The sequence below is a fragment of the Gorilla gorilla genome, chromosome 4, assembly GCF_029281585.2.
Source record: "Gorilla gorilla gorilla isolate KB3781 chromosome 4, NHGRI_mGorGor1-v2.1_pri, whole genome shotgun sequence".
NCBI lineage: Eukaryota > Metazoa > Chordata > Mammalia > Primates > Hominidae > Gorilla > Gorilla gorilla.
Window position 1 is genome coordinate 67,566,037 of NC_073228.2, and position 72,089 is coordinate 67,638,125.

Sequence of the window (72,089 nt, forward strand, 5' to 3'; positions counted from 1 at the left end):
CACGGAATGCAATGGAATGGAATGGAATGGAATGGGATGGAATGGAACAGAATGGAATGGAATCAACCCGAGTAGAACGGAAAGGAATGGATAGGAATGGAATGGAATTTAATGGAATGGAATGGAATGGAATGGAATTCAATGGAACGGAATGCAATGGAATGGAATGGAATGGAATGGAATGGAATGGAATCAACCCGAGTAGAACGGAAAGGAATGGATTGGAATGGAATGGAATTTAATGGAATAGAATGGAATGGAATGGAATGGAATGGAATGGAATGGAATGGAATGGAATGGCATGGAATGGAATAAACACAAGTAGAATGGAATGGAATAGAATGGAATGGAATGGAATGGAATGCATTGGAATGGAATGGAATGGAATGGAATGGAATGGAATGGAATGGAATGGAATGGAATATAATGGAATGGAATGGAATACACCCGAGAGGAACAGAGTGGAAAGGAATGGAATGGAATGGAAAGGAATTTAATGGAATGGCATGGAATACAAAGGAGAGGAACAGAGTGGAAAGTAATGGAATGGAATGGAATGGAATTTAATGGAATGGCATGGAATACAAAGGAGAGGAATGGAATGGGAAGGAATGGAATGGAATGGAATGGAATGGAATGGAATGGAATGGAATGGAATTGAAAGGAATGGAATGGAACCAACCCGTTTAGAACGGAACAGAATGGAATGGAACGGAATGGAATGGTATGGAATGGAAGAGAATGGAATGGAATGGATTCAACTCGAGTAGAACGGAAAAGAAAGGAATGGAGTGGAATGGAATGGAATGGAATGGAACGGAATGGAATGGAATGGAATTGAATGGAATGGAATGGATGGAATGGAATGGAATCAACCCGAGTAGATTGGAATGGAATGGAATGGAATGGAATGGAATGGAATGGAATGGAATGGAATGGAATGCAATGGAATGGAATGGAAAGGAATGCAATGCAATGGAATGGAATGGAATGGAATGGAATGTACCTGTGTAGAACGGAATGGAAAGGAATGGAATGGAATCGAATGGAAATGGAATGGAATCAACCTGAGAAGAAAGGAATGGAAAGAAATGGAATGGAATGCGAAGGAATGGAATGGAATGGAATGGAATGGAATGGAATGGAATGGAATGGAATGCACTGGTATGGAATTGAATGCAATGGAATGGAATGGAATGGAATGGAATGTATTCACCACGAGTTGAACGGAAAGGAATGGAATGGAATGCAATGGAATGGAATGGAATGGAATGGAATGCAATGGAATGGAATGGAATGGAATGGAATGGAATCAACTCGAGTAGAATGGAATGGAATGGAATGGAATGGAATGGAATGGAATGCTATGCAATGGAATGGCATGGAATGGAATGGTATGGAATGCAATGCAATGGAATGGAATGGAATGGAATGGAATGGAATGGAATTTAATGGAATGCAATGGAATGGAATGGAATGGAATGCAATGGAATGGAATGGAATGGAATGGAATGGAATGGAATGGAATGGAATGGAATGTACCTGTGTAGAAGGGAATGGAAAGGAATGGAATGGAATGGAATGGAAATGGAATGGAATCAACCTGAGAAGAAAGGAATGGAAAGGAATGGAATGGAATGGGAAGGAATGGAATGGAATGGAATGGAATGGAATGGAATGGAATGGAATGCACTGGTATGGAATTGAATGCAATGGAATGGAATGGAATAGAATGGAATGTATTCAACACGAGTTGAACGGAAAGGAATGGAATGGAATGGAATGGAATGCAATGGAATGGAATGGAATGGAATGGAATCAACTCGAGTAGAATGGAATGGAATGGAATGGAATGGAATGCAATGCAATGGAATGGCATGGAATGGAATGGTATGGAATGCAATGCAATGGAATGGAATGGAATGGAATGGAATGGAATGGAATGGAATGGAATGGAACGGAACGGAATGGAATGGAATGGAATGGAATAGAATGGAAAGGAATTGAATCAACCCGAGTAGAACGGAACCGAATGGAATGGAATGGAATGGAATAGAATGGAATTGAATCCACCCGAGCAGAATGGAATGGAATGGAATGGAATGGAATGGAATGGAATGGAATGGAATGGAATGGAATGGAATGGAACGGAATCAACCAGATTGGAGAGAAATTGAATGGAATGTAATGTAATGGAATGGAATGGAATGGAATGGAATGCATCGGAATGGAATGGAAATGAATATAATGGAATGGAATGGAATCCACCCGAGAGGAACAGAGTGGAAAGGAACGGAATGGAATGGAATGGAATGGAATGGAATGGAATGGAATGGAATGCAGTGGAATGGAATGCAATGGAATGGAATGGAATGCCATGGAATGCAAAGGAAAGGAATGGAATGGAATGGGATGGAATGGAATGGAATGGAATGGAATGGAATGGAATGGAATGGAACGGAACGGAACGGAATGGAATGGAACGGAATGGAATGGAATGAAATGGAATGGAATGGAATAGAATGGAAAGGAATTGAATCAACCCGAGTAGAACGGAACCGAATGGAACGGAGTGGAACGGAATAGAATGGAATTCAATCCACCCGAGTAGAATGGAATGGAATGGAATGGAATGGAATGGAATGGAATGGAATGGAATGGAATGGAATGGAATGGAATGGAATGGAATCTACCCGAGTAGAGCGGAATGGAATGGAATAGAATGGAAAGGAATGGAATGGAATGGAATGGAATGGAATGGAATGGAATGGAATCAACCCAAGTAGAAAGGAATGGAACAGAATGGAATGGAATGGAATGGAATGCAATGGAATGGAACGGAATCAACCCGAATTTAATGGAATGGAATAGAAAGAAATAGAATGGAATGGAATTCAATGGAATGGAATGTAATGGAATGGAATGCAATGGAAAGGAATGGAATGGAATGGAATGGAATGGAATGGAATGGAATGGAATGGAATGGAATGGAATGAAATTTAATGGAATGGAATCAACTCGAGTAAAACGGAATGGAATAGAATGGAATAGAATGGAATTTAATTCAATAGAATTGAATGTAACGGAATGGAATGCAATGGAAAGGAAAGGAAAGGAATGGATTGGAATGGAATGGAATGGAATGGGATGGAATGCAGCGGAATTGAATGGAACGCAATGGAATGGAATCAACCAGAGTGGAATGGAATGGAATGGAATGGAATGGAATGGAATGGAATGGAATGGAATGGAATGGAATGGAATGGAATGGAATCAACCCGAGAAGAACGGAAGGAAATGGAATGCAATGGGATGGAATGGAATGGAATAGGACGGAATGGAATGGAATGGAAAGGAATGGAGTGGAATGGAATGGAATGGAATGGAATGGAATTCAATGGAATGGAATGCAATGGAATGGAATGGAATGGAACGGAATAGAATGGAAGCAACCCGAGTTGAACGGAAAGGAATGCATTGGAATGGGATGGAATTTAATGGAATGGAATGGAATGGAATGGAATGGAATGGAATGGAATGGAATCAACCCGAGAAGAACGGAATGAAATTGAATGCAATGGAATGGAATGGAATGGAAAAGAATGGAATGGAATGGAATGGAATGGAATGGAATGGAATAGAATGGCACGGAATGCAATGGAATGGAATGGAATGGAATGGGATGGAATGGAATGGAATGGAATGGAATGGAATGGAATGGAATGGAATTCAATGGAATGGAATGCAATTGAATGGAATGGATTGGAACAGAATGGAATGGAATCAACCCGAGTAGAACGGAAAGGAATGGATAGGAATGGAATGGAATTTAATGGAATGGAATGGAATTCAATGGAACGGAATGCAATGGAATGGAATGGAATGGAATGGAATGGAATGGAATCAACCCGTGTAGAACGGAAAGGAATGGATTGGAATGGAATGGAATTTAATGGAATAGAATGGAATAGAATGGAATGGAATGGAATGGAATGGAATGGAATGTCATGGAATGGAATCAACACAAGTAGAATGGAATGGAATAGAATGGAAAGGAATGGAATGCAATGGAATGGAATGGAATGGAATGGAATGGAATGGAATGGAATGGAATGGAATGGAATATAATGGAATGGAATGGAATACACCCGAGAGGAACAGAGTGGAAAGGAATGGAATGGAATGGAATGGAATTTAATGGAATGGCATGGAATACAAACGAGAGGAACAGAGTGGAAAGTAATGGAATGGAATGGAATGGAATTTAATGGAATGGCATGGAATACAAAGGAGAGGAATGGAATGGGATGGAATGGAATGGAATGGAATGGAAAGGAATGGAATGGAATGGAATGGAATTGAAAGGAATGGAATGGAACCAACCCGTTTAGAACGGAACAGAATGGAATGGAACGGAATGGAATGGTATGGAATGGAAGAGAATGGAATGGAATGGATTCAACTCGAGTAGAACGGAAAAGAAAGGAATGGAATGGAATGGAATGGAATGGAATGGAACGGAATGGAATGGAATGGAATTGAATGGAATGGAATGGATGGAATGGAATGGAATCAACCCGAGTAGAATGGAATGGAATGGAATGGAATGGAATGGAATGGAATGGAATGGAATGGAATGGAAAGGAATGCAATACAATGGAATGGAATGGAATGGAATGGAATGTACCTGTGTAGAACGGAATGGAAAGGAATGGAATGGAATGGAATGGAAATGGAATGGAATCAACCTGAGAAGAAAGGAATGGAAAGGAATGGAATGGAATGGGAAGGAATGGAATGGAATGGAATGGAATGGAATGGAATGGAATGCACTGGTATGGAATTGAATGCAATGGAATGGAATGGAATGGAATGGAATGTATTCAACACGAGTTGAACGGAAAGGAATGGAATGGAATGCAATGGAATGGAATGGAATGGAATGGAATGCAATGGAATGGAATGGAATCAACTCGAGTAGAATGGAATGGAATGGAATGGAATGGAATGGAATGGAATGCTATGCAATGGAATGGCATGGAATGGAATGGTATGGAATGCAATGCAATGGAATGGAATGGAATGGAATGGAATGGAATGGAATGGAATGCAATGGAATGGAATGGAATGGAATGGAATGGAATGGAATGTACCTGTGTAGAAGGGAATGGAAAGGAATGGAATGGAATGGAATGGAAATGGAATGGAATCAACCTGAGAAGAAAGGAATGGAAAGGAATGGAATGGAATGGGAAGGAATGGAATGGAATGGAATGGAATGGAATGGAATGGAATGGAATGGGATGGAATGGAATGCACTGGTATGGAATTGAATGCAATGGAATGGAATGGAATGGAATGGAATGTATTCAACACGAGTTGAACGGAAAGGAATGGAATGGAATGGAATGGAATGCAATGGAATGGAATGGAATGGAATGGAATCAACTCGAGTAGAATGGAATGGAATGGAATGGAATGGAATGGAATGCAATGCAATGGAATGGCATGGAATGGAATGGTATGGAATGCAATGCAATGGAATGGAATGGAATGGAATGGAATGGAATGGAATGGAATCTACACGAGTAGAACGGAATGGAATGGAATGGAATGGAATCAACAAGAGAAGAAAGGAATGGAATGGAATGGAATGGAATGGAATGGAATGGAATGGAATAGAATGGAATTGAATCAACCCGAGGAGAATGGAACGGAACGGAACGGAATGGAACGGAAGGGAACGGAACAGAATGGAATTGAATCAAGCAGAGAAGAACGGAACGGAACGGATCAGAAGGGAATGGAACGCAACGGATTGGAATTGAATGGAATTGAATCAACACGAGTAGAAGGGAATGGAATGGAATTGAATGGAAAGGAAAGGAATGGAGTGGAATGGAATGGAATGGAATGGAATGGAATGGAATGGAATGGAATGGAACGGAACGGAATGGAATGGAATGGAATGGAATGGAATAGAATGGAAAGGAATTGAATCAACCCGAGTAGAACGGAACCTAATGGAACGGAATGGAATGGAATAGAATGCAATTGAATCCACCCGAGCAGAATGGAATGGAATGGAATGGAATGGAATGGAATGGAATGGAATGGAATGGAATGGAACGGAATCAACCAGATTGGAGAGAAAATGAATGGAATGTAATGGAATGGAATGGAATGGAATGGAATGGAATGGAATGCATCGGAATGGAATGGAAAAGAATATAATGGAATGGAATGGAATCCACCCGAGAGGAACAGAGTGGAAAGGAATGGAATGGAATGGAATGGAATGGAATGGAATGGAATGGAATGGAATGGAATGGAATGGAATGCAGTGGAATGGAATGCAATGGAATGGAATGGAATGCCATGGAATGCAAAGGAAAGGAATGGAATGGAATGGGATGGAATGGAATGGAATGGAATGGAATGGAATGGAATGGAACGGAACGGAATGGAATGGAATGGAACGGAATGGAATGGAATGAAATGGAATGGAATGGAATAGAATGGAAAGGAATTGAATCAACCCGAGTAGAACGGAACCGAATGGAACGGAGTGGAACGGAATAGAATGGAATTCAATCCACCCGAGTAGAATGGAATGGAATGGAATGGAATGGAATGGAATGGAATGGAATCTACCCGAGTAGAGCGGAATGGAATGGAATAGAATGGAAAGGAATGGAATGGAATGGAATGGAATGGAATTGAATGGAATCAACCCAAGTAGAAAGGAATGGAACAGAATGGAATGGAATGGAATGGAATGCAATGGAATGGAACGGAATCAACCCGAATTTAATGGAATGGAATAGAAAGAAATAGAATGGAATGGAATTCAATGGAATGGAATGTAATGGAATGGAATGCAATGGAAAGGAATGGAATGGAATGGAATGGAATGGAATGGAATGGAATGGAATGGAATGGAATGGAATGGAATGAAATTTAATGGAATGGAATCAACCCGAGTAAAACGGAATGGAATAGAATGGAATAGAATGGAATTTAATTCAATAGAATTGAATGTAACGGAATGGAATGCAATGGAAAGGAAAGGAAAGGAATGGATTGGAATGGAATGGAATGGAATGGGATGGAATGCAGCGGAATTGAATGGAACAGAATGGAATGGAATCAACCAGAGTGGAATGGAATGGAATGGAATGGAATGGTATGGAATGGAATGGAATCAACCCGAGAAGAACGGAAGAAAATGGAATGCAATGGAATGGAATGGAATGGAATAGGATGGAATGGAATGGAATGGAAAGGAATGGAGTGGAATGGAATGGAATGGAATGGAATGGAATTCAATGGAATGGAATGCAATGGAATGGAATGGAATGGAACGGAATAGAATGGAATCAACCCGAGTTGAACGGAAAGGAATGCATTGGAATGGGATGGAATTTAATGGAATGGAATGGAATGGAATGTAATGGAATGGAATGGAATGGAATGGAATCAACCCGAGAAGAACGGAATGAAATTGAATGCAATGGAATGGAATGGAATGGAATAGAATGGAATGGAATGGAATGGAATAGAATGGCACGGAATGCAATGGAATGGAATGGAATGGAATGGGATGGAATGGAATGGAATGGAATGGAATGGAATGGAATTCAATGGAATGGAATGCAATTGAATGGAATGGAATGGAACAGAATGGAATGGAATCAACCCGAGTAGAACGGAAAGGAATGGATAGGAATGGAATGGAATTTAATGGAATGGAATGGAATGGAATGGAATTCAATGGAACGGAATGCAATGGAATGGAATGGAATGGAATGGAATGGAATGGAATCAACCCGAGTAGAACGGAAAGGAATGGATTGGAATGGAATGGAATTTAATGGAATAGAATGGAATGGAATGGAATGCAATGGAAAGGAATGGAATGGAATGGCATGGAAAGGAATCAACACAAGTAGAATGGAATGGAATAGAATGGAATGGAATGGAATGGAATGCAATGGAATGGAATGGAATGGAATGGAATGGAATGGAATGGAATGGAATGGAATATAATGGAATGGAATGGAATACACCCGAGAGGAACACAGTGGAAAGGAATGGAATGGAATGGAATGGAATTTAATGGAATGGCATGGAATACAAAGGAGAGGAACAGAGTGGAAAGTAATGGAATGGAATGGAATGGAATTTAATGGAAAGGCATGGAATACAAAGGAGAGGAATGGAATGGGATGGAATGGAATGGAATGGAATGGAATGGAATGGAACGGAATGGAATTGAAAGGAATGGAATGGAACCAACCCGTTTAGAACGGAAAAGAATGGAATGGAACGGAATGGAATGGTATGGAATGGAAGAGAATGGAATGGAATGGATTCAACTCGAGTAGAACGGAAAAGAAAGGAATGGAATGGAATGGAATGGAATGGAATGGAACGGAATGGAATGGAATGGAATTGAATGGAATGGAATGGATGGAATGGAATGGAATCAACCCGAGTAGAATGGAATGGAATGGAATGGAATGGAATGGAATGGAATGGAATGGAATGGAATGGAATGGAATGGAATGGAAAGGAATGCAATGCAATGGAATGGAATGGAATGGAATGGAATGTACCTGTGTAGAACGGAATGGAAAGGAATGGAATGGAATGGAATGGAAATGGAATGGAATCAACCTGAGAAGAAAGGAATGGAAAGGAATGGAATGGAATGGGAAGGAATGGAATGGAATAGAATGGAATGGAATGGAATGGAATGGAATGCACTGGTATGGAATTGAATGCAATGGAATGGAATGGAATGGAATGGAATGTATTCAACACGAGTTGAACGGAAAGGAATGGAATGGAATGCAATGGAATGGAATGGAATGGAATGGAATGCAATGGAATGGAATGGAATGGAATGGAATCAACTCGAGTAGAATGGAATGGAATGGAATGGAATGGAATGGAATGGAATGCTATGCAATGGAATGGCATGGAATGGAATGGTATGGAATGCAATGCAATGGAATGGAATGGAATGGAATGGAATGGAATGGAATATACCCGAGTAGAACGGAATGGAATGGAATGGAATGGAATCAACAAGAGAAGAAAGGAATGGAATGGAATGGAATGGAATGGAATGGAATGGAATGGAATAGAATGGAATTGAATCAATCCGAGGAGAATTGAACGGAACGGAACGGAATGGAACGGAAGGGAACGGAACAGAATGGAATTGAATCAAGCAGAGAAGAACGGAACGGAACGGATCAGAAGGGAATGGAACGCAACCAATTGGAATTGAATGGAATTGAATCAACACGAGTAGAAGGGAATGGAATGGAATTGAATGGAAATGAAAGGAATGGAGTGGAATGGAATGGAATGGAATGGAATGGAATGGAATGGAATGGAACGGAACGGAACAGAATGGAATGAAATGGAATGGAATAGAATGGAAAGGAATTGAATCAACCCGAGTAGAACGGAACCGAATGGAACGGAATGGAACGGAATAGAATGGAATTCAATCCACCCGAGTAGAATGGAATGGAAAGGAATGGAATGGAATGGAATGGAATGGAATGGAATGGAATGGAATGGAATGGAATGGAATGGAATGGAATGGAATGGAATGGAATGGAATCTACCCGAGTAGAGCGGAATGGAATGGAATAGAATGGAAAGGAATGGAATGGAATGGAATGGAATGGAATGGAATGGAATGGAATGGAATGGAATGGAATCAACCAGAGTAGAAAGGAATGGAACGGAATGGAATGGAATGGAATGGAATGCAATGGAATGGAATGGAATGGAATGGAATGCAATGGAAAGGAAAGGAATGTAATGTAATGGAATGGAATGGAATGGTATGGAATAGAATGGAAAGGAATTGAATCAATCCGAGTAGAACGGAACCGAATAGAACGGAATGGAACGGAATAGAATGGAATTCAATCCACCCGAGTAGAATGGAATGGAATGGAATGGAATGGAATGGAATGGAATGGAATGGAATGGAATGGAATGGAATCTACCCGAGTAGAGCGGAATGGAATGGAATAGAATGGAAAGGAATGGAATGGAATGGAATGGAATGGAATGGAATTGAATGGAATGGAATGGAATCAACCAGAGTAGAAAGGAATGGAACGGAATGGAATGGAATGGAATGGAATGCAATGGAATGGAATGGAATGGAATGGAATGGAATGGAATGGAATGGAATGGAATGGAATGGAAAGAAAGGAATGGAATGGAATGGAATGGAATGGAATGCAATTTAATGGAATGGAAACAACCCGAGTAAAACGGAATGGAATAGAATGGAATAGAATGGAATGGAATTCAATGGAATTGAATGTAACGGAATGGAAAGCAATGGAAAGGAAAGGAAAGGAATGGAGTGGAATGGAATGGAATGGAATGGGATGGAATGCAGCGGAATTGAATGGAACGGAATGGAATGGAATCAATCAGAGTGGAATGGAATCGAATGGAATGGAATGGAATGGAATGGAATCAACCCGAGAAGAAAGGAATGAAATGGAATGCAATGGAATGGAGTGGAATGGAATAGAATGGAATGGAACGGAATGGAATGGAATGGAATGGAATGGAATAGAATGGCACGGAATGCAATGGAATGGAATGGAAAGGAAAGGAATGGAATGGAATGGAATGGAATGGAATGGAATGGAATGGAATGGAATGGATTGGAATCAACCTGCGTAGAATGGAATGGAATGGAACAGAACTGAATGGAATGGAATGGAGTGGAATGGAATGGAATGGAATGGAATGGAACGGAATGGAATGGAATCAACCCGAGTAGAACGGAATAGAATGGAATTGGGTGGAATGGAATGGAATGGAATGGAAGGGAATGGAATGGAATGGAATGGAATGGAATGGCACGGAATGCAATGGAATGGAATGGAATGGAATGGGATGGAATGGAATGGAATGGGATGGAACGGATTGGAATCAACCTGCATAGAATGGAATGGAAAGGAACGGAACGGAACGGAATGGAATGGAGTGGAATGGAATGGAATGGAATGGAATGGAATGGAATCAACCCGAGTAGAACGGAATAGAAATTAATGGAGTGGAAGTGAATGGAAGGGAATGGAATCAACCCGAGAGGAATGGAATGGAATGAAAAGTAATTGAACGGAAGGTAACTGAACAGAATGGAAAGGAATAGAACGGAACGGAATGGAATGGAATGGAATCAACCCGAGAAGAACGGCGTGGAATAGAATGGAATGGAATGGAATGGAATGGAATGGAATGGAAAGGAATGGAAAGGAATGGAATGGAATGGAATGTTATCAAACAGAGAGGAGAGAATTGGAATGGAATGTAATGGAATGGAATGGAATGGAATGGAATGGCATCAACCCGAGTAGAACGGAACCGAATGGAACGGAATGGAATGGAATAGAATGGAATTGACTCCACCCGAGCAGAATGGAATGGAATGAAATGGAATGGAATGGAATGGAATGGAATGGAACGGAATCAACCTGATTGGAGAGAAATTGAATGGAATGGAATGGAATGGAATGGAATGGAATGGAATGGAATGGAATGGAATGGAATGGAATGCATCGGAATGGAATAGAAAAGAATATAATGGAATGGAATGGAATCCACCCGAGAGGAACAGAGTGGAAAGGAATGGAATGGAATGGAAAGGAATGGAATGGAATGGAATGGAATGGAATGGAATGGAATGGAATGGAATGGAATGGAATGGAATGGAATGGAATCAACCCGAGTAGAACGGAATAGAATTTAATGGAGTAGAAGGGAATGGAATGGAATGGAATCAACCCGAGAGGAATGCAATGGAATGGAAAGTAATTGAACGGAAGGTAACTGAACACAATGGAAAGGAATAGAACGGAACGGAATGGAATGGAATGGAATCAACCCGAGAAGAACCGCGTGGAATAGAATGGAATGGAATGGAATGGAATGGAATGGAATGGAATGGAATGGAATATAATGGAATGGAATGGAATACACCCGAGAGGAACAGAGTGGAAAGGAATGGAATGGAATGGAATGGAATATAATGGAATGGAATGGAATCCACCCGGGAGGAACAGAGTGGAAAGTAATGGAATGGTATGGAATGGAATTTAATGGAATGGCATGGAATACAAAGGAGAGGAATGGAATGGGATGGAATGGAATGGAGTGGAATGGAATGGAATGGAATTGAAAGGAATGGAATGGAACCAACCCGATTAGAACGGAACAGAATGGAATGGAACGGAATGGAATGGTATGGAATGGAAGAGAATGGAATGGAATGGATTCAACACGAGTAGAACGGAAAAGAAAGGAATGGAATGGAATGGAATGGAATGGAATGGAATGGAATGGAATGGAACGGAATGGAATGGAATGGAATTGAATGGAATGGAATGGATGGAATGGAATGGAATCAACCCGAGTAGAATGGAATGGAATGGAATGGAATGGAATGGAATGGAATGGAATGGAATGGAATGGAATGCAATGGAATGGAATGGAATGGAATGCAATGCAATGGAATGGAATGGAATGGAATGGAATGTACCTGTGTAGAACGGAATGGAAAGGAATGGAATGGAATAGAATGGAAATGGAATGGAATCAACCTGAGAAGAAAGGAATGGAAAGGAATGGAATGGAATGGGAAGGAATGGAAGGGAATGGAATGGAATGGAATGGAATGGAATGGAATGGAATGCACTGGTATGGAATTGAATGCAATGGAATGGAATGGAATGGAATGGAATGTATTCAACACGAGTTGAACGGAAAGGAATGGAATGGAATGCAATGGAATGGAATGGAATGGAATGGAATGCAATGGAATGGAATGGAATGGAATGGAATCAACTCGAGTAGAATGGAAGGGAATGGAATGGAATGGAATGGAATGGAATGGAATGGAATGCTATGCAATGGAATGGCATGGAATGGAATGGTATGGAATGCAATGCAATGGAATGGAATGGAATGGAATGGATTGGAATGGAATCTACCCGGGTAGAACGGAATGGAATGGAATGGAATGGAATCAACAAGAGAAGAAAGGAATGGAATGGAATGGAATGGAATGGAATGGAATGGAATGGAATGGAATGGAATGGAATTGAATCAACCCGAGGAGAATGGAACGGAACGGAACGGAATGGAACGGAAGGGAACGGAACAGAATGGAATTGAATCAAGCAGAGAAGAACGGAACGGAACGGATCAGAAGGGAATGGAACGCAACGGATTGGAATTGAATGGAATTGAATCAACACGAGTAGAAGGGAATGGAATGGAATTGAATGGAAATGAAAGGAATGGAGTGGAATGGAATGGAATGGAATGGAATGGAATGGAATGGAATGGAACGGAATCAACCAGATTGGAGAGAAATTGAATGGAATGTAATGTAATGGAATGGAATGGAATGGAATGGAATGCATCGGAATGGAATGGAAAAGAATATAATGGAATGGAATGGAATCCACCCGAGAGGAACAGAGTGGAAAGGAATGGAATGGAATGGAATGGAATGGAATGGAATGGAATGCAGTGGAATGGAATGCAATGGAATGGAATGGAATGCCATGGAATGCAAAGGAAAGGAATGGAATGGAATGGGATGGAATGGAATGGAATGGAATGGAATGGAATGGAATGGAACGGAACGGAACGGAATGGAATGGAACGGAATGGAATGGAATGAAATGGAATGGAATGGAATAGAATGGAAAGGAATTGAATCAACCCGAGTAGAACGGAACCGAATGGAACGGAGTGGAACGGAATAGAATGGAATTCAATCCACCCGAGTAGAATGGAATGGAATGGAATGGAATGGAATGGAATGGAATGGAATGGAATGGAATGGAATGGAATGGAATGGAATGGAATGGAATCTACCCGAGTAGAGCGGAATGGAATGGAATAGAATGGAAAGGAATGGAATGGAATGGAATGGAATGGAATGGAATCAACCCAAGTAGAAAGGAATGGAACAGAATGGAATGGAATGGAATGGAATGCAATGGAATGGAACGGAATCAACCCGAATTTAATGGAATGGAATAGAAAGAAATAGAATGGAATGGAATTCAATGGAATGGAATGTAATGGAATGGAATGCAATGGAAAGGAATGGAATGGAATGGAATGGAATGGAATGGAATGGAATGGAATGGAATGGAATGAAATTTAATGGAATGGAATCAACCCGAGTAAAACGGAATGAAGTAGAATGGAATAGAATGGAATTTAATTCAATAGAATTGAATGTAACGGAATGGAATGCAATGGAAAGGAAAGGAAAGGAATGGATTGGAATGGAATGGAATGGAATGGGATGGAATGCAGCGGAATTGAATGGAACGGAATGGAATGGAATCAACCAGAGTGGAATGGAATGGAATGGAATGGAATGGAATGGAATGGAATGGAATGGAATCAACCCGAGAAGAACGGAAGGAAATGGAATGCAATGGAATGGAATGGAATGGAATAGGATGGAATGGAATGGAATGGAAAGGAATGGAGTGGAATGGAATGGAATGGAATGGAATGGAATTCAATGGAATGGAATGGAGTGGAACGGAATAGAATGGAATCAACCCGAGTTGAACGGAAAGGAATGCATTGGAATGGGATGGAATTTAATGGAATGGAATGGAATGGAATGGAATGGAATGGAATGGAATGGAATCAACCCGAGAAGAACGGAATGAAATTGAATGCAATGGAATGGAATGGAATGGAATAGAATGGAATGGAATGGAATGGAATGGAATGGAATGGAATAGAATGGCACGGAATGCAATGGAATGGAATGGAATGGAATGGGATGGAATGGAATGGAATGGAATGGAATGGAATGGAATGGAATGGAATTCAATGGAATGGAATGCAATTGAATGGAATGGAATGGAACAGAATGGAATGGAATCAACCCGAGTAGAACGGAAAGGAATGGATAGGAATGGAATGGAATTTAATGGAATGGAATGGAATGGAATGGAATTCAATGGAACGGAATGCAATGGAATGGAATGGAATGGAATGGAATGGAATGGAATCAACCCGAGTAGAACGGAAAGGAATGGATTGGAATGGAATGGAATTTAATGGAATAGAATGGAATGGAATGGAATGGAATGGAATGGAATGGAATGGAATGGAATGGAATGGCATGGAATGGAATCAACACAAGTAGAATGGAATGGAATAGAATGGAATGGAATGGAATGGAATGCATTGGAATGGAATGGAATGGAATGGAATGGAATGGAATGGAATGGAATGGAATGGAATGGAATATAATGGAATGGAATGGAATACACCCGAGAGGAACAGAGTGGAAAGGAATGGAATGGAATGGAAAGGAATTTAATGGAATGGCATGGAATACAAAGGAGAGGAACAGAGTGGAAAGTAATGGAATGGAATGGAATGGAATTTAATGGAATGGCATGGAATACAAAGGAGAGGAATGGAATGGGAAGGAATGGAATGGAATGGAATGGAATGGAATGGAATGGAATGGAATGGAATGGAATGGAATTGAAAGGAATGGAATGGAACCAACCCGTTTAGAACGGAACAGAATGGAATGGAACGGAATGGAATGGTATGGAATGGAAGAGAATGGAATGGAATGGATTCAACTCGAGTAGAACGGAAAAGAAAGGAATGGAGTGGAATGGAATGGAATGGAATGGAACGGAATGGAATGGAATGGAATTGAATGGAATGGAATGGATGGAATGGAATGGAATCAACCCGAGTAGAATGGAATGGAATGGAATGGAATGGAATGGAATGGAATGGAATGGAATGGAATGGAATGCAATGGAATGGAATGGAAAGGAATGCAATGCAATGGAATGGAATGGAATGGAATGGAATGTACCTGTGTAGAACGGAATGGAAAGGAATGGAATGGAATCGAATGGAAATGGAATGGAATCAACCTGAGATGAAAGGAATGGAAAGAAATGGAATGGAATGCGAAGGAATGGAATGGAATGGAATGGAATGGAATGGAATGGAATGGAATGCACTGGTATGGAATTGAATGCAATGGAATGGAATGGAATGGAATGGAATGTATTCACCACGAGTTGAACGGAAAGGAATGGAATGGAATGCAATGGAATGGAATGGAATGGAATGGAATGCAATGGAATGGAATGGAATGGAATGGAATGGAATCAACTCGAGTAGAATGGAATGGAATGGAATGGAATGGAATGGAATGGAATGCTATGCAATGGAATGGCATGGAATGGAATGGTATGGAATGCAATGCAATGGAATGGAATGGAATGGAATGGAATGGAATGGAATTTAATGGAATGCAATGGAATGGAATGGAATGGAATGCAATGGAATGGAATGGAATGGAATGGAATGGAATGGAATGGAATGGAATGGAATGTACCTGTGTAGAAGGGAATGGAAAGGAATGGAATGGAATGGAATGGAAATGGAATGGAATCAACCTGAGAAGAAAGGAATGGAAAGGAATGGAATGGAATGGGAAGGAATGGAATGGAATGGAATGGAATGGAATGGAATGGAATGGAATGCACTGGTATGGAATTGAATGCAATGGAATGGAATGGAATGGAATGGAATGTATTCAACACGAGTTGAACGGAAAGGAATGGAATGGAATGGAATGGAATGCAATGGAATGGAATGGAATGGAATGGAATCAACTCGAGTAGAATGGAATGGAATGGAATGGAATGGAATGCAATGCAATGGAATGGCATGGAATGGAATGGTATGGAATGCAATGCAATGGAATGGAATGGAATGGAATGGAATGGAATGGAATGGAATGGAATGGAATGGAACGGAACGGAATGGAATGGAATGGAATGGAATAGAATGGAAAGGAATTGAATCAACCCGAGTAGAACGGAACCGAATGGAATGGAATGGAATGGAATAGAATGGAATTGAATCCACCCGAGCAGAATGGAATGGAATGGAATGGAATGGAATGGAATGGAATGGAATGGAATGGAATGGAATGGAACGGAATCAACCAGATTGGAGAGAAATTGAATGGAATGTAATGTAATGGAATGGAATGGAATGGAATGGAATGCATCGGAATGGAATGGAAATGAATATAATGGAATGGAATGGAATCCACCCGAGAGGAACAGAGTGGAAAGGAATGGAATGGAATGGAATGGAATGGAATGGAATGGAATGGAATGGAATGGAATGCAGTGGAATGGAATGCAATGGAATGGAATGGAATGCCATGGAATGCAAAGGAAAGGAATGGAATGGAATGGGATGGAATGGAATGGAATGGAATGGAATGGAATGGAATGGAATGGAACGGAACGGAACGGAATGGAATGGAACGGAATGGAATGGAATGAAATGGAATGGAATGGAATAGAATGGAAAGGAATTGAATCAACCCGAGTAGAACGGAACCGAATGGAACGGAGTGGAACGGAATAGAATGGAATTCAATCCACCCGAGTAGAATGGAATGGAATGGAATGGAATGGAATGGAATGGAATGGAATGGAATGGAATGGAATGGAATGGAATCTACCCGAGTAGAGCGGAATGGAATGGAATAGAATGGAAAGGAATGGAATGGAATGGAATGGAATGGAATGGAATGGAATGGAATGGAATCAACCCAAGTAGAAAGGAATGGAACAGAATGGAATGGAATGGAATGGAATGCAATGGAATGGAACGGAATCAACCCGAATTTAATGGAATGGAATAGAAAGAAATAGAATGGAATGGAATTCAATGGAATGGAATGTAATGGAATGGAATGCAATGGAAAGGAATGGAATGGAATGGAATGGAATGGAATGGAATGGAATGGAATGGAATGGAATGAAATTTAATGGAATGGAATCAACCCGAGTAAAACGGAATGGAATAGAATGGAATAGAATGGAATTTAATTCAATAGAATTGAATGTAACGGAATGGAATGCAATGGAAAGGAAAGGAAAGGAATGGATTGGAATGGAATGGAATGGAATGGGATGGAATGCAGCGGAATTGAATGGAACGCAATGGAATGGAATCAACCAGAGTGGAATGGAATGGAATGGAATGGAATGGAATGGAATGGAATGGAATGGAATGGAATGGAATGGAATGGAATGGAATCAACCCGAGAAGAACGGAAGGAAATGGAATGCAATGGAATGGAATGGAATGGAATAGGACGGAATGGAATGGAATGGAAAGGAATGGAGTGGAATGGAATGGAATGGAATGGAATGGAATTCAATGGAATGGAATGCAATGGAATGGAATGGAATGGAACGGAATAGAATGGAAGCAACCCGAGTTGAACGGAAAGGAATGCATTGGAATGCAATGGAATTTAATGGAATGGAATGGAATGGAATGGAATGGAATGGAATGGAATCAACCCGAGAAGAACGGAATGAAATTGAATGCAATGGAATGGAATGGAATGGAAAAGAATGGAATGGAATGGAATGGAATGGAATGGAATGGAATAGAATGGCACGGAATGCAATGGAATGGAATGGAATGGAATGGGATGGAATGGAATGGAATGGAATGGAATGGGATGGAATGGAATGGAATGGAATGGAATGGAATGGAATGGAATGGAATGGAATTCAATGGAATGGAATGCAATTGAATGGAATGGAATGGAACAGAATGGAATGGAATCAACCCGAGTAGAACGGAAAGGAATGGATAGGAATGGAATGGAATTTAATGGAATGGATAGGAATGGAATGGAATTTAATGGAATGGAATGGAATGGAATGGAATCAACCCGAGTAGAACGGAAAGGAATGGATTGGAATGGAATGGAATTTAATGGAATAGAATGGAATGGAATGGAATGGAATGGAATGGAATGGAATGGAATGGAATGTCATGGAATGGAATCAACACAAGTAGAATGGAATGGAATAGAATGGAATGGAATGGAATGCAATGGAATGGAATGGAATGGAATGGAATGGAATGGAATGGAATGGAATGGAATGGAATATAATGGAATGGAATGGAATACACCCGAGAGGAACAGAGTGGAAAGGAATGGAATGGAATGGAATGGAATTTAATGGAATGGCATGGAATACAAAGGAGAGGAACAGAGTGGAAAGTAATGGAATGGAATGGAATGGAATTTAATGGAATGGCATGGAATACAAAGGAGAGGAATGGAATGGGATGGAATGGAATGGAATGGAATGGAAAGGAATGGAATGGAATGGAATGGAATTGAAAGGAATGGAATGGAAACAACCCGTTTAGAACGGAACAGAATGGAATGGAACGGAATGGAATGGTATGGAATGGAAGAGAATGGAATGGAATGGATTCAACTCGAGTAAAACGGAAAAGAAAGGAATGGAATGGAATGGAATGGAATGGAATGGAACGGAATGGAATGGAATGGAATTGAATGGAATGGAATGGATGGAATGGAATGGAATCAACCCGAGTAGAATGGAATGGAATGGAATGGAATGGAATGGAATGGAATGGAATGGAATGCAATGGAATGGAATGGAAAGGAATGCAATGCAATGGAATGGAATGGAATGGAATGGAATGTACCTGTGTAGAACGGAATGGAAAGGAATGGAATGGAATGGAATGGAAATGGAATGGAATCAACCTGAGAAGAAAGGAATGGAAAGGAATGGAATGGAATGGGAAGGAATGGAATGGAATGGAATGGAATGGAATGGAATGGAATGCACTGGTATGGAATTGAATGCAATGGAATGGAATGGAATGGAATGGAATGTATTCAACACGAGTTGAACGGAAAGGAATGGAATGGAATGCAATGGAATGGAATGGAATGGAATGGAATGCAATGGAATGGAATGGAATCAACTCGAGTAGAATGGAATGGAATGGAATGGAATGGAATGGAATGGAATGCTATGCAATGGAATGGCATGGAATGGAATGGTATGGAATGCAATGCAATGGAATGGAATGGAATGGAATGGAATGGAATGGAATGGAATGCAATGGAATGGAATGGAATGCAATGGAATGGAATGGAATGGAATGGAATGGAATGGAATGTACCTGTGTAGAAGGGAATGGAAAGGAATGGAATGGAATGGAATGGAAATGGAATGGAATCAACCTGAGAAGAAAGGAATGGAAAGGAATGGAATGGAATGGGAAGGAATGGAATGGAATGGAATGGAATGGAATGGAATGGAATGGAATGGAATGGAATGCACTGGTATGGAATTGAATGCAATGGAATGGAATGGAATGGAATGGAATGTATTCAACACGAGTTGAATGGAAAGGAATGGAATGGAATGGAATGGAATGCAATGGAATGGAATGGAATGGAATGGAATCAACTCGAGTAGAATGGAATGGAATGGAATGGAATGGAATGGAATGCAATGCAATGGAATGGCATGGAATGGAATGGTATGGAATGCAATGCAATGGAATGGAATGGAATGGAATGGAATGGAATGGAATGGAATGGAATCTACACGAGTAGAACGGAATGGAATGGAATGGAATGGAATCAACAAGAGAAGAAAGGAATGGAATGGAATGGAATGGAATGGAATGGAATGGAATGGAATGGAATAGAATGGAATTGAATCAACCCGAGGAGAATGGAACGGAACGGAACGGAATGGAACGGAAGGGAACGGAACAGAATGGAATTGAATCAAGCAGAGAAGAACGGAACGGAACGGATCAGAAGGGAATGGAACGCAACGGATTGGAATTGAATGGAATTGAATCAACACGAGTAGAAGGGAATGGAATGGAATTGAATGGAAAGGAAAGGAATGGAGTGGAATGGAATGGAATGGAATGGAATGGAATGGAATGGAATGGAATGGAACGGAACGGAATGGAATGGAATGGAATGGAATGGAATAGAATGGAAAGGAATTGAATCAACCCGAGTAGAACGGAACCGAATGGAACGGAATGGAATGGAATAGAATGGAATTGAATCCACCCGAGCAGAATGGAATGGAATGGAATGGAATGGAATGGAATGGAATGGAATGGAATGGAATGGAACGGAATCAACCAGATTGGAGAGAAAATGAATGGAATGTAATGGAATGGAATGGAATGGAATGGAATGGAATGCATCGGAATGGAATGGAAAAGAATATAATGGAATGGAATGGAATCCACCCGAGAGGAACAGAGTGGAAAGGAATGGAATGGAATGGAATGGAATGGAATGGAATGGAATGGAATGGAATGGAATGGAATGGAATGGAATGGAATGGAATGCAGTGGAATGGAATGCAATGGAATGGAATGGAATGCCATGGAATGCAAAGGAAAGGAATGGAATGGACTGGGATGGAATGGAATTGAATGGAATGGAATGGAATGGAATGGAACGGAACGGAATGGAATGGAATGGAACGGAATGGAATGGAATGAAATGGAATGGAATGGAATAGAATGGAAAGGAATTGAATCAACCCGAGTAGAACGGAACCGAATGGAACGGAGTGGAACGGAATAGAATGGAATTCAATCCACCCGAGTAGAATGGAATGGAATGGAATGGAATGGAATGGAATGGAATGGAATCTACCCGAGTAGAGCGGAATGGAATGGAATAGAATGGAAAGGAATGGAATGGAATGGAATGGAATGGAATGGAATGGAATCAACCCAAGTAGAAAGGAATGGAACAGAATGGAATGGAATGGAATGGAATGGAATGCAATGGAATGGAACGGAATCAACCCGAATTTAATGGAATGGAATAGAAAGAAATAGAATGGAATGGAATTCAATGGAATGGAATGTAATGGAATGGAATGCAATGGAAAGGAATGGAATGGAATGGAATGGAATGGAATGGAATGGAATGGAATGGAATGAAATTTAATGGAATGGAATCAACCCGAGTAAAACGGAATGGAATAGAATGGAATAGAATGGAATTTAATTCAATAGAATTGAATGTAACGGAATGGAATGCAATGGAAAGGAAAGGAAAGGAATGGATTGGAATGGAATGGAATGGAATGGGATGGAATGCAGCGGAATTGAATGGAACAGAATGGAATGGAATCAACCAGAGTGGAATGGAATGGAATGGAATGGAATGGTATGGAATGGAATGGAATCAACCCGAGAAGAACGGAAGAAAATGGAATGCAATGGAATGGAATGGAATGGAATAGGATGGAATGGAATGGAATGGAAAGGAATGGAGTGGAATGGAATGGAATGGAATGGAATGGAATTCAATGGAATGGAATGCAATGGAATGGAATGGAATGGAACGGAATAGAATGGAATCAACCCGAGTTGAACGGAAAGGAATGCATTGGAATGGGATGGAATTTAATGGAATGGAATGGAATGGAATGTAATGGAATGGAATGGAATGGAATGGAATCAACCCGAGAAGAACGGAATGAAATTGAATGCAATGGAATGGAATGGAATGGAATAGAATGGAATGGAATGGAATGGAATGGAATGGAATGGAATAGAATGGCACGGAATGCAATGGAATGGAATGGAATGGAATGGGATGGAATGGAATGGAATGGAATGGAATGGAATGGAATTCAATGGAATGGAATGCAATTGAATGGAATGGAATGGAACAGAATGGAATGGAATCAACCCGAGTAGAACGGAAAGGAATGGATAGGAATGGAATGGAATTTAATGGAATGGAATGGAATGGAATGGAATTCAATGGAACGGAATGCAATGGAATGGAATGGAATGGAATGGAATGGAATCAACCCGAGTAGAACGGAAAGGAATGGATTGGAATGGAATGGAATTTAATGGAATAGAATGGAATGGAATGGAATGCAATGGAATGGAATGGAATGGAATGGCATGGAATGGAATCAACACAAGTAGAATGGAATGGAATAGAATGGAATGGAATGGAATGGAATGCAATGGAATGGAATGGAATGGAATGGAATGGAATGGAATGGAATGGAATGGAATGGAATAGAATACACCCGAGAGGAACAGAGTGGAAAGGAATGGAATGGAATGGAATGGAATTTAATGGAATGGCATGGAATACAAAGGAGAGGAACAGAGTGGAAAGTAATGGAATGGAATGGAATGGAATTTAATGGAATGGCATGGAATACAAAGGAGAGGAATGGAATGGGATGGAATGGAATGGAATGGAATGGAATGGAATGGAACGGAATGGAATTGAAAGGAATGGAATGGAACCAACCCGTTTAGAACGGAAAAGAATGGAATGGAACGGAATGGAATGGTATGGAATGGAAGAGAATGGAATGGAATGGATTCAACTCGAGTAGAACGGAAAAGAAAGGAATGGAATGGAATGGAATGGAATGGAATGGAACGGAATGGAATGGAATGGAATTGAATGGAATGGAATGGATGGAATGGAATGGAATCAACCCGAGTAGAATGGAATGGAATGGAATGGAATGGAATGGAATGGAATGGAATGGAATGGAATGGAATGGAATGGAATGGAAAGGAATGCAATGCAATGGAATGGAATGGAATGGAATGGAATGTACCTGTGTAGAACGGAATGGAAAGGAATGGAATGGAATGGAATGGAAATGGAATGGAATCAACCTGAGAAGAAAGGAATGGAAAGGAATGGAATGGAATGGGAAGGAATGGAATGGAATGGAATGGAATGGAATGGAATGGAATGGAATGCACTGGTATGGAATTGAATGCAATGGAATGGAATGGAATGGAATGGAATGTATTCAACACGAGTTGAACGGAAAGGAATGGAATGGAATGCAATGGAATGGAATGGAATGGAATGGAATGCAATGGAATGGAATGGAATGGAATGGAATCAACTCGAGTAGAATGGAATGGAATGGAATGGAATGGAATGGAATGGAATGCTATGCAATGGAATGGCATGGAATGGAATGGTATGGAATGCAATGCAATGGAATGGAATGGAATGGAATGGAATGGAATGGAATATACCCGAGTAGAACGGAATGGAATGGAATGGAATGGAATCAACAAGAGAAGAAAGGAATGGAATGGAATGGAATGGAATGGAATGGAATGGAATGGAATAGAATGGAATTGAATCAATCCGAGGAGAATTGAACGGAACGGAACGGAATGGAACGGAAGGGAACGGAACAGAATGGAATTGAATCAAGCAGAGAAGAACGGAACGGAACGGATCAGAAGGGAATGGAACGCAACCAATTGGAATTGAATGGAATTGAATCAACACGAGTAGAAGGGAATGGAATGGAATTGAATGGAAATGAAAGGAATGGAGTGGAATGGAATGGAATGGAATGGAATGGAATGGAATGGAATGGAACGGAACGGAACAGAATGGAATGAAATGGAATGGAATAGAATGGAAAGGAATTGAATCAACCCGAGTAGAACGGAACCGAATGGAACGGAATGGAACGGAATAGAATGGAATTCAATCCACCCGAGTAGAATGGAATGGAAAGGAATGGAATGGAATGGAATGGAATGGAATGGAATGGAATGGAATGGAATGGAATGGAATGGAATGGAATGGAGTGGAATGGAATCTACCCGAGTAGAGCGGAATGGAATGGAATAGAATGGAAAGGAATGGAATGGAATGGAATGGAATGGAATGGAATGGAATGGAATGGAATGGAATCAACCAGAGTAGAAAGGAATGGAACGGAATGGAATGGAATGGAATGGAATGCAATGGAATGGAATGGAATGGAATGGAATGCAATGGAAAGGAAAGGAATGTAATGTAATGGAATGGAATGGAATGGTATGGAATAGAATGGAAAGGAATTGAATCAATCCGAGTAGAACGGAACCGAATAGAACGGAATGGAACGGAATAGAATGGAATTCAATCCACCCGAGTAGAATGGAATGGAATGGAATGGAATGGAATGGAATGGAATGGAATGGAATGGAATGGAATGGAATCTACCCGAGTAGAGCGGAATGGAATGGAATAGAATGGAAAGGAATGGAATGGAATGGAATGGAATGGAATTGAATGGAATGGAATGGAATCAACCAGAGTAGAAAGGAATGGAACGGAATGGAATGGAATGGAATGGAATGGAATGGAAAGAAAGGAATGGAATGGAATGGAATGGAATGGAATGCAATTTAATGGAATGGAAACAACCCGAGTAAAACGGAATGGAATAGAATGGAATAGAATGGAATGGAATTCAATGGAATTGAATGTAACGGAATGGAAAGCAATGGAAAGGAAAGGAAAGGAATGGAGTGGAATGGAATGGAATGGAATGGGATGGAATGCAGCGGAATTGAATGGAACGGAATGGAATGGAATCAATCAGAGTGGAATGGAATCGAATGGAATGGAATGGAATGGAATGGAATCAACCCGAGAAGAAAGGAATGAAATGGAATGCAATGGAATGGAGTGGAATGGAATAGAATGGAATGGAACGGAATGGAATGGAATGGAATGGAATGGAATAGAATGGCACGGAATGCAATGGAATGGAATGGAAAGGAAAGGAATGGAATGGAATGGAATGGAATGGAATGGAATGGAATGGAATGGAATGGAATGGATTGGAATCAACCTGCGTAGAATGGAATGGAATGGAACAGAACTGAATGGAATGGAATGGAGTGGAATGGAATGGAATGGAATGGAATGGAATGGAACGGAATGGAATGGAATCAACCCGAGTAGAACGGAATAGAATGGAATTGGGTGGAATGGAATGGAATGGAATGGAAGGGAATGGAATGGAATGGAATGGAATGGAATGGCACGGAATGCAATGGAATGGAATGGAATGGAATGGGATGGAATGGAATGGAATGGGATGGAACGGATTGGAATCAACCTGCATAGAATGGAATGGAAAGGAACGGAACGGAACGGAATGGAATGGAGTGGAATGGAATGGAATGGAATGGAATGGAATGGAATCAACCCGAGTAGAACGGAATAGAAATTAATGGAGTGGAAGTGAATGGAAGGGAATGGAATCAACCCGAGAGGAATGGAATGGAATGAAAAGTAATTGAACGGAAGGTAACTGAACAGAATGGAAAGGAATAGAACGGAACGGAATGGAATGGAATGGAATCAACCCGAGAAGAACGGCGTGGAATAGAATGGAATGGAATGGAATGGAATGGAATGGAATGGAAAGGAATGGAAAGGAATGGAATGGAATGGAATGTTATCAAACAGAGAGGAGAGAATTGGAATGGAATGTAATGGAATGGAATGGAATGGAATGGAATGGCATCAACCCGAGTAGAACGGAACCGAATGGAACGGAATGGAATGGAATAGAATGGAATTGACTCCACCCGAGCAGAATGGAATGGAATGAAATGGAATGGAATGGAATGGAATGGAATGGAACGGAATCAACCTGATTGGAGAGAAATTGAATGGAATGGAATGGAATGGAATGGAATGGAATGGAATGGAATGGAATGGAATGGAATGCATCGGAATGGAATAGAAAAGAATATAATGGAATGGAATGGAATCCACCCGAGAGGAACAGAGTGGAAAGGAATGGAATGGAATGGAAAGGAATGGAATGGAATGGAATGGAATGGAATGGAATGGAATGGAATGGAATGGAATGGAATCAACCCGAGTAGAACGGAATAGAATTTAATGGAGTAGAAGGGAATGGAATGGAATGGAATCAACCCGAGAGGAATGCAATGGAATGGAAAGTAATTGAACGGAAGGTAACTGAACACAATGGAAAGGAATAGAACGGAACGGAATGGAATGGAATGGAATCAACCCGAGAAGAACCGCGTGGAATAGAATGGAATGGAATGGAATGGAATGGAATGGAATGGAATGGAATGGAATATAATGGAATGGAATGGAATACACCCGAGAGGAACAGAGTGGAAAGGAATGGAATGGAATGGAATGGAATATAATGGAATGGAATGGAATCCACCCGGGAGGAACAGAGTGGAAAGTAATGGAATGGTATGGAATGGAATTTAATGGAATGGCATGGAATACAAAGGAGAGGAATGGAATGGGATGGAATGGAATGGAGTGGAATGGAATGGAATGGAATTGAAAGGAATGGAATGGAACCAACCCGATTAGAACGGAACAGAATGGAATGGAACGGAATGGAATGGTATGGAATGGAAGAGAATGGAATGGAATGGATTCAACACGAGTAGAACGGAAAAGAAAGGAATGGAATGGAATGGAATGGAATGGAATGGAATGGAATGGAATGGAACGGAATGGAATGGAATGGAATTGAATGGAATGGAATGGATGGAATGGAATGGAATCAACCCGAGTAGAATGGAATGGAATGGAATGGAATGGAATGGAATGGAATGGAATGGAATGGAATGGAATGCAATGGAATGGAATGGAATGGAATGCAATGCAATGGAATGGAATGGAATGGAATGGAATGTACCTGTGTAGAACGGAATGGAAAGGAATGGAATGGAATAGAATGGAAATGGAATGGAATCAACCTGAGAAGAAAGGAATGGAAAGGAATGGAATGGAATGGGAAGGAATGGAAGGGAATGGAATGGAATGGAATGGAATGGAATGGAATGCACTGGTATGGAATTGAATGCAATGGAATGGAATGGAATGGAATGGAATGTATTCAACACGAGTTGAACGGAAAGGAATGGAATGGAATGCAATGGAATGGAATGGAATGGAATGGAATGCAATGGAATGGAATGGAATGGAATGGAATCAACTCGAGTAGAATGGAAGGGAATGGAATGGAATGGAATGGAATGGAATGGAATGGAATGCTATGCAATGGAATGGCATGGAATGGAATGGTATGGAATGCAATGCAATGGAATGGAATGGAATGGAATGGATTGGAATGGAATCTACCCGGGTAGAACGGAATGGAATGGAATGGAATGGAATCAACAAGAGAAGAAAGGAATGGAATGGAATGGAATGGAATGGAATGGAATGGAATGGAATGGAATGGAATGGAATGGAATGGAATCAACCCGAGGAGAATGGAACGGAACGGAACGGAATGGAACGGAAGGGAACGGAACAGAATGGAATTGAATCAAGCAGAGAAGAACGGAACGGAACGGATCAGAAGGGAATGGAACGCAACGGATTGGAATTGAATGGAATTGAATCAACACGTGTAGAAGGGAATGGAATGGAATTGAATGGAAATGAAAGGAATGGAGTGGAATGGAATGGAATGGAATGGAATGGAATGGAATGGAATGGAACGGAACGGAACGGAATGGAATGAAATGGAATGGAATAGAATGGAAAGGAATTGAATCAACCCGAGTAGAACGGAACCGAATGGAACGGAATGGAACGGAATAGAATGGAATTCAATCCACCCGAGTAGAATGGAATGGAAAGGAATGGAATGGAATGGAATGGAATGGAATGGAATGGAATGGAATGGAATGGAATGGAATGGAATGGAATCTACCCGAGTAGAGCGGAATGGAATGGAATAGAATGGAAAGGAATGGAATGGAATGGAATGGAATGGAATGGAATGGAATGGAATGGAATGGAATGGAATCAACCCGAGTAGAAAGGAATGGAACGGAATGGAATGGAATGGAATGGAATGCAATGGAATGGAATGGAATGGAATGGAATGCAATGGAAAGGAAAGGAATGTAATGTAATGGAATGGAATGGAATGGTATGGAATAGAATGGAAAGGAATTGAATCAATCCGAGTAGAACGGAACCGAATGGAACGGAATGGAACGGAATAGAATGGAATTCAATCCACCCGAGTGGAATGGAATGGAATGGAATGGAATGGAATGGAATGGAATGGAATGGAATGGAATGGAATCTACCCGAGTAGAGCGGAATGGAATGGAATAGAATGGAAAGGAATGGAATGGAATGGAATGGAATGGAATGGAATGGAATGGAATGGAATGGAATCAACCAGAGTAGAAAGGAATGGAACGGAATGGAATGGAATGGAATGGAATGCAATGGAATGGAATGGAATGGAATGGAATGGAAAGAAAGGAATGGAATGGAATGGAATGGAATGGAATGCAATTTAATGGAATGGAAACAACCCGAGTAAAACGGAATGGAATAGAATGGAATAGAATGGAATGGAATTCAATGGAATTGAATGTAACGGAATTTAAAGCAATGGAAAGGAAAGGAAAGGAATGGAGTGGAATGGAATGGAATGGAATGGGATGGAATGCAGCGGAATTGAATGGAACGGAATGGAATGGAATCAATCAGAGTGGAATGGAATCGAATGGAATGGAATGGAATGGAATGGAATCAACCCGAGAAGAACGGAATGAAATGGAATGCAATGGAATGGAGTGGAATGGAATAGAATGGAATGGAACGGAATGGAATGGAATGGAATGGAATGGAATAGAATGGCACGGAATGCAATGGAATGGAATGGAAAGGAAAGGAATGGAATGGAATGGAATGGAATGGAATGGAATGGAATGGATTGGAATCAACCTGCGTAGAATGGAATGGAATGGAACAGAACTGAATGGAATGGAATGGAGTGGAATGGAATGGAATGGAATGGAATGGAACGGAATGGAATGGAATCAACCCGAGTACAACGGAATAGAATGGAATTGGGTGGAATGGAATGGAATGGAATGGAAGGGAAGGGAATGGAATGGAATGGAATGGAATGGCACGGAATGCAATGGAATGGAATGGAATGGAATGGGATGGAATGGAATGGAATGGGATGGAACGGATTGGAATCAACCTGCGTAGAATGGAATGGAAAGGAACGGAACGGAACGGAATGGAATGGAGTGGAATGGAATGGAATGGAATGGAATGGAATGGAATGGAATGGAATCAACCCGAGTAGAACGGAATAGAATTTAATGGAGTGGAAGTGAATGGAATGGAATGCAATCAACCCGAGAGGAATGGAATGGAATGGAAAGTAATTGAACGGAAGGTAACTTAACAGAATGGAAAGGAATAGAACGGAACGGAATGGAATGGAATGGAATCAACCCGAGAAGAACGGCGTGGAATAGAATGGAATGGAATGTAATGGAATGGAATGGAAAGGAATGGAAAGGAATGGAATGGAATGGAATGTTATCAAACAGAGAGGAGAGAATTGGAATGGAATGTAATGGAATGGAATGTAATGGAATGGAATGGAATGGAATGGAATGGAATGGAATGGAATGGAATGGCATCAACCCGAGTAGAACAGAACCGAATGGAACGGAATGGAATGGAATGGAATGGAATTGAATGGAATGGAATGGAATGGAATGGAACGGAATCAACCAGATTGGAGAGAAATTGAATGGAATGGAATGGAATGGAATGGAATGGAATGGAATGGAATGGAATGGAATGGAATGGAATGGAATGGAATAGAAAAGAATATAATGGAATGGAATGGAATCCACCCGAGAGGAACAGAGTGGAAAGGAATGGAATGGAATGGAATGGAATGGAATGGAATGGAATGGAATGGAATGGAATGGAATGGAATGCAGTGGAATGGAATGCAATGGAATGGAATGGAATGCCATGGAATGCAAAGGAAAGGAATGGAATGGAATGGGATGGAATGGAATGGAATGGAATGGAATGGAATGGAATGGAATGGAATGGAATCAACCCGAGTAGAAAGGAATAGAATTTAATGGAGTGGAAGGGAATGGAATGGAATGGAATCAACCCGAGAGGAATGCAATGGAATGGAAAGTAATTGAACGGAAGGTAACTGAACACAATGGAAAGGAATAGAACGGAACGGAATGGAATGGAATGGAATCAACCCGAGAAGAACCGCGTGGAATAGAATGGAATGGAATGGAATGGAATGGAATGGAATGGAATGGAATGGAATGGAATGGAAAGGAATGGAAAGGAATGGAATGGAATGGAATGTTATCAAACAGAGTGGAGAGAATTGGAATGTAATGTAATGTAATGTAATGTAATGTAATGTAATGTAATGGAATGGAATGGAATGGAATCAACCCGAGTAGAACGGAACCGAATGGAACGGAATGGAATGGAATAGAATGGAATTGAATCCACCCGAGCAGAATGGAATGGAATGGAATGGAATGGAATGGAATGGAATGGAATGGAATGGAATGGAATGGAATGGAATGGAACGGAATCAACCAGATTGGAGAGAAATTGAATGGAATCGAATGGAATGGAATGGAATGGAACGGAATGGAATGGAATGGAACGGAATTCAACGGAATGGAATGGAAAAGAATATAATGGAATGGAATGGAATCCACCCGAAAGGAACAGAGTGGAAAGGAATGGAATGGAATGGAATGGAATGGAATGGAATGGAATGGAATGGAATGGAATGCAATGCAATGGAATGGAATGCAATGGAATGGAATGGAATGCCATGGAATGCAAAGGAAAGGAACGGAATGGAATGGGATGGAATGGAATGGAGTGGAATGGTTTGGAATGCAACGCAATGGAATGGAATAGAATGGAATAGAATGGAATGGAATGGAATGGAATGGAATGGAATGGAATGGAATGGAATCATCCCGAGTATAACGGAATGGAATGGAATGGAATCTAATGGAATGGAATGGAATGGAATGGAATGGAATGGAATGGAATGGAATGGAATGGAATGGAATGGAATGGTATGGAATGCAATTCAGTGGAATGGAATGGAATGGAATGGAATGGAATGGTATGGAATGGAATCAACCCGAGTAGAACGGAATGGAATGGAACGGAATGGAATGGAATCTAATGGAGTGGAATGGAATCAAACCGAGTAGAACGGAATGGGATAGAATGGAATGTAATGGAATGGAATGCAATGGAATATAATGGAATCAACCAGGGTAGAATGGAATGAAATAGAATGGAATGGAATGGAGTGGAATGCAAAGCAATAGAATGGAATGGAATGGAATGTATTCAACAAGAGTAGAACGGAAAGGAACGGAATGGAATGCAATGGAATGGAATGGAATGGAATGGAATGGAATGGAATGGAATGGAATGGAATCAACTCGAGTAGAACGGAATGGAATGGAATGGAATGGAATGGAATAGAATGGAATGGAATGGAATGGTTTGGAATTAAATGGAATGGAATGGAATGGAACGGAATGGATGGGAATGGAATGGAATGGAATGGAATGGCATGGAAGGCAATGGAATGGAATGGAATGGAATGGGATGGAATGGAATGGAATGGTATGGAATGGAATGGAATGCAATGGAATGGAATGGAATGGATTGGAATCAACCTGCGTAGAATTGAATGGAATGGAACGGAACGGAACGGAATGGAATGGAGTGGAATGGAATGGAATGGAATGGAATGGAATCAACCCGAGTAGAACGGAATAGAATGGAATGGAGTGGAAGGGAATGGATTGGAATGGAATCAACCTGAGAGGAATGGAATGGAATAGAATGGAATGGAAAGGAATGGAATGGAATGGAATGGACTGGAATGGAATGGAATGTTATCAACCAGAGTGGAGAGAATTGGAATGGAATGGAATGGAATGCGAAGGAATGGAACGGAATCAACCCGAATTCAACGGAATGGAATGGAATGGAATAGAATGGAATGGAATGTAATAGAATGGAATGCAATGGAAAGGAAAGGAATGGAATAGAATTAATGGAAGGGAATGGAACGCAATGGAATGGAATGGAATCAACCTGAGTAAAACGGAATGGAATAGAATTTAATAGAGTGGAATGGAATTCAATGGAATTGAATGTAACGGAATGGAATGCAATGGAAAGGAAAGGAAAGGATTGGAATGGAATGGAATGGGATGGAATGCAGCGGAATTGAATGGAATGGAATGGAATGGAATCAACCAGAGTGGAATGGAATGGAATGGAATGAAATGGAATCAACCCGAGAAGAACGGAATGAAATGGAATGCAATGGAATGGAATGGAATGGAATGGAAGGGAATGGAATGGAATGGAATGGGATGGAATGGAATGGAATTCAATGGAATGGAATGGAATGGAATGGAATGCATTGGAATCAACCTGCGTAGAATGGAATGGGATGGAACAGAACTGAACGGAATGGAATGGAGTGGAGTGGAATGGAATGGAATGGAATGGAATGGAATGGAATGGAATGGAATGGAATGAAATGGAATCAACCCGAGTAGAACGGAATAGACTGGAATGGAGTGGAAGGGAATGGAATGGAATGAAATCAACCCCAGAATTATGGAATGGAATGGAATGGAATTGAAAGGAACGGAACGGAACAGAATGGAATGGAATGCAATGGAACGGAATGGAATGGACTGGAATCAACCCGAGAAGAACGGCGTGGAATGGAATGGAATGGAGTGGAATGGAATGGAATGGAATGGAATGGTAAGGAATGGAATGGAATGGAATGTAATGGAATGGTAAGGAATGGAATGGAATGGAATGGAATATTATCAACCAGAGTGGAGAGAATTGGAATGGAATGGAATGGAATGGAATGGAATGGAATGGAATGGAATGGAATCAAACCGAGTAGAACGGAACTGAATGGAACGGACTGGAACGGAATAGAATGGAATTGAATCAACCCGAGTAGAATGGAATGGAATGGAATGGAATGGAATGGAATGGAATGGAATGGAATGGAACGGAATCAACCAGAGTGGAGAGAAATTGAATGGAAAGGAATGGAAAGGAATGGAATGGAATGGAATGGAATGCAATGGAATGGAATGGAAAGGAATATAAAGAAATGGAACGGAATCCACCCGAGACGATCAGAGTGGAAAGGAATGGAATGGAATGGAATGGAATGGAATGGAATGGAATGCGATGGAATGGAATGGAATGCCATGGAATGCAAAGGAAAGGAATGGAATGGAATGGGATGGAATGGAATGGAATGGAATGGAATGGAATCAACTCGAGTAGAACGGAATGGAATGGAATGGAATGGAATGGAATGGAATCAACTCGAGTAGAACGGAATGGAATGGAATGGAATGGAATGGAATGGAATGGTATGGAAAGGAATGGAATGGAATGGAATGGAATGGAATGGAATGGAATGGATTGGAATGGAATGGAATGGAATGGAAAGGAATGGCATTTAAGGCAAAGGAATGGAATGGAATGGAATGGGATGGAATGGAATGGAATGGAATGGAATGGAATGGATTGGAATCATCCTGCGTAGAATGGAATGGAATGGAACGGAACGGAACGGAATGGAAAGGAGTGGAATGGAATGTAATGTAATGGAATGGAATGGAATGGAATGGAATGGAATCAAACCGAGTAGAACGCAATAGAATGGAATGGAGTGGAAGAGATTGGATTGGAATGGAATCAACCCGAGAGGAATGGAATGGAATGGAATGGAATGGAATGGAATGGAATGGAATGGAATGGAATGGAATGGAATGGACTGGAATGGAATGGAACGGAATCAACCAGAGTGGAGAGAATTGGAATGGAATGGAATGGAATGGAATGGAATGGAATGGAATGGAATGGAATGGAATGGAATCACCCCGAGTAGAAAGGAATGGAACGGAATGGAATGGAATGTAATGGAATGTAATGGAATGGAATGGAATGGAGTGGAATGGAATGGAAAGAAAGGAATGGAATGGAATGGAATGGAATGGAATGCAATTTAATGGAATGGAAACAACCCGAGTAAAAAGGAATGGAATAGAATGGAATAGAATGGAATGGAATTCAATGGAATTGAATGTAACGGAATGGAATGCAATGGAAAGGAAAGGAAAGGAATGGAGTGGAATGGAATGGAATGGAATGGAATGGAATGGAATGGAATGGAATGGAATGGAGTGGAATGGTTTGGAATGCAATGCAATGGAATGGAATAGAATGGAATGGAATCTACACGAGTAGAACGTAATGGAATGGAATGGAATGGAATGGAATGGAATGGAATGGAATGGAATGGAATGGAATGGAATCATCCCGAGTATAACGGAATGGAATGGAATGGAATCGAATGGAGTGGAATCGAATGGAATGGAATGGAATGGAATGGAATGGAATGGAATGGAATGGAATGGAATGGAATGGAATCTAATGGAATGGAATGGAATGGAATGGAATGGAATGGAATGGAATGGAATGGAATGGAATGGAATGGAATCGTATGGAATGGTATGGAATGCAATTCAGTGGAATGGAATGGAATGGAATGGAATGGAATGGAATGGAATGGAATGGAATGGAATGGAATCAACCAGAGTAGAACGGAAAGGAATGGAACGGAATGGAATGGAATCTAATGGAGTGGAATTGAATCAAACCGAGTAGAACGGAATGGGATAGAATGGAATGTAATGGAATGGAATGCAATGGAATATAATGGAATCAACCAGGGTAGAATGGAATGAAATAGAATGGAATGGAATGGAGTGGAATGCAAAGCAATGGAATGGAATGGAATGGAATGTATTCAACACGAGTACAACGGAAAGGAACGGAATGGAATGCAATGGAATGGAATGGAATGGAATGGAATGGAATGGAATGGAATGGAATCAAACCGAGTAGAACGGAACTGAATGGAACGGAATGGAACGGAATAGAATGGAATTGAATCCACCCGAGTAGAATGGAATGGAATGGAATGGAATGGAATGGAATGGAATGGAATGGAATGGAACGGAATCAACCAGAGTGGAGAGAAATTGAATGGAAAGGAATGGAAAGGAATGGAATGGAATGGAATGGAATGCAACGGAATGGAATGGAAAGGAATATAAAGAAATGGAACGGAATACACCCGAGTCGATCAGAGTGGAAAGGAAAGGTATGGAATGGAATGGAATGGAATGGAATGCAATGGAATGGAATGGAATGCCATGGAATGCAAAGGAAAGGAATGGAATGGAATGGGATGGAATGGAATGGAATGGAATGGAATCAACTCGAGTAGAACGGAATGGAATGGAATGGAATGGAATGGAATGGAATCAACTGGAGTAGAACGGAATTGAATGGAATGGAATGGAATGGAATGGAATGGTATGGAAAGGAATGGAATGGAATGGAATGGAATGGAATGGAATGGATTGGAATGGAATGGAATGGAATGGAAAGGAATGGCATGGAAGGCAATGGAATGGAATGGAATGGAATGGGATGGAATGGAATGGAATGGAATGGAATGGAATTGATTGGAATCAACCTGCGTAGAATGGAATGGAATGGAACGGAACGGAACGGAATGGAAAGGAGTGGAATGGAATGTAATGGAATGGAATGGAATGGAATGGAATGGAATGGAATCAAACCGAGTAGAACGCAATAGAATGGAATGGAGTGGAAGAGAATGGATTGGAATGGAATCAACCCGAGAGGAATGGAATGGAATGGAATGGAATGGAATGGAATGGAATGGAATGGAATGGAATGGAATGGAATGGAATGGAATGGAATGGAATGGAATGGACTGGAATGGAATGGAACGGAATCAACCAAAGTGGAGAGAATTGGAATGGAATGGAATGGAATGGAATGGAATGGAATGGAATGGAATGGAATGGAATGGAATCACCCCGAGTAGAAAGGAATGGAACGGAATGGAATGGAATGGAATGGAATGCAATGGAATGGAATGTAATGGAGTGGAAAGGAATGGAAAGAAAGGAATGGAATGGAATGGAATGGAATGGAATGCAATTTAATGGAATGGAAACAACACGAGTAAAAAGGAATGGAATAGAATGGAATAGAATGGAATGGAATTCAATGGAATTGAATGTAACGGAATGGAATGCAATGGAAAGGAAAGGAAAGGAATGGAGTGGAATGGAATGGAATGGAATGGAATGGAATGGAATGGAGTGGAATGGTTTGGAATGCAATGCAATGGAATGGAATAGAATGGAATGGAATCTACACGAGTAGAACGTAATGGAATGGAATGGAATGGAATGGAATGGAAGGGAATGGAATGGAATGGAATCATCCCGAGTATAACGGAATGGAATGGAATGGAATCGAATGGAGTGGAATGGAATGGAATGGAATGGAATGGAATGGAATCTAATGGAATGGAATGGAATGGAATGGAATGGAATGGAATGGAATGGAATGGAATGGAATGGAATCGTATGGAATGGTATGGAATGCAATTCAGTGGAATGGAATGGAATGGAATGGAATGGAATGGAATGGAATGGAATGGAATGGAATGGAATGGAATCAACCAGAGTAGAACGGAAAGGAATGGAACGGAATGGAATGGAATCTAATGGAGTGGAATTGAATCAAACCGAGTAGAACGGAATGGGATAGAATGGAATGTAATGGAATGGAATGCAATGGAATATAATGGAATCAACCTGGGTAGAATGGAATGAAATAGAATGGAATGGAATGGAGTGGAATGCAAAGCAATGGAATGGAATGGAACGGAATGTATTCAACACGAGTAGAACGGAAAGGAACGGAATGGAATGCAATGGAATGGAATGGAATGGAATGGAATGGAATGGAATGGAATGGAATGGAACGGAATGGAATCAACTCTAGTAGAACGGCATGGAATGGAATGGAATGGAATGGAATGGAATGGTATGGAATTGAATGGAATGGAATGGAATGGAAAGGAATGGATGGGAATGGAATGGAAAGGAATGGAATGGAATGGAAGGCAATGGAATGGAATGGAATGGAATGGGATGGAATGGAATGGAATGGAATGGAATGGAATGGAATGGATTGGAATCAACCTGCGTAGAATTGAATGGAATGGAACGGAACGGAACAGAACGGAATGGAATGGAGTGGAATGGAATGGAATGGAATGGAATGGAATGGAATGGAATCAACCCGAGTAGAACGGAATAGAATGGAATGGAGTGGAAGGAAATGGATTGGAATGGAATCAACCTGAGAGGAATGGAATGGAATGGAAAGGAATGGAATGGAATGGAATGGAATGCAAAGGAATGGAACGGAATCAACCCGAATTCAACGGAATGGAATGGAATGGAATAGAATGGAATGGAATGTAAAGGAATGGAATGCAATGGAAAGGAAAGGAATGGAATAGAATGAATGGAATGGAATGGAACGCAATGGAATGGAATGGAATCAACCCGAGTAAAACGGAATGGAATAGAATGGAATAGAGTGGAATGGAATTCAATGGAATTGAATGTAACGGAATGGAATGCAATGGAAAGGAAAGGAAAGGATTGGAATGGAATGGAATGGAATGGAATGGAATGGAATGGAATGGAATGGATTGGAATCAACCCGCGCAGAATGGAATGGAATGGAACGGAACGGAACGGAATGGAATGGAGTGGAATGCAATGGAATGGAATGGAATGGAATGGAATGGAATGGAATCAAACCGAGTAGAACGGAATAGAATGGAATGGAGAGGAAGGGAATGGATTGGAATGGAATCAACCCGAGAGGAATGGAATGGAATGGAATGGAATGGAAAGGAATGGAATGGAATGGAATGGACTGGAATGGAATGGAATGGAATCAACCAGAGTGGAGAGAATTGGAATGGAATGGAATGGAATGGAATGGAATGGAATGGAATGGAATGGACTGGGATGGAATGGAATGGAATCAAACCGAGTAGAACGGAATAGAATGGAATGGAGTGGAATGGAATAGAATGGAAAGGAATGGAATGGAATGGAATGGAATGGAATGGAATGGAATGGAATGGAATGGAATGGAATGGAATCAACCCGAGTAGAAAGGAATGGAATAGAATGGAATGGAATGGAATGGAATGCAATGGAATGGAACGGAATCAACCCGAATTCAACGGAATTGAGTAGAATGGAATAGAATGGGATGGAATTCAATGGAATGGAATGTAATGGAATGGAATGCAATGGAAAGGAAAGGAATGGAATAGAATGGAATGGAATGGAATGGAACGCAATGGAATGGAATGGAATCAACCCGAGTAAAACGGAATGGAATAGAATGGAATAGAATGGAATGGAATTCAATGGAATTGAATGTAACGAAATGGAATGCAATGGAAAGGAAAGGAATGGAATGGAATGGAATGGAATGGAATCGAATGGGATGGAATGCAGCGGAATTGAATGGAATGGAATGGAATGGAATCAACCAGAGTGGAATGTAATGGAATGGAATGAAATGGAATCAACCCGAGAAGAACGGAATGAAATGGAATGCAATGGAATGGAATGGAATGGAATAGAATGGAATGGAATGGAATGGAATGGAATCAACCCCAGAAGAATGGAATGGAATGGAATGGAATTGAATGGAACGGAACGGAACAGAATGGAAAGGAATGCAACGGAACGGAATGGTATGGAATGGAATCAACCCGAGAAGAACGGAGTGGAATGGAATGGAATGGAGTGGAATGGAATGGAATGGAATGGAAAGGAAAGGAATGGAATGGAATGGAATGGAATGTTATCAACCAGAGTGGAGAGAATTGGAATGGAATGGAATGGAATGGAATGGAATGGAATGGAATGGAATGGAATCAACCCGAGTAGAACGGAACTGAATGGAACGGAATGGAACGGAATAGAATGGAATTGAATCCACCCGAGTAGAATGGAATGGAATGGAATGGAATGGAATGGAATGGAACGGAATCAACCAGAGTGGAGAGAAATTGAATGGAAAGGAATGGAATGGAATGGAATGCAATGGAATGGAATGGAATGCCATGGAATGCAAAGGAAAGGAATGGAATGGAATGGGATGGAATGGAATGGAATGGAATGGAATGGAATGGAACGGAATCAACTCGAGTAGAACGGAATGGAATGGAATGGAATGCAATGGAATGGAATGGAATGGAATGGAATCAAGTCGAGTAGAACGGAATGGAATGGAATGGCATGGAATGGAATGGAATGGAATGGAATGGAATGGAATGGAATGGAATGGAATCGAATGGAATGGAATGGAATGGAATGGAATGGAACGGAATCAACCAGAGTGGAGAGAAATTGAATGGAAAGGAATGGAATGGAATGGAATGGAATGGAATGCAATGGAATGGAATGGAATGCCATGGAATGCAAAGGAAAGGAATGGAATGGAATGGGATGGAATGGAATGGAATGGAATGGAATGGAATGGAATCAAACCGAGTAGAACGGAACCGAATGGAACGGAATGGAACGGAATAGAATGGAATTGAATCCACCCGAGTAGAATGGAATGGAATGGAATGGAATGGAATGGAATGGAATGGAATGGAATGGAACGGAATCAACCAGAGTGGAGAGAAATTGAATGGAAAGGAATGGAATGGAATGGAATGGAATGGAATGCAATGGAATGGAATGGAATGCCATGGAATGCAAAGGAAAGGAATGGAATGGAATGGGATGGAATGGAATGGAATGGAATGGAATGGAACGGAATCAACTCGAGTAGAACGGAATGGAATGGAATGGAATGCAATGGAATGGAATGGAATGGAATGGAATCAAGTCGAGTAGAACGGAATGGAATGGAATGGCATGGAATGGAATGGAATGGAATGGAATGGAATGGAATGGAATGGAATGGAATGGAATGGAATCGTATGGAATGGTATGGAATGCAATTCAGTGGAATGGAATGGAATGGAATGGAATGGAATGGAATGGAATGGAATGGAATGGAATGGAATGGAATGGAATGGAATGGAATCAACCAGAGTAGAACGGAAAGGAATGGAATGGAATGGAATGGAATCTAATGGAGTGGAATTGAATCAAACCGAGTAGAACGGAATGGGATAGAATGGAATGTAATGGAATGGAATGCAATGGAATATAATGGAATCAACCTGGGTAGAATGGAATGAAATAGAATGGAATGGAATGGAGTGGAATGCAAAGCAATGGAATGGAATGGAACGGAATGTATTCAACACGAGTAGAACGGAAAGGAACGGAATGGAATGCAATGGAATGGAATGGAATGGAATGGAATGGAATGGAATGGAATGGAATGGAATGGAATGGAATCAACTCTAGTAGAACGGCATGGAATGGAATGGAATGGAATGGAATGGAATGGAATGGTATGGAATTGAATGGAATGGAATGGAATGGAAAGGAATGGATGGGAATGGAATGGAAAGGAATGGAATGGAATGGAAGGCAATGGAATGGAATGGAATGGAATGGGATGGAATGGAATGGAATGGAATGGATTGGAATCAACCTGCGTAGAATTGAATGGAATGGAACGGAACGGAACAGAACGGAATGGAATGGAGTGGAATGGAATGGAATGGAATGGAATGGAATGGAATGGAATCAACCCGAGTAGAACGGAATAGAATGGAATGGAGTGGAAGGAAATGGATTGGAATGGAATCAACCTGAGAGGAATGGAATGGAATGGAAAGGAATGGAATGGAATGGAATGGAATGCAAAGGAATGGAACGGAATCAACCCGAATTCAACGGAATGGAATGGAATGGAATAGAATGGAATGGAATGTAAAGGAATGGAATGCAATGGAAAGGAAAGGAATGGAATAGAATGAATGGAATGGAATGGAACGCAATGGAATGGAATGGAATCAACCCGAGTAAAACGGAATGGAATAGAATGGAATAGAGTGGAATGGAATTCAATGGAATTGAATGTAACGGAATGGAATGCAATGGAAAGGAAAGGAAAGGATTGGAATGGAATGGAATGGAATGGAATGGAATGGATTGGAATCAACCCGCGCAGAATGGAATGGAATGGAACGGAACGGAACGGAATGGAATGGAGTGGAATGCAATGGAATGGAATGGAATCGTATGGAATGGTATGGAATGCAATTCAGTGGAATGGAATGGAATGGAATGGAATGGAATGGAATGGAATGGAATGGAATGGAATGGAATCAACCAGAGTAGAACGGAAAGGAATGGAACGGAATGGAATGGAATCTAATGGAGTGGAATTGAATCAAACCGAGTAGAACGGAATGGGATAGAATGGAATGTAATGGAATGGAATGCAATGGAATATAATGGAATCAACCAGGGTAGAATGGAATGAAATAGAATGGAATGGAATGGAGTGGAATGCAAAGCAATGGAATGGAATGGAATGGAATGTATTCAACACGAGTAGAACGGAAAGGAACGGAATGGAATGCAATGGAATGGAATGGAATGGAATGGAATGGAATGGAATGGAATGGAATCAAACCGAGTAGAACGGAACTGAATGGAACGGAATGGAACGGAATAGAATGGAATTGAATCCACCCGAGTAGAATGGAATCAATGGAATGGAATGGAATGGAATGGAATGGAATGGAATGGAATGGAATGGAATCAACCAGAGTGGAGAGAAATTGAATGGAAAGGAATGGAAAGGAATGGAATGGAATGGAATGGAATGCAACGGAATGGAATGGAAAGGAATATAAAGAAATGGAACGGAATCCACCCGAGACGATCAGAGTGGAAAGGAATGGTATGGAATGGAATGGAATGGAATGGAATGCAATGGAATGGAATGGAATGCCATGGAATGCAAAGGAAAGGAATGGAATGGAATGGGATGGAATGGAATGGAATGGAATGGAATCAACTCGAGTAGAACGGAATGGAATGGAATGGAAAGGAATGGAATGGAATCAACTGGAGTAGAACGGAATTGAATGGAATGGAATGGAATGGAATGGAATGGTATGGAAAGGAATGGAATGGAATGGAATGGAATGGAATGGAATGGATTGGAATGGAATGGAATGGAATGGAAAGGAATGGCATGGAAGGCAATGGAATGGAATGGAATGGAATGGGATGGAATGGAATGGAATGGAATGGAATGGAATTGATTGGAATCAACCTGCGTAGAATGGAATGGAATGGAACGGAACGGAACGGAATGGAAAGGAGTGGAATGGAATGTAATGGAATGGAATGGAAAGGAATGGAATGGAATGGAATGGAATCAAACCGAGTAGAACGCAATAGAATGGAATGGAGTGGAAGAGAATGGATTGGAATGGAATCAACCCGAGAGGAATGGAATGGAATGGAATGGAATGGAATGGAATGGAATGGAATGGAATGGAATGGACTGGACTGGACTGGAATGGAATGGAACGGAATCAACCAAAGTGGAGAGAATTGGAATGGAATGGAATGGAATGGAATGGAATCAAACCGAGTAGAACGGAATAGAATGGAATGGAGAGGAAGGGAATGGATTGGAATGGAATCAACCCGAGAGGAATGGAATGGAATGGAATGGAATGGAAAGGAATGGAATGGAATGGAATGGACTGGAATGGAATGGAATGGAATCAACCAGAGTGGAGAGAATTGGAATGGAATGGAATGGAATGGAATGGAATGGAATGGAATGGAATGGAATGGACTGGGATGGAATGGAATGGAATCAAACCGAGTAGAACGGAATAGAATGGAATGGAGTGGAATGGAATAGAATGGAAAGGAATGGAATGGAATGGAATGGAATGGAATGGAATGGAATGGAATGGAATGGAATCAACCCGAGTAGAAAGGAATGGAATAGAATGGAATGGAATGGAATGGAATGCAATGGAATGGAACGGAATCAACCCGAATTCAACGGAATTGAGTAGAATGGAATAGAATGGGATGGAATTCAATGGAATGGAATGTAATGGAATGGAATGCAATGGAAAGGAAAGGAATGGAATAGAATGGAATGGAATGGAATGGAACGCAATGGAATGGAATGGAATCAACCCGAGTAAAACGGAATGGAATAGAATGGAATAGAATGGAATGGAATTCAATGGAATTGAATGTAACGAAATGGAATGCAATGGAAAGGAAAGGAATGGAATGGAATGGAATGGAATGGAATCGAATGGGATGGAATGCAGCGGAATTGAATGGAATGGAATGGAATGGAATCAACCAGAGTGGAATGGAATGGAATGGAATGAAATGGAATCAACCCGAGAAGAACGGAATGAAATGGAATGCAATGGAATGGAATGGAATGGAATAGAATGGAATGGAATGGAATGGAATGGAATCAACCCCAGAAGAATGGAATGGAATGGAATGGAATTGAATGGAACGGAACGGAACAGAATGGAAAGGAATGCAACGGAACGGAATGGTATGGAATGGAATCAACCCGAGAAGAACGGAGTGGAATGGAATGGAATGGAGTGGAATGGAATGGAATGGAATGGAAAGGAAAGGAATGGAATGGAATGGAATGGAATGTTATCAACCAGAGTGGAGAGAATTGGAATGGAATGGAATGGAATGGAATGGAATGGAATGGAATGGAATGGAATGGAATGGAATCAACCCGAGTAGAACGGAACTGAATGGAACGGAATGGAACGGAATAGAATGGAATTGAATCCACCCGAGTAGAATGGAATGGAATGGAATGGAATGGAATGGAATGGAACGGAATCAACCAGAGTGGAGAGAAATTGAATGGAAAGGAATGGAATGGAATGGAATGCAATGGAATGGAATGGAATGCCATGGAATGCAAAGGAAAGGAATGGAATGGAATGGGATGGAATGGAATGGAATGGAATGGAATGGAATGGAACGGAATCAACTCGAGTAGAACGGAATGGAATGGAATGGAATGCAATGGAATGGAATGGAATGGAATGGAATCAAGTCGAGTAGAACGGAATGGAATGGAATGGCATGGAATGGAATGGAATGGAATGGAATGGAATGGAATGGAATGGAATGGAATGGAATCTAATGGAATGGAATGGAATGGAATGGAATGGAATGGAACGGAATCAACCAGAGTGGAGAGAAATTGAATGGAAAGGAATGGAATGGAATGGAATGGAATGGAATGCAATGGAATGGAATGGAATGCCATGGAATGCAAAGGAAAGGAATGGAATGGAATGGGATGGAATGGAATGGAATGGAATGGAATGGAATGGAATCAAACCGAGTAGAACGGAACCGAATGGAACGGAATGGAACGGAATAGAATGGAATTGAATCCACCCGAGTAGAATGGAATGGAATGGAATGGAATGGAATGGAATGGAATGGAATGGAACGGAATCAACCAGAGTGGAGAGAAATTGAATGGAAAGGAATGGAATGGAATGGAATGGAATGGAATGCAATGGAATGGAATGGAATGCCATGGAATGCAAAGGAAAGGAATGGAATGGAATGGGATGGAATGGAATGGAATGGAATGGAATGGAATGGAACGGAATCAACTCGAGTAGAACGGAATGGAATGGAATGGAATGCAATGGAATGGAATGGAATGGAATGGAATCAAGTCGAGTAGAACGGAATGGAATGGAATGGCATGGAATGGAATGGAATGGAATGGAATGGAATGGAATGGAATGGAATGGAATGGAATGGAATGGAATGGAATCGTATGGAATGGTATGGAATGCAATTCAGTGGAATGGAATGGAATGGAATGGAATGGAATGGAATGGAATGGAATGGAATGGAATGGAATGGAATGGAATGGAATCAACCAGAGTAGAACGGAAAGGAATGGAACGGAATGGAATGGAATCTAATGGAGTGGAATTGAATCAAACCGAGTAGAACGGAATGGGATAGAATGGAATGTAATGGAATGGAATGCAATGGAATATAATGGAATCAACCTGGGTAGAATGGAATGAAATAGAATGGAATGGAATGGAGTGGAATGCAAAGCAATGGAATGGAATGGAACGGAATGTATTCAACACGAGTAGAACGGAAAGGAACGGAATGGAATGCAATGGAATGGAATGGAATGGAATGGAATGGAATGGAATGGAATGGAATGGAATGGAATCAACTCTAGTAGAACGGCATGGAATGGAATGGAATGGAATGGAATGGAATGGAATGGAATGGTATGGAATTGAATGGAATGGAATGGAATGGAAAGGAATGGATGGGAATGGAATGGAAAGGAATGGAATGGAATGGAAGGCAATGGAATGGAATGGAATGGAATGGGATGGAATGGAATGGAATGGAATGGATTGGAATCAACCTGCGTAGAATTGAATGGAATGGAACGGAACGGAACAGAACGGAATGGAATGGAGTGGAATGGAATGGAATGGAATGGAATGGAATGGAATGGAATCAACCCGAGTAGAACGGAATAGAATGGAATGGAGTGGAAGGAAATGGATTGGAATGGAATCAACCTGAGAGGAATGGAATGGAATGGAAAGGAATGGAATGGAATGGAATGGAATGCAAAGGAATGGAACGGAATCAACCCGAATTCAACGGAATGGAATGGAATGGAATAGAATGGAATGGAATGTAAAGGAATGGAATGCAATGGAAAGGAAAGGAATGGAATAGAATGAATGGAATGGAATGGAACGCAATGGAATGGAATGGAATCAACCCGAGTAAAACGGAATGGAATAGAATGGAATAGAGTGGAATGGAATTCAATGGAATTGAATGTAACAGAATGGAATGCAATGGAAAGGAAAGGAAAGGATTGGAATGGAATGGAATGGAATGGATTGGAATGGAATGGAATGGATTGGAATCAACCCGCGCAGAATGGAATGGAATGGAACGGAACGGAACGGAATGGAATGGAGTGGAATGCAATGGAATGGAATGGAATCGTATGGAATGGTATGGAATGCAATTCAGTGGAATGGAATGGAATGGAATTGAATGGAATGGAATGGAATGGAATGGAATGGAATCAACCAGAGTAGAACGGAAAGGAATGGAACGGAATGGAATGGAATCTAATGGAGTGGAATTGAATCAAACCGAGTAGAACGGAATGGGATAGAATGGAATGTAATGGAATGGAATGCAATGGAATATAATGGAATCAACCAGGGTAGAATGGAATGAAATAGAATGGAATGGAATGGAGTGGAATGCAAAGCAATGGAATGGAATGGAATGGAATGTATTCAACACGAGTAGAACGGAAAGGAACGGAATGGAATGCAATGGAATGGAATGGAATGGAATGGAATGGAATGGAATGGAATGGAATGGAATGGAATCAAACCGAGTAGAACGGAACTGAATGGAACGGAATGGAACGGAATAGAATGGAATTGAATCCACCCGAGTAGAATGGAATCAATGGAATGGAATGGAATGGAATGGAATGGAATGGAATGGAACGGAATCAACCAGAGTGGAGAGAAATTGAATGGAAAGGAATGGAAAGGAATGGAATGGAATGGAATGGAATGCAACGGAATGGAATGGAAAGGAATATAAAGAAATGGAACGGAATCCACCCGAGACGATCAGAGTGGAAAGGAATGGTATGGAATGGAATGGAATGGAATGGAATGCAATGGAATGGAATGGAATGCCATGGAATGCAAAGGAAAGGAATGGAATGGAATGGGATGGAATGGAACGGAATGGAATGGAATCAGCTCGAGTAGAACGGAATGGAATGGAATGGAATGGAATGGAATGGAATCAACTGGAGTAGAACGGAATTGAATGGAATGGAATGGAATGGAATGGAATGGTATGGAAAGGAATGGAATGGAATGGAATGGAATGGAATGGAATGGATTGGAATGGAATGGAATGGAATGGAAAGGAATGGCATGGAAGGCAATGGAATGGAATGGAATGGAATGGGATGGAATGGAATGGAATGGAATGGAATGGAATTGATTGGAATCAACCTGCGTAGAATGGAATGGAATGGAACGGAACGGAACGGAATGGAAAGGAGTGGAATGGAATGTAATGGAATGGAATGGAATGGAATGGAATGGAATGGAATCAAACCGAGTAGAACGCAATAGAATGGAATGGAGTGGAAGAGAATGGATTGGAATGGAATCAACCCGAGAGGAATGGAATGGAATGGAATGGAATGGAATGGAATGGAATGGAATGGAATGGAATGGAATGGAATGGAATGGACTGGAATGGAATGGAACGGAATCAACCAAAGTGGAGAGAATTGGAATGGAATGGAATGGAATGGAATGGAATGGAATAGAATGGAATGGAATGGAATCACCCCGAGTAGAAAGGAATGGAACGGAATGGAATGGAATGGAATGGAATGCAATGGAATGGAATGTAATGGAGTGGAAAGGAATGGAAAGAAAGGAATGGAATGGAATGGAATGGAATGGAATGCAATTTAATGGAATGGAAACAACACGAGTAAAAAGGAATGGAATAGAATGGAATAGAATGGAATGGAATTCAATGGAATTGAATGTAACGGAATGGAATGCAATGGAAAGGAAAGGAAAGGAATGGAGTGGAATGGAATGGAATGGAATGGAATGGAATGGAATGGAGTGGAATGGTTTGGAATGCAATGCAATGGAATGGAATAGAATGGAATGGAATCTACACGAGTAGAACGTAATGGAATGGAATGGAATGGAATGGAATGGAAGGGAATGGAATGGAATGGAATCATCCCGAGTATAACGGAATGGAATGGAATGGAATCGAATGGAGTGGAATGGAATGGAATGGAATGGAATGGAAAGGAATGGAATGGAATCTAATGGAATGGAATGGAATGGAATGGAATGGAATGGAATGGAATGGAATGGAATGGAATGGAATGGAATCTTATGGAATGGTATGGAATGCAATTCAGTGGAATGGAATGGAATGGAATGGAATGGAATGGAATGGAATGGAATGGAATGGAATGGAATGGAATCAACCAGAGTAGAACGGAAAGGAATGGAACGGAATGGAATGGAATCTAATGGAGTGGAATTGAATCAAACCGAGTAGAACGGAATGGGATAGAATGGAATGTAATGGAATGGAATGCAATGGAATATAATGGAATCAACCTGGGTAGAATGGAATGAAATAGAATGGAATGGAATGGAGTGGAATGCAAAGCAATGGAATGGAATGGAACGGAATGTATTCAACACGAGTAGAACGGAAAGGAACGGAATGGAATGCAATGGAATGGAATGGAATGGAATGGAATGCAATGGAATGGAATGGAAAGGAATGCAATGCAATGGAATGGAATGGAATGGAATGGAATGTACCTGTGTAGAACGGAATGGAAAGGAATGGAATGGAATCGAATGGAAATGGAATGGAATCAACCTGAGAAGAAAGGAATGGAAAGAAATGGAATGGAATGCGAAGGAATGGAATGGAATGGAATGGAATGGAATGGAATGGAATGGAATGCACTGGTATGGAATTGAATGCAATGGAATGGAATGGAATGGAATGGAATGTATTCACCACGAGTTGAACGGAAAGGAATGGAATGGAATGCAATGGAATGGAATGGAATGGAATGGAATGCAATGGAATGGAATGGAATGGAATGGAATCAACTCGAGTAGAATGGAATGGAATGGAATGGAATGGAATGGAATGGAATGCTATGCAATGGAATCGCATGGAATGGAATGGTATGGAATGCAATGCAATGGAATGGAATGGAATGGAATGGAATGGAATGGAATTTAATGGAATGCAATGGAATGGAATGGAATGGAATGCAATGGAATGGAATGGAATGGAATGGAATGGAATGGAATGGAATGGAATGGAATGTACCTGTGTAGAAGGGAATGGAAAGGAATGGAATGGAATGGAATGTAAATGGAATGGAATCAACCTGAGAAGAAAGGAATGGAAAGGAATGGAATGGAATGGGAAGGAATGGAATGGAATGGAATGGAATGGAATGAAATGGAATGGAATGCACTGGTATGGAATTGAATGCAATGGAATGGAATGGAATGGAATGGAATGTATTCAACACGAGTTGAACGGAAAGGAATGGAATGGAATGGAATGGAATGCAATGGAATGGAATGGAATGGAATGGAATCAACTCGAGTAGAATGGAATGGAATGGAATGGAATGGAATGCAATGCGATGGAATGGCATGGAATGGAATGGTATGGAATGCAATGCAATGGAATGGAATGGAATGGAATGGAATGGAATGGAATGGAATGGAATGGAACGGAACGGAATGGAATGGAATGGAATGGAATAGAATGGAAAGGAATTGAATCAACCCGAGTAGAACGGAACCGAATGGAATGGAATGGAATGGAATAGAATGGAATTGAATCCACCCGAGCAGAATGGAATGGAATGGAATGGAATGGAATGGAATGGAATGGAATGGAATGGAATGGAATGGAACGGAATCAACCAGATTGGAGAGAAATTGAATGGAATGTAATGTAATGGAATGGAATGGAATGGAATGGAATGCATCGGAATGGAATGGAAATGAATATAATGGAATGGAATGGAATCCACCCGAGAGGAACAGAGTGGAAAGGAATGGAATGGAATGGAATGGAATGGAATGGAATGGAATGGAATGGAATGGAATGGAATGGAATGCAGTGGAATGGAATGCAATGGAATGGAATGGAATGCCATGGAATGCAAAGGAAAGGAATGGAATGGAATGGGATGGAATGGAATGGAATGGAATGGAATGGAATGGAATGGAATGGAACGGAACGGAACGGAATGGAATGGAACGGAATGGAATGGAATGAAATGGAATGGAATGGAATAGAATGGAAAGGAATTGAATCAACCCGAGTAGAACGGAACCGAATGGAACGGAGTGGAACGGAATAGAATGGAATTCAATCCACCCGAGTAGAATGGAATGGAATGGAATGGAATGGAATGGAATGGAATGGAATGGAATCTACCCGAGTAGAGCGGAATGGAATGGAATAGAATGGAAAGGAATGGAATGGAATGGAATGGAATGGAATGGAATGGAATGGAATGGAATCAACCCAAGTAGAAAGGAATGGAACAGAATGGAATGGAATGGAATGGAATGCAATGGAATGGAACGGAATCAACCCGAATTTAATGGAATGGAATAGAAAGAAATAGAATGGAATGGAATTCAATGGAATGGAATGTAATGGAATGGAATGCAATGGAAAGGAATGGAATGGAATGGAATGGAATGGAATGGAATGGAATGGAATGGAATGGAATGGAATGGAATGAAATTTAATGGAATGGAATCAACCCGAGTAAAACGGAATGGAATAGAATGGAATAGAATGGAATTTAATTCAATAGAATTGAATGTAACGGAATGGAATGCAATGGAAAGGAAAGGAAAGGAATGGATTGGAATGGAATGGAATGGAATGGGATGGAATGCAGCGGAATTGAATGGAACGCAATGGAATGGAATCAACCAGAGTGGAATGGAATGGAATGGAATGGAATGGAATGGAATGGAATGGAATGGAATGGAATGGAATGGAATCAACCCGAGAAGAACGGAAGGAAATGGAATGCAATGGAATGGAATGGAATGGAGTAGGACGGAATGGAATGGAATGGAAAGGAATGGAGTGGAATGGAATGGAATGGAATGGAATGGAATTCAATGGAATGGAATGCAATGGAATGGAATGGAATGGAACGGAATAGAATGGAAGCAACCCGAGTTGAACGGAAAGGAATGCATTGGAATGGGATGGAATTTAATGGAATGGAATGGAATGGAATGGAATGGAATGGAATGGAATGGAATCAACCCGAGAAGAACGGAATGAAATTGAATGCAATGGAATGGAATGGAATGGAAAAGAATGGAATGGAATGGAATGGAATGGAATGGAATGGAATAGAATGGCACGGAATGCAATGGAATGGAATGGAATGGAATGGGATGGAATGGAATGGAATGGAATGGAATGGAATGGAATGGAATGGAATTCAATGGAATGGAATGCAATTGAATGGAATGGAATGGAACAGAATGGAATGGAATCAACCCGAGTAGAACGGAAAGGAATGGATAGGAATGGAATGGAATTTAATGGAATGGAATGGAATGGAATGGAATTCAATGGAACGGAATGCAATGGAATGGAATGGAATGGAATGGAATGGAATGGAATCAACCCGAGTAGAACGGAAAGGAATGGATTGGAATGGAATGGAATTTAATGGAATAGAATGGAATGGAATGGAATGGAATGGAATGGAATGGAATGGAATGGAATGTCATGGAATGGAATCAACACAAGTAGAATGGAATGGAATAGAATGGAATGGAATGGAATGCAATGGAATGGAATGGAATGGAATGGAATGGAATGGAATGGAATGGAATGGAATATAATGGAATGGAATGGAATACACCCGAGAGGAACAGAGTGGAAAGGAATGGAATGGAATGGAATGGAATTTAATGGAATGGCATGGAATACAAAGGAGAGGAACAGAGTGGAAAGTAATGGAATGGAATGGAATGGAATTTAATGGAATGGCATGGAATACAAAGTAGAGGAATGGAATGGGATGGAATGGAATGGAATGGAATGGAAAGGAATGGAATGGAATGGAATGGAATTGAAAGGAATGGAATGGAACCAACCCGTTTAGAACGGAACAGAATGGAATGGAACGGAATGGAATGGTATGGAATGGAAGAGAATGGAATGGAATGGATTCAACTCGAGTAAAACGGAAAAGAAAGGAATGGAATGGAATGGAATGGAATGGAATGGAACGGAATGGAATGGAATGGAATTGAATGGAATGGAATGGATGGAATGGAATGGAATCAACCCGAGTAGAATGGAATGGAATGGAATGGAATGGAATGGAATGGAATGGAATGCAATGGAATGGAATGGAAAGGAATGCAATGCAATGGAATGGAATGGAATGGAATGGAATGTACCTGTGTAGAACGGAATGGAAAGGAATGGAATGGAATGGAATGGAAATGGAATGGAATCAACCTGAGAAGAAAGGAATGGAAAGGAATGGAATGGAATGGGAAGGAATGGAATGGAATGGAATGGAATGGAATGGAATGGAATGCACTGGTATGGAATTGAATGCAATGGAATGGAATGGAATGGAATGGAATGTATTCAACACGAGTTGAACGGAAAGGAATGGAATGGAATGCAATGGAATGGAATGGAATGGAATGGAATGCAATGGAATGGAATGGAATCAACTCGAGTAGAATGGAATGGAATGGAATGGAATGGAATGGAATGCTATGCAATGGAATGGCATGGAATGGAATGGTATGGAATGCAATGCAATGGAATGGAATGGAATGGAATGGAATGGAATGGAATGGAATGCAATGGAATGGAATGGAATGCAATGGAATGGAATGGAATGGAATGGAATGGAATGGAATGTACCTGTGTAGAAGGGAATGGAAAGGAATGGAATGGAATGGAATGGAAATGGAATGGAATCAACCTGAGAAGAAAGGAATGGAAAGGAATGGAATGGAATGGGAAGGAATGGAATGGAATGGAATGGAATGGAATGGAATGGAATGGAATGCACTGGTATGGAATTGAATGCAATGGAATGGAATGGAATGGAATGGAATGTATTCAACACGAGTTGAATGGAAAGGAATGGAATGGAATGGAATGGAATGCAATGGAATGGAATGGAATGGAATGGAATCAACTCGAGTAGAATGGAATGGAATGGAATGGAATGGAATGGAATGCAATGCAATGGAATGGCATGGAATGGAATGGTATGGAATGCAATGCAATGGAATGGAATGGAATGGAATGGAATGGAATGGAATGGAATCTACCCGAGTAGAACGGAATGGAATGGAATGGAATGGAATCAACAAGAGAAGAAAGGAATGGAATGGAATGGAATGGAATGGAATGGAATGGAATGGAATGGAATAGAATGGAATTGAATCAACCCGAGGAGAATGGAACGGAACGGAACGGAATGGAACGGAAGGGAACGGAACAGAATGGAATTGAATCAAGCAGAGAAGAACGGAACGGAACGGATCAGAAGGGAATGGAACGCAACGGATTGGAATTGAATGGAATTGAATCAACACGAGTAGAAGGGAATGGAATGGAATTGAATGGAAAGGAAAGGAATGGAGTGGAATGGAATGGAATGGAATGGAATGGAATGGAATGGAATGGAATGGAATGGAATGGAACGGAACGGAATGGAATGGAATGGAATGGAATGGAATAGAATGGAAAGGAATTGAATCAACCCGAGTAGAACGGAACCGAATGGAACGGAATGGAATGGAATAGAATGGAATTGAATCCACCCGAGCAGAATGGAATGGAATGGAATGGAATGGAATGGAATGGAATGGAATGGAATGGAATGGAATGGAACGGAATCAACCAGATTGGAGAGAAAATGAATGGAATGTAATGGAATGGAATGGAATGGAATGGAATGGAATGCATCGGAATGGAATGGAAAAGAATATAATGGAATGGAATGGAATCCACCCGAGAGGAACAGAGTGGAAAGGAATGGAATGGAATGGAATGGAATGGAATGGAATGGAATGGAATGGAATGGAATGGAATGCAGTGGAATGGAATGCAATGGAATGGAATGGAATGCCATGGAATGCAAAGGAAAGGAATGGAATGGAGTGGGATGGAATGGAATGGAATGGAATGGAATGGAATGGAACGGAACGGAATGGAATGGAATGGAACGGAATGGAATGGAATGAAATGGAATGGAATGGAATAGAATGGAAAGGAATTGAATCAACCCGAGTAGAACGGAACCGAATGGAACGGAGTGGAACGGAATAGAATGGAATTCAATCCACCCGAGTAGAATGGAATGGAATGGAATGGAATGGAATGGAATGGAATGGAATCTACCCGAGTAGAGCGGAATGGAATGGAATAGAATGGAAAGGAATGGAATGGAATGGAATGGAATGGAATGGAATGGAATCAACCCAAGTAGAAAGGAATGGAACAGAATGGAATGGAATGGAATGGAATGCAATGGAATGGAACGGAATCAACCCGAATTTAATGGAATGGAATAGAAAGAAATAGAATGGAATGGAATTCAATGGAATGGAATGTAATGGAATGGAATGCAATGGAAAGGAATGGAATGGAATGGAATGGAATGGAATGGAATGGAATGGAATGGAATGGAATGGAATGAAATTTAATGGAATGGAATCAACCCGAGTAAAACGGAATGGAATAGAATGGAATAGAATGGAATTTAATTCAATAGAATTGAATGTAACGGAATGGAATGCAATGGAAAGGAAAGGAAAGGAATGGATTGGAATGGAATGGAATGGAATGGGATGGAATGCAGCGGAATTGAATGGAACAGAATGGAATGGAATCAACCAGAGTGGAATGGAATGGAATGGAATGGAATGGTATGGAATGGAATGGAATCAACCCGAGAAGAACGGAAGAAAATGGAATGCAATGGAATGGAATGGAATGGAATAGGATGGAATGGAATGGAATGGAAAGGAATGGAGTGGAATGGAATGGAATGGAATGGAATGGAATTCAATGGAATGGAATGCAATGGAATGGAATGGAATGGAACGGAATAGAATGGAATCAACCCGAGTTGAACGGAAAGGAATGCATTGGAATGGGATGGAATTTAATGGAATGGAATGGAATGGAATGTAATGGAATGGAATGGAATGGAATGGAATCAACCCGAGAAGAACGGAATGAAATTGAATGCAATGGAATGGAATGGAATGGAATAGAATGGAATGGAATGGAATGGAATGGAATGGAATGGAATGGAATAGAATGGCACGGAATGCAATGGAATGGAATGGAATGGAATGGGATGGAATGGAATGGAATGGAATGGAATGGAATGGAATTCAATGGAATGGAATGCAATTGAATGGAATGGAATGGAACAGAATGGAATGGAATCAACCCGAGTAGAACGGAAAGGAATGGATAGGAATGGAATGGAATTTAATGGAATGGAATGGAATGGAATGGAATTCAATGGAACGGAATGCAATGGAATGGAATGGAATGGAATGGAATGGAATGGAATCAACCCGAGTAGAACGGAAAGGAATGGATTGGAATGGAATGGAATTTAATGGAATAGAATGGAATGGAATGGAATGCAATGGAATGGAATGGAATGGAATGGCATGGAATGGAATCAACACAAGTAGAATGGAATGGAATAGAATGGAATGGAATGGAATGGAATGCAATGGAATGGAATGGAATGGAATGGAATTGAATGGAATGGAATGGAATGGAATGGAATATAATGGAATGGAATGGAATACACCCGAGAGGAACAGAGTGGAAAGGAATGGAATGGAATGGAATGGAATTTAATGGAATGGCATGGAATACAAAGGAGAGGAACAGAGTGGAAAGTAATGGAATGGAATGGAATGGAATTTAATGGAATGGCATGGAATACAAAGGAGAGGAATGGAATGGGATGGAATGGAATGGAATGGAATGGAATGGAATGGAACGGAATGGAATTGAAAGGAATGGAATGGAACCAACCCGTTTAGAACGGAAAAGAATGGAATGGAACGGAATGGAATGGTATGGAATGGAAGAGAATGGAATGGAATGGATTCAACTCGAGTAGAACGGAAAAGAAAGGAATGGAATGGAATGGAATGGAATGGAATGGAACGGAATGGAATGGAATGGAATTGAATGGAATGGAATGGATGGAATGGAATGGAATCAACCCGAGTAGAATGGAATGGAATGGAATGGAATGGAATGGAATGGAATGGAATGCAATGGAATGGAATGGAAAGGAATGCAATGCAATGGAATGGAATGGAATGGAATGGAATGTACCTGTGTAGAACGGAATGGAAAGGAATGGAATGGAATGGAATGGAAATGGAATGGAATCAACCTGAGAAGAAAGGAATGGAAAGGAATGGAATGGAATGGGAAGGAATGGAATGGAATGGAATGGAATGGAATGGAATGCACTGGTATGGAATTGAATGCAATGGAATGGAATGGAATGGAATGGAATGTATTCAACACGAGTTGAACGGAAAGGAATGGAATGGAATGCAATGGAATGGAATGGAATGGAATGGAATGCAATGGAATGGAATGGAATGGAATGGAATCAACTCGAGTAGAATGGAATGGAATGGAATGGAATGGAATGGAATGGAATGCTATGCAATGGAATGGCATGGAATGGAATGGTATGGAATGCAATGCAATGGAATGGAATGGAATGGAATGGAATGGAATGGAATATACCCGAGTAGAACGGAATGGAATGGAATGGAATGGAATCAACAAGAGAAGAAAGGAATGGAATGGAATGGAATGGAATGGAATGGAATGGAATGGAATGGAATAGAATGGAATTGAATCAATCCGAGGAGAATGGAACGGAACGGAACGGAATGGAACGGAAGGGAACGGAACAGAATGGAATTGAATCAAGCAGAGAAGAACGGAACGGAACGGATCAGAAGGGAATGGAACGCAACCAATTGGAATTGAATGGAATTGAATCAACACGAGTAGAAGGGAATGGAATGGAATTGAATGGAAATGAAAGGAATGGAGTGGAATGGAATGGAATGGAATGGAATGGAATGGAATGGAATGGAACGGAACGGAACAGAATGGAATGAAATGGAATGGAATAGAATGGAAAGGAATTGAATCAACCCGAGTAGAACGGAACCGAATGGAACGGAATGGAACGGAATAGAATGGAATTGAATCCACCCGAGCAGAATGGAATGGAATGGAATGGAATGGAATGGAATTGAATGGAATGGAATGGAATCAACCAGAGTAGAAAGGAATGGAACGGAATGGAATGGAATGCAATGGAATGCAATGGAATGGAATGGAATGGAATGGAATGGAATGGAATGGAATGGAAAGAAAGGAATGGAATGGAATGGAATGGAATGGAATGCAATTTAATGGAATGGAAACAACCCGAGTAAAACGGAATGGAATAGAATGGAATATAATGGAATGGAATTCAATGGAATTGAATGTAACGGAATGGAAAGCAATGGAAAGGAAAGGAAAGGAATGGAGTGGAATGGAATGGAATGGAATGGGATGGAATGCAGCGGAATTGAATGGAACGGAATGGAATGGAATCAATCAGAGTGGAATGGAATCGAATGGAATGGAATGGAATGGAATGGAATCAACCCGAGAAGAAAGGAATGAAATGGAATGCAATGGAATGGAGTGGAATGGAATAGAATGGAATGGAACGGAATGGAATGGAATGGAATGGAATGGAATAGAATGGCACGGAATGCAATGGAATGGAATGGAAAGGAAAGGAATGGAATGGAATGGAATGGAATGGAATGGAATGGAATGGAATGGAATGGAATGGAATGGAATGGAATGGATTGGAATCAACCTGCGTAGAATGGAATGGAATGGAACAGAACTGAATGGAATGGAATGGAGTGGAATGGAATGGAATGGAATGGAATGGAACGGAATGGAATGGAATCAACCCGAGTAGAACGGAATAGAATGGAATTGGGTGGAATGGAATGGAATGGAATGGAAGGGAATGGAATGGAATGGAATGGAATGGAATGGCACGGAATGCAATGGAATGGAATGGAATGGAATGGGATGGAATGGAATGGAATGGGATGGAACGGATTGGAATCAACCTGCATAGAATGGAATGGAAAGGAACGGAACGGAACGGAATGGAATGGAGTGGAATGGAATGGAATGGAATGGAATGGAATGGAATCAACCCGAGTAGAACGGAATAGAAATTAATGGAGTGGAAGTGAATGGAAGGGAATGGAATCAACCCGAGAGGAATGGAATGGAATGAAAAGTAATTGAACGGAAGGTAACTGAACAGAATGGAAAGGAATAGAACGGAACGGAATGGAATGGAATGGAATCAACCTGAGAAGAACGGCGTGGAATAGAATGGAATGGAATGGAATGGAATGGAATGGAATGGAAAGGAATGGAAAGGAATGGAATGGAATGGAATGTTATCAAACAGAGAGGAGAGAATTGGAATGGAATGTAATGGAATGGAATGGAATGGAATGAAATGGCATCAACCCGAGTAGAACGGAACCGAATGGAACGGAATGGAATGGAATAGAATGGAATTGACTCCACCCGAGCAGAATGGAATGGAATGAAATGGAATGGAATGGAATGGAATGGAATGGAACGGAATCAACCTGATTGGAGAGAAATTGAATGGAATGGAATGGAATGGAATGGAATGGAATGGAATGGAATGGAATGGAATGGAATGCATCGGAATGGAATAGAAAAGAATATAATGGAATGGAATGGAATCCACCCGAGAGGAACAGAGTGGAAAGGAATGGAATGGAATGGAAAGGAATGGAATGGAATGGAATGGAATGGAATGGAATGGAATGGAATGGAATGGAATGGAATCAACCCGAGTAGAACGGAATAGAATTTAATGGAGTAGAAGGGAATGGAATGGAATGGAATCAACCCGAGAGGAATGCAATGGAATGGAAAGTAATTGAACGGAAGGTAACTGAACACAATGGAAAGGAATAGAACGGAACGGAATGGAATGGAATGGAATCAACCCGAGAAGAACCGCGTGGAATAGAATGGAATGGAATGGAATGGAATGGAATGGAATGGAATGGAATGGAATGGAATATAATGGAATGGAATGGAATACACCCGAGAGGAACAGAGTGGAAAGGAATGGAATGGAATGGAATGGAATATAATGGAATGGAATGGAATCCACCCGGGAGGAACAGAGTGGAAAGTAATGGAATGGTATGGAATGGAATTTAATGGAATGGCATGGAATACAAAGGAGAGGAATGGAATGGGATGGAATGGAATGGAGTGGAATGGAATGGAATGGAATTGAAAGGAATGGAATGGAACCAACCCGATTAGAACGGAACAGAATGGAATGGAACGGAATGGAATGGTATGGAATGGAAGAGAATGGAATGGAATGGATTCAACACGAGTAGAACGGAAAAGAAAGGAATGGAATGGAATGGAATGGAATGGAATGGAATGGAATGGAATGGAATGGAATGGAACGGAATGGAATGGAATGGAATTGAATGGAATGGAATGGATGGAATGGAATGGAATCAACCCGAGTAGAATGGAATGGAATGGAATGGAATGGAATGGAATGCAATGGAATGGAATGGAATGGAATGGAATGGAATGGAATGCAATGGAATGGAATGGAATGGAATGCAATGCAATGGAATGGAATGGAATGGAATGGAATGTACCTGTGTAGAACGGAATGGAAAGGAATGGAATGGAATAGAATGGAAATGGAATGGAATCAACCTGAGAAGAAAGGAATGGAAAGGAATGGAATGGAATGGGAAGGAATGGAAGGGAATGGAATGGAATGGAATGGAATGGAATGGAATGCACTGGTATGGAATTGAATGCAATGGAATGGAATGGAATGGAATGGAATGTATTCAACACGAGTTGAACGGAAAGGAATGGAATGGAATGCAATGGAATGGAATGGAATGGAATGGAATGCAATGGAATGGAATGGAATGGAATGGAATCAACTCGAGTAGAATGGAAGGGAATGGAATGGAATGGAATGGAATGGAATGGAATGGAATGCTATGCAATGGAATTGCATGGAATGGAATGGTATGGAATGCAATGCAATGGAATGGAATGGAATGGAATGGATTGGAATGGAATCTACCCGGGTAGAACGGAATGGAATGGAATGGAATGGAATCAACAAGAGAAGAAAGGAATGGAATGGAATGGAATGGAATGGAATGGAATGGAATGGAATGGAATGGAATGGAATGGAATTGAATCAACCCGAGGAGAATGGAACGGAACGGAACGGAATGGAACGGAAGGGAACGGAACAGAATGGAATTGAATCAAGCAGAGAAGAACGGAACGGAACGGATCAGAAGGGAATGGAACGCAACGGATTGGAATTGAATGGAATTGAATCAACACGAGTAGAAGGGAATGGAATGGAATTGAATGGAAATGAAAGGAATGGAGTGGAATGGAATGGAATGGAATGGAATGGAATGGAATGGAATGGAATGGAATGGAACGGAACGGAACGGAATGGAATGAAATGGAATGGAATAGAATGGAAAGGAATTGAATCAACCCGAGTAGAACGGAACCGAATGGAACGGAATGGAACGGAATAGAATGGAATTCAATCCACCCGAGTAGAATGGAATGGAAAGGAATGGAATGGAATGGAATGGAATGGAATGGAATGGAATGGAATGGAATGGAATGGAATGGAATCTACCCGAGTAGAGCGGAATGGAATGGAATAGAATGGAAAGGAATGGAATGGAATGGAATGGAATGGAATGGAATGGAATGGAATGGAATGGAATCAACCCGAGTAGAAAGGAATGGAACGGAATGGAATGGAATGGAATGGAATGCAATGGAATGGAATGGAATGGAATGGAATGCAATGGAAAGGAAAGGAATGTAATGTAATGGAATGGAATGGAATGGTATGGAATAGAATGGAAAGGAATTGAATCAATCCGAGTAGAACGGAACCGAATGGAACGGAATGGAACGGAATAGAATGGAATTCAATCCACCCGAGTGGAATGGAATGGAATGGAATGGAATGGAATGGAATGGAATGGAATGGAATGGAATGGAATGGAATCTACCCGAGTAGAGCGGAATGGAATGGAATAGAATGGAAAGGAATGGAATGGAATGGAATGGAATGGAATGGAATGGAATGGAATGGAATCAACCAGAGTAGAAAGGAATGGAACGGAATGGAATGGAATGGAATGGAATGCAATGGAATGGAATGGAATGGAATGGAATGGAATGGAATGGAATGGAAAGAAAGGAATGGAATGGAATGGAATGGAATGGAATGCAATTTAATGGAATGGAAACAACCCGAGTAAAACGGAATGGAATAGAATGGAATAGAATGGAATGGAATTCAATGGAATTGAATGTAACGGAATTTAAAGCAATGGAAAGGAAAGGAAAGGAATGGAGTGGAATGGAATGGAATGGAATGGGATGGAATGCAGCGGAATTGAATGGAACGGAATGGAATGGAATCAATCAGAGTGGAATGGAATCGAATGGAATGGAATGGAATGGAATGGAATCAACCCGAGAAGAACGGAATGAAATGGAATGCAATGGAATGGAGTGGAATGGAATAGAATGGAATGGAACGGAATGGAATGGAATGGAATGGAATGGAATAGAATGGCACGGAATGCAATGGAATGGAATGGAAAGGAAAGGAATGGAATGGAATGGAATGGAATGGAATGGAATGGAATGGATTGGAATCAACCTGCGTAGAATGGAATGGAATGGAACAGAACTGAATGGAATGGAATGGAGTGGAATGGAATGGAATGGAATGGAATGGAACGGAATGGAATGGAATCAACCCGAGTACAACGGAATAGAATGGAATTGGGTGGAATGGAATGGAATGGAATGGAAGGGAAGGGAATGGAATGGAATGGAATGGAATGGCACGGAATGCAATGGAATGGAATGGAATGGAATGGGATGGAATGGAATGGAATGGGATGGAACGGATTGGAATCAACCTGCGTAGAATGGAATGGAAAGGAACGGAACGGAACGGAATGGAATGGAGTGGAATGGAATGGAATGGAATGGAATGGAATGGAATGGAATGGAATGGAATCAACCCGAGTAGAACGGAATAGAATTTAATGGAGTGGAAGTGAATGGAATGGAATGCAATCAACCCGAGAGGAATGGAATGGAATGGAAAGTAATTGAACGGAAGGTAACTTAACAGAATGGAAAGGAATAGAACGGAACGGAATGGAATGGAATGGAATCAACCCGAGAAGAACGGCGTGGAATAGAATGGAATGGAATGTAATGGAATGGAATGGAAAGGAATGGAAAGGAATGGAATGGAATGGAATGTTATCAAACAGAGAGGAGAGAATTGGAATGGAATGTAATGGAATGGAATGGAATGGAATGGAATGGAATGGAATGGAATGGCATCAACCCGAGTAGAACAGAACCGAATGGAACGGAATGGAATGGAATGGAATGGAATGGAACGGAATCAACCAGATTGGAGAGAAATTGAATGGAATGGAATGGAATGGAATGGAATGGAATGGAATGGAATGGAATGGAATGGAATGCATCGGAATGGAATAGAAAAGAATATAATGGAATGGAATGGAATCCACCCGAGAGGAACAGAGTGGAAAGGAATGGAATGGAATGGAATGGAATGGAATGGAATGGAATGGAATGGAATGGAATGGAATGGAATGCAGTGGAATGGAATGCAATGGAATGGAATGGAATGCCATGGAATGCAAAGGAAAGGAATGGAATGGAATGGGATGGAATGGAATGGAATGGAATGGAATGGAATGGAATGGAATGGAATCAACCCGAGTAGAACGGAATAGAATTTAATGGAGTGGAAGGGAATGGAATGGAATGGAATCAACCCGAGAGGAATGCAATGGAATGGAAAGTAATTGAACGGAAGGTAACTGAACACAATGGAAAGGAATAGAACGGAACGGAATGGAATGGAATGGAATCAACCCGAGAAGAACCGCGTGGAATAGAATGGAATGGAATGGAATGGAATGGAATGGAATGGAATGGAATGGAATGGAATGGAAAGGAATGGAAAGGAATGGAATGGAATGGAATGTTATCAAACAGAGTGGAGAGAATTGGAATGTAATGTAATGTAATGTAATGTAATGTAATGTAATGTAATGGAATGGAATGGAATGGAATGGAATGGAATGGAATCAACCCGAGTAGAACGGAACCGAATGGAACGGAATGGAATGGAATAGAATGGAATTGAATCCACCCGAGCAGAATGGAATGGAATGGAATGGAATGGAATGGAATGGAATGGAATGGAATGGAATGGAATGGAATGGAACGGAATCAACCAGATTGGAGAGAAATTGAATGGAATCGAACGGAATGGAATGGAATGGAACGGAATGGAATGGAATGGAACGGAATTCAACGGAATGGAATGGAAAAGAATATAATGGAATGGAATGGAATCCACCCGAAAGGAAGAGAGTGGAAAGGAATGGAATGGAATGGAATGGAATGGAATGGAATGGAATGGAATGGAATGGAATGCAATGCAATGGAATGGAATGCAATGGAATGGAATGGAATGCCATGGAATGCAAAGGAAAGGAACGGAATGGAATGGGATGGAATGGAATGGAGTGGAATGGTTTGGAATGCAACGCAATGGAATGGAATAGAATGGAATAGAATGGAATGGAATGGAATGGAATGGAATGGAATGGAATGGAATGGAATGGAATCATCCCGAGTATAACGGAATGGAATGGAATGGAATCTAATGGAATGGAATGGAATGGAATGGAATGGAATGGAATGGAATGGAATGGAATGGAATGGAATGGTATGGAATGCAATTCAGTGGAATGGAATGGAATGGAATGGAATGGAATGGAATGGAATGGAATGGAATCAACCCGAGTAGAACGGAATGGAATGGAACGGAATGGAATGGAATCTAATGGAGTGGAATGGAATCAAACCGAGTAGAACGGAATGGGATAGAATGGAATGTAATGGAATGGAATGCAATGGAATATAATGGAATCAACCAGGGTAGAATGGAATGAAATAGAATGTAATGGAATGGAGTGGAATGCAAAGCAATAGAATGGAATGGAATGGAATGTATTCAACAAGAGTAGAACGGAAAGGAACGGAATGGAATGCAATGGAATGGAATGGAATGGAATGGAATGGAATGGAATGGAATGGAATGGAATGGAATGGAATGGAATCAACTCGAGTAGAACGGAATGGAATGGAATGGAATGGAATGGAATAGAATGGAATGGAATGGAATGGTTTGGAATTAAATGGAATGGAATGGAATGGAACGGAATGGATGGGAATGGAATGGAATGGAATGGAATGGCAAGGAAGGCAATGGAATGGAATGGAATGGAATGGGATGGAATGGAATGGAATGGTATGGAATGGAATGGAATGCAATGGAATGGAATGGAATGGATTGGAATCAACCTGCGTAGAATTGAATGGAATGGAACGGAACGGAACGGAATGGAATGGAGTGGAATGGAATGGAATGGAATGGAATGGAATCAACCCGAGTAGAAAGGAATAGAATGGAATGGAGTGGAAGGGAATGGATTGGAATGGAATCAACCTGAGAGGAATGGAATGGAATAGAATGGAATGGAAAGGAATGGAATGGAATGGAATGGACTGGAATGGAATGGAATGTTATCAACCAGAGTGGAGAGAATTGGAATGGAATGGAATGGAATGCGAAGGAATGGAACGGAATCAACCCGAATTCAACGGAATGGAATGGAATGGAATAGAATGGAATGGAATGTAATAGAATGGAATGCAATGGAAAGGAAAGGAATGGAATAGAATTAATGGAAGGGAATGGAACGCAATGGAATGGAATGGAATCAACCTGAGTAAAACGGAATGGAATAGAATTTAATAGAGTGGAATGGAATTCAATGGAATTGAATGTAACGGAATGGAATGCAATGGAAAGGAAAGGAAAGGATTGGAATGGAATGGAATGGGATGGAATGCAGCGGAATTGAATGGAATGGAATGGAATGGAATCAACCAGAGTGGAATGGAATGGAATGGAATGAAATGGAATCAACCCGAGAAGAACGGAATGAAATGGAATGCAATGGAATGGAATGGAATGGAATGGAAGGGAATGGAATGGAATGGAATGGGATGGAATGGAATGGAATTCAATGGAATGGAATGGAATGGAATGGAATGCATTGGAATCAACCTGCGTAGAATGGAATGGGATGGAACAGAACTGAACGGAATGGAATGGAGTGGAGTGGAATGGAATGGAATGGAATGGAATGGAATGGAATGGAATGGAATGAAATGGAATCAACCCGAGTAGAACGGAATAGACTGGAATGGAGTGGAAGGGAATGGAATGGAATGAAATCAACCCCAGAATTATGGAATGGAATGGAATGGAATTGAAAGGAACGGAACGGAACAGAATGGAATGGAATGCAATGGAACGGAATGGAATGGACTGGAATCAACCCGAGAAGAACGGCGTGGAATGGAATGGAATGGAGTGGAATGGAATGGAATGGAATGGAATGGTAAGGAATGGAATGGAATGGAATGTAATGGAATGGTAAGGAATGGAATGGAATGGAATGGAATATTATCAACCAGAGTGGAGAGAATTGGAATGGAATGTAATGGAATGGAATGGAATGGAATGGAATGGAATCAAACCGAGTAGAACGGAACTGAATGGAACGGAATGGAACGGAATAGAATGGAATTGAATCAACCCGAGTAGAATGGAATGGAATGGAATGGAATGGAATGGAATGGAATGGAATGGAATGGAATGGAATGGAATGGAACGGAATCAACCAGAGTGGAGAGAAATTGAATGGAAAGGAATGGAAAGGAATGAAATGGAATGGAATGGAATGCAACGGAATGGAATGGAAAGGAATATAAAGAAATGGAACGGAATCCACCCGAGACGATCAGAGTGGAAAGGAATGGAATGGAATGGAATGGAATGGAATGGAATGCGATGGAATGGAATGGAATGCCATGGAATGCATAGGAAAGGAATGGAATGGAATGGGATGGAATGGAATGGAATGGAATGGAATGGAATCAACTCGAGTAGAACGGAATGGAATGGAATGGAATGGAATGGAATGGAATCAACTCGAGTAGAACGGAATGGAATGGAATGGAATGGAATGGAATGGAATGGTATGGAAAGGAATGGAATGGAATGGAATGGAATGGAATGGAATGGAATGGATTGGAATGGAATGGAATGGAATGGAAAGGAATGGCATTTAAGGCAAAGGAATGGAATGGAATGGAATGGGATGGAATGGAATGGAATGGAATGGAATGGAATGGATTGGAATCATCCTGCGTAGAATGGAATGGAATGGAACGGAACGGAACGGAATGGAAAGGTGTGGAATGGAATGTAATGTAATGGAATGGAATGGAATGGAATGGAATGGAATCAAACCGAGTAGAACGCAATAGAATGGAATGGAGTGGAAGAGATTGGATTGGAATGGAATCAACCCGAGAGGAATGGAATGGAATGGAATGGAATGGAATGGAATGGAATGGAATGGAATGGAATGGACTGGAATGGAATGGAACGGAATCAACCAGAGTGGAGAGAATTGGAATGGAATGGAATGGAATGGAATGGAATGGAATGGAATGGAATGGAGTGGAATGGAATCACCCCGAGTAGAAAGGAATGGAACGGAATGGAATGGAATGTAATGGAATGTAATGGAATGGAATGTAATGGAGTGGAATGGAATGGAAAGAAAGGAATGGAATGGAATGGAATGGAATGGAATGCAATTTAATGGAATGGAAACAACCCGAGTAAAAAGGAATGGAATAGAATGGAATAGAATGGAATGGAATTCAATGGAATTGAATGTAACGGAATGGAATGCAATGGAAAGGAAAGGAAAGGAATGGAGTGGAATGGAATGGAATGGAATGGAATCTACACGAGTAGAACGTAATGGAATGGAATGGAATGGAATGGAATGGAATGGAATGGAATGGAATGGAATGGAATCATCCCGAGTATAACGGAATGGAATGGAATGGAATCGAATGGAGTGGAATCGAATGGAATGGAATGGAATGGAATGGAATGGAATGGAATGGAATCTAATGGAATGGAATGGAATGGAATGGAATGGAATGGAATGGAATGGAATGGAATGGAATGGAATGGAATCGTATGGAATGGTATGGAATGCAATTCAGTGGAATGGAATGGAATGGAATGGAATGGAATGGAATGGAATCAACCAGAGTAGAACGGAAAGGAATGGAACGGAATGGAATGGAATCTAATGGAGTGGAATTGAATCAAACCGAGTAGAACGGAATGGGATAGAATGGAATGTAATGGAATGGAATGCAATGGAATATAATGGAATCAACCAGGGTAGAATGGAATGAAATAGAATGGAATGGAATGGAGTGGAATGCAAAGCAATGGAATGGAATGGAATGGAATGTATTCAACACGAGTACAACGGAAAGAAACGGAATGGAATGCAATGGAATGGAATGGAATGGAATGGAATGGAATGGAATGGAATGGAATCAAACCGAGTAGAACGGAACTGAATGGAACGGAATGGAACGGAATAGAATGGAATTGAATCCACCCGAGTAGAATGGAATGGAATGGAATGGAATGGAATGGAATGGAATGGAATGGAATGGAACGGAATCAACCAGAGTGGAGAGAAATTGAATGGAAAGGAATGGAAAGGAATGGAATGGAATGGAATGGAATGCAACGGAATGGAATGGAAAGGAATATAAAGAAATGGAACGGAATCCACCCGAGACGATCAGAGTGGAAAGGAAAGGTATGGAATGGAATGGAATGGAATGGAATGCAATGGAATGGAATGGAATGCCATGGAATGCAAAGGAAAGGAATGGAATGGAATGGGATGGAATGGAATGGAATGGAATGGAATCAACTCGAGTAGAACGGAATGGAATGGAATGGAATGGAATGGAATGGAATCAACTGGAGTAGAACGGAATTGAATGGAATGGAATGGAATGGAATGGAATGGTATGGAAAGGAATGGAATGGAATGGAATGGAATGGAATGGAATGGATTGGAATGGAATGGAATGGAATGGAAAGGAATGGCATGGAAGGCAATGGAACGGAATGGAATGGAATGGGATGGAATGGAATGGAATGGAATGGAATGGAATTGATTGGAATCAACCTGCGTAGAATGGAATGGAATGGAACGGAACGGAACGGAATGGAAAGGAGTGGAATGGAATGTAATGGAATGGAATGGAATGGAATGGAATGGAATGGAATCAAACCGAGTAGAACGCAATAGAATGGAATGGAGTGGAAGAGAATGGATTGGAATGGAATCAACCCGAGAGGAATGGAATGGAATGGAATGGAATGGAATGGAATGGAATGGAATGGAATGGAATGGAATGGAATGGAATGGAATGGAATGGACTGGAATGGAATGGAACGGAATCAACCAAAGTGGAGAGAATTGGAATGGAATGGAATGGAATGGAATGGAATGGAATGGAATGGAATGGAATCACCCCGAGTAGAAAGGAATGGAACGGAATGGAATGGAATGGAATGGAATGCAATGGAATGGAATGTAATGGAGTGGAAAGGAATGGAAAGAAAGGAATGGAATGGAATGGAATGGAATGGAATGCAATTTAATGGAATGGAAACAACACGAGTAAAAAGGAATGGAATAGAATGGAATAGAATGGAATGGAATTCAATGGAATTGAATATAACGGAATGGAATGCAATGGAAAGGAAAGGAAAGGAATGGAGTGGAATGGAATGGAATGGAATGGAATGGAATGGAATGGAGTGGAATGGTTTGGAATGCAATGCAATGGAATGGAATAGAATGGAATGGAATCTACACGAGTAGAACGTAATGGAATGGAATGGAATGGAATGGAATGGAAGGGAATGGAATGGAATGGAATCATCCAGAGTATAACGGAATGGAATGGAATGGAATCGAATGGAGTGGAATGGAATGGAATGGAATGGAATGGAATGGAATGGAATGGAATCTAATGGAATGGAATGGAATGGAATGGAATGGAATGGAATGGAATGGAATGGAATGGAATGGAATGGAATGGAATGGAATGGAATCGTATGGAATGGTATGGAATGCAATTCAGTGGAATGGAATGGAATGGAATGGAATGGAATGGAATGGAATGGAATGGAATGGAATCAACCAGAGTAGAACGGAAAGGAATGGAACGGAATGGAATGGAATCTAATGGAGTGGAATTGAATCAAACCGAGTAGAACGGAATGGGATAGAATGGAATGTAATGGAATGGAATGCAATGGAATATAATGGAATCAACCTGGGTAGAATGGAATGAAATAGAATGGAATGGAATGGAGTGGAATGCAAAGCAATGGAATGGAATGGAACGGAATGTATTCAACAAGAGTAGAACGGAAAGGAACGGAATGGAATGCAATGGAATGGAATGGAATGGAATGGAATGGAATGGAATGGAATGGAATGGAATGGAATCAACTCTAGTAGAACGGCATGGAATGGAATGGAATGGAATGGAATGGAATGGAATGGAATGGTATGGAATTGAATGGAATGGAATGAAATGGAAAGGAATGGATGGGAATGGAATGGAAAGGAACGGAATGGAATGGAAGGCAATGGAATGGAATGGAATGGAATGGGATGGAATGGAATGGAATGGAATGGAATGGATTGGAATCAACCTGCGTAGAATTGAATGGAATGGAACGGAACGGAACAGAACGGAATGGAATGGAGTGGAATGGAATGGAATGGAATGGAATGGAATGGAATGGAATCAACCCGAGTAGAACGGAATAGAATGGAATGGAGTGGAAGGAAATGTATTGGAATGGAATCAACCTGAGAGGAATGGAATGGAATGGAAAGGAATGGAATGGAATGGAATGGAATGCAAAGGAATGGAACGGAATCAACCCGAATTCAACGGAATGGAATGGAATGGAATAGAATGGAATGGAATGTAAAGGAATGGAATGCAATGGAAAGGAAAGGAATGGAATAGAATGAATGGAATGGAATGGAACGCAATGGAATGGAATGGAATCAACCCGAGTAAAACGGAATGGAATAGAATGGAATAGAGTGGAATGGAATTCAATGGAATTGAATGTAACGGAATGGAATGCAATGGAAAGGAAAGGAAAGGATTGGAATGGAATGGAATGGAATGGAATGGAATGGAATGGAATGGAATGGATTGGAATCAACCCGAGCAGAATGGAATGGAATGGAACGGAACGGAACAGAATGGAATGGAGTGGAATGCAATGGAATGGAATGGAATGGAATGGAATGGAATGGAATCAAACCGAGTAGAACGGAATAGAATGGAATGGAGAGGAAGGGAATGGATTGGAATGGAATCAACCCGAGAGGAATGGAATGGAATGGAATGGAATGGAAAGGAATGGAATGGAATGGAATGGACTGGAATGGAATGGAATGGAATCAACCAGAGTGGAGAGAATTGGAATGGAATGGAATGGAATGGAATGGAATGGAATGGAATGGAATGGACTGGGATGGAATGGAATGGAATCAAACCGAGTAGAACGGAATAGAATGGAATGGAGTGGAATGGAATAGAATGGAAAGGAATGGAATGGAATGGAATGGAATGGAATGGAATGGAATGGAATGGAATCAACCCGAGTAGAAAGGAATGGAATAGAATGGAATGGAATGGAATGGAATGCAATGGAATGGAATGGAATCAACCCGAATTCAACGGAATTGAGTAGAATGGAATAGAATGGGATGGAATTCAATGGAATGGAATGTAATGGAATGGAATGCAATGGAAAGGAAAGGAATGGAATAGAATGGAATGGAATGGAATGGAACGCAATGGAATGGAATGGAATCAACCCGAGTAAAACGGAATGGAATAGAATGGAATAGAATGGAATGGAATTCAATGGAATTGAATGTAACGAAATGGAATGCAATGGAAAGGAAAGGAATGGAATGGAATGGAATGGAATGGAATCGAATGGGATGGAATGCAGCGGAATTGAATGGAATGGAATGGAATGGAATCAACCAGAGTGGAATGGAATGGAATGGAATGAAATGGAATCAACCCGAGAAGAACGGAATGAAATGGAATGCAATGGAATGGAATGGAATGGAATAGAATGGAATGGAATGGAATGGAATGGAATCAACCCCAGAAGAATGGAATGGAATGGAATGGAATTGAATGGAACGGAACGGAACAGAATGGAAAGGAATGCAACGGAACGGAATGGTATGGAATGGAATCAACCCGAGAAGAACGGAGTGGAATGGAATGGAATGGAGTGGAATGGAATGGAATGGAATGGAAAGGAAAGGAATGGAATGGAATGGAATGGAATGTTATCAACCAGAGTGGAGAGAATTGGAATGGAATGGAATGGAATGGAATGGAATGGAATGGAATGGAATGGAATCAACCCGAGTAGAACGGAACTGAATGGAACGGAATGG